Source organism: Rhinoderma darwinii, chromosome 2 (assembly GCF_050947455.1).
Source record: "Rhinoderma darwinii isolate aRhiDar2 chromosome 2, aRhiDar2.hap1, whole genome shotgun sequence".
Taxonomy (NCBI): Eukaryota; Metazoa; Chordata; class Amphibia; order Anura; family Rhinodermatidae; genus Rhinoderma; species Rhinoderma darwinii.
In genome coordinates, this window is record NC_134688.1 from 110,497,607 (window position 1) to 110,569,695 (window position 72,089).

The window sequence follows — 72,089 nt, forward strand, 5'->3', positions numbered from 1 at the left end:
AAAAATAAAAAAGTTATGGCTCTCAGAATTTGGTGACACAAGAAATTTTATTTTTTACACTTAAAAGTAGTAAAATATAGAAAAAAACTATATATATTTGGTATCACCGTAATCGTATTGACCCACAGAATAAAGTTAACGTGTTGTTTTAATTGCACAGTGAATTCTGTAAAAACTAAGCGCAAAAAACAATGGAGGAATCGCTGTTTGTTTAATTTTACCCCACAAATAATTTTTTCCCTGTTTACTGGTACATTATATGGCACAATAAATGATGCTACGGAAAACTACAAATCGTCCCGCAAAAATCAAGCCCTCATAGGACTAGATCGACGGAATAGTCAAAAATCTATGACTTTCGGAAGGTGGGGAGAAAAAAACGAAAATAAAAATCTGAAAGTTGTTTATGGTGGGAAGGGGTTAATAAATGTCGGGCTGTGTGGCATCATCTGCAGGGGGCTGTGTGGCATCATCTGCAGGGGGGCTGTGTGGCATCATCTACAGGGGGACTGTGTGGCATCATCTACAGGGGGACTGTGTGGCATCATCTACAGGGGGACTGTGTGGCATCATCTACAGGTAAATAGTGTCTAGCTGAACATGTGACCTTCCTTTGGATGTTTTCAGGGGGTTAGGACAAAAAAAAGCCTGACAAATGAAATTAATCAGCTTTTTTAACGGCTATGAAAAACGGATGCAAAACGGATGTGAAACGACCATTAAAAACGGACAGATGAACTGGAAATGGATGAAAATTTAGACACACACTGATGCAAAATGGCCATGAAAAACTGACAGTTGATCAGGTTTTAATGGACATTCTTTGCTACTGTCGTGTGAATGTAGCCTTAGGGCCTGTTCACATCAATGTTCGCTTTCCCTTCCGGGGTTCCATCTGAGGTTTCCGTCGGGTGAACCCCGCAATGGAAAGTGAAACTGAAACCACAGCTTCCGTTTCAGTCACCATTGATAGCAATGGTGACGGAAACATCGCTAATGGTTTCCGTTCGTCACCATTCGGTCAGGTTTCCGGTTTTCCGACGGAATCAATAGCGGAGTCGACCGGAAATGAACGGTGATGTGAACAGGCCCGTAGTAATGCAACAGAGTACAGGCGATTTTTATGTGTCGCAAGCTTCAGTACTCAACTGTTCCAATTCTGACAGCTTGCATAATCTACCGCTTCGTGCCTAAACTGTTGTTACTCCTAAATGCGCGCACACACACAAACATATATATATATATATATATATATATATATATATAAAAACATATATATATATATATATATATATATATATATATACACAGTGAAGGAAATAAGTATTTGATCCCTTGCTGATTTTGTAAGTTTGCCCACTGTCAAAGACATGAACAGTCTAGAATTTTTAGGCTAGGTTAATTTAACCAGTGAGAGATAGATTATATTAACAAAAAAAACCAGAAGATTACATAGTCAAAATGATATATATTTATTTGCATTGTGCACAGAGAAATAAGTATTTGATCCCCTACCAACCATTAAGAGTTCAGCCTCCTCCAGACCAGTTACACGCTCCAAATCAACTTGGTGCCTGCATTAAAGACAGCTGTCTTAAATGGTCACCTGTATAAAAGACTCCTGTCCACAGGCTCAATTAATCAGTCTGACTCTAACCTCTACAACATGGGCAAGACCAAAGAGCTTTCTAAGGATGTCAGGGACAAGATCATAGACCTGCACAAGGCTGGAATGGGCTACAAAACCATAAGTAAGACGCTGGGTGAGAAGGAGACAACTGTTGGTGCAATAGTAAGAAAATGGAAGACATACAAAATGACTGTCAATCGACATCGATCTGGGGCTCCATGCAAAATCTCACCTCGTGGGGTATCCTTGATCCTGAGGAAGGTGAGAGCTCAGCCGAAAACTACACGGGGGGAACTTGTTAATGATCTCAAGGCAGCTGGGACCACAGTCACCAAGAAAACCATTGGTAACACATTACGCCGTAATGGATTAAAATCCTGCAGTGCCCGCAAGGTCCCCCTGCTCAAGAAGGCACATGTACAGGCCCGTCTGAAGTTTGCAAATGAAAATCTGGATGATTCTGAGAGTGATTGGGAGAAGGTGCTGTGGTCAGAAGAGACTAAAATTGAGCTCTTTGGCATTAACTCAACTCAACTCAACTCGCCGTGTTTGGAGGAAGAGAAATGCTGCCTATGACCCAAAGAACACCATTCCTACTGTCAAGCATTGAGGTGGAAACATTATGTTTTGGGGGTGTTTCTCTGCTAAGGGCACAGGACTACTTCACCGCATCAATGGGAGAATGGATGGAGCCATGTACCGTCAAATCCTGAGTGACAACCTCCTTCCCTCCACCAGGACATTAAAAATGGCTCGTGGCTGGGTCTTCCAGCACGACAATGACCCAAAACATACAGCCAAGGCAACAAAGGAGTGGCTCAAAAAGAAGCACATTAAGGTCATGGGGTGGCCTTGCCAGTCTCCAGACCTTAATCCCATCGAAAACTTATGGAGGGAGCTGAAGATCCGAGTTGCCAAGCGAAAGCCTCGAAATCTTAATGATTTACAGATGATCTGCAAAGAGGAGTGGGCCAAAATTCCATCTAACATGTGTGCAAACCTCATCATCAACTACAAAAAATGTCTGACTGCTGTGCTTGCAAACAAGGGTTTTGCCACCAAGTATTAAGTCTTGTTTGACAAAGGGATCAAATACTTATTTCTCTGTGCACAATGCAAATAAATATATATAATTTTGACAATGTGATTTTCTGTTTTTTTAAAATATAATCTCTCTCTCACTGGTAAGATGCAGCCTAGTTTTGACCTTAAGGCTCAAAGCTCATTTTTCAAATCTAACATATTTCACTTTATGTGGTAATAACGTCGGAATGCTTAAACCTACCCAACCGATTCTGAGAATGTTTTCTCGTGACACATTGGGCTTCATGTTCTTGGTAAAATTTGGTCGATATATTCAGTGTTTATTGGTGAAAAATTGCAAAATGTAGAGAAAATTTTTAAAAAATTTAATTTTTCAGAATTTAAATGCATCTGCTTGTAAAACAGACGGTTATACCACCCAAAATAGTTACTAGTTCACATTTACCATATGTCTACTTTAGATTGGCATCATTTTTTGAACATTCTTTTATTTTTCTTGGACGTTACAAGGCTTAGAACATAAACAGCAATTTCTCATATTTTTAAGAAAATTTCAAAAGCCTTTTTTTTAAGGTACCTCTTGAAATCTGAAGTGGCTTTGAGGGGCCTATGTATTAGAAACCCTGATAAAACACCCCATTTTAAAAACTAGACCCCTCAAAGTATTCAAAACAGCATTTAGAAAGTTTTTTAACCCTTCAGGCACTTCACAGGAATGAAAGCAAAGTGGAGGTGAAATTTGCAAATGTAATTTTTCTTGCTGAATTTCAATTTTATTCATTTTTTTTTCTGTAACATAGAAGGTTTTACCAGAGAAACACTACTAAATATGTATTGTCCAGATTCTGCAGTTTTTAGAAATGTCCCACATGTGGCTCTACTGCGCTCGTGGAATAAAACACAAGCCCTAGAAGCAAAGAAGCACCTAATGCATTTTGAGTCCTCTTTTTTATTAGAATATATTTTAGGCAGCATGTCAGGTTTGAAGAGGTGTTGAGGTACCAAAACAGGAGGAATCCCCCAATAGTGACCCCATTTTGGAAACAACAACCCCCAAAGGAATTCATTTGTTGTTGTTGTTACCATTTTGACCGCACAGTTTTTTCACAGTACGTATTTGAATTGGGCTGTGAAATGAAAAAAATTTCATTTTTTCCAATAAAATGTCATTTGTGATCAAAATTTCTTATTTTCACAGGGAACAAAATACCCCATTTTGTTGCCCAATTTGTCCTTAGTGTGGCAATACCCCATTTGTGGTGATAAACTGCCGTTTGGGCCCATGGGAGGGCTCAGAAGGAAAGGAGCGCTATGTGTTTGTTGGAGTCCAGATTTTGCTGGATTGGTTTTCTGGTGCCATGTCGCATTTGCAGAGCCTCAGAGGTATCAAAGCAATGGAAACCCACCAGAAGTGACCCCATTTTGGAAACTACACCCCTCAAGGAATTCATTTATGGGTAATGTGACCATTTTGACCCCATAGTTTCTTAACAGAACTTATTTGAATTGAGCTGGGAATTAAAAAAATATATATTTTTTCCAATAATATGTCATTTTAGCTCAAAAATTCTTATTTTCACAAGAAATAAAATACTCCATTTTGTTGCCCAATTTGTCCTGAATGCGGCAATACCCCATGGGAGGGCTCAGAAGGAAAGGAGCACTATTTGTTCTTTGGAGTCCAGATTTTGCTGGATTTGTTTTCGGGTGCCATGTCGCATTTGCAGAGCCCCAGAGGTATCAAAGCAATAGAAACCAACCACAAATGACCCCATTTTGGAAACTACACCCCTCAAGGAATTCATTTATGGGTGCTGTGACCATTTTGACCCCATCGTTTTTTCACAGAACTTATTTGAATTGGGCTGGGAATGAAAACAAAATTATTTTTTTCAAATAATATGTAGTTTTGGCTGAAAATTTCTTATTTTCACAAGAAACAAAATACCCCATTCTGTTGCGCAATTTGTTCTGAGTGCCGCAATACCCCATTTGTGGTGATAAACTGCCGTTTGGGCCCATGGGAGGGCTCAGAAGGAAAGGACCACCATTTGGCCTACTGGGGATTTTCTAGTGCGAAGTCATGTATGCAGAAGCACCTGAGGTACCAGTACAGTTGAAACCCGCAAGAAGTGACCCCGTTTTAAAAACTACACCCTTAAGGCATTCATCTAGAGGTGTAGTGAGCATTTTGACCGGAGACCTACACCCCATAAACTGTAATGTGGGTTCTCCCGGGTATGGCAATACCCTACATGTGGCTGTTATCAGCTGCCTGGGCACACAGCAGGGCTCAGAGGGGAAAGACGAGGGGGGATAAGCTGTGCGGAGTACATCAGGGTAAGTAAAATTGGGGTAAATTATAAACCAAGGGATGTATGATAAATTTTAAAACACTCTTTCATACAGAGCTCTGGTTATTCGGGACACGTGTCACATTCATATATTGTGTCATCCCTTATCGCCCTCCTATAGCAGACTTTGCACCTCTTTTGACTTTTTCCCTTCTTGCCAGTTTGGGGAACTTCTCCTGGAAAGTGTTGCCGCCTTGGTACGATGCGTGTGGCCCCGCTTCCAGAAGTACTGGGTTTTCCCCTCTTCTTGGTCCCTAAAGATTAGGTTCTTGATAATCACCTCTTGAAATTCCAGGAAAGTTCCCGTCTGGCCTGCACATCGACGTAGCACGTACGCATTGTACAAAGCCATCTGTATGATGTGCCCGGCCAGCTTCTTATACCACAGCGCATGGCGATGTAGGGCTTCAGGATTTGATCTGACAAGTCCATCCCTCCAATGTATCTATTGTAGTCCAGGATGCAGTCTGGTTCGGGGGTGGCCTTTCCTTCATATATCCTAAACCTGTAGGTATACCCTGATGCACTCTCGCACAGCTTATACATCTTCACGTCATACCTTGCCCTCTTACCCGGCAGGTACTCACGAAATTGAACCCTCCCTTTAAAATGTACCAGGGACTCATCAATAGAAATACACTTCTCGGGGGTGTATGCTTGGGAAAACCGGGCACTGAAACGGTCTAATAGGGGTCTCCGTTTATACAAACGGTCAAAACTGGGGTCATCTCGGGGTGGGCATGGCTCATTATCAGTATAATGTAAGAAGTGAAGTATTGCCTAATTTATTTACAGTTCAGTTACAGTTCAGTTCTGAAGTTGTCAAAGTGTTCACAACAGCATTTAGAAAGTTTATGAACCCTTTAGGTGTTTCACAGAAATTTAGAGCAAAGTAGAGGTGAAATTTACATTTTTTTTTTTGTCAGAAAATCCTCTTTATACCATTTTTTTTCTAACACGAAAGGATTTATCAGAGAAACGCAACTTAATATGTATTGCCCAGATTCTCCAGTTTAGAGAAATATCCCACATGTGGCCCTCGGGCGGTAATGGACTGAAGCAGCGGCCTCCGAAGCAAAGGAGCACCTAGTGGATTTTGAGGCCTCTTTTTTATTAGGCACCATGTCCGGTTTGAAGAGGTCTTGTGGTGCCAAAACATTGGAAAGGGTGCATGCGACTTTTTGATCAGTTTTTATTCTATTTTTAGGTGCCGTGGTGACTAAAAAACAGCAATTCTACTATTGTTTTTTTATTCTATTTTTTTACAGCGTTCACCGTGCGCTATAAATGACATATTCACTTTATTCTGCGGGGCGATATGATTATGGCGATACCCTATGTTTTATGGCGTTTGCACAATAAAATACGTTTTGTAAAAAATCATTCACTTTTTGTGTTACCTTATTCTAAGCGCCAGAACTTTTTTATTTTTCAATCAATAAAGCCGTGCAAGGACTTATTTTTTGCGTAACGAACTGTAGTTTCGATCAGTACCATTTTTAGGTACATGCGACTTTTTGATCTCTTTTTATTCCATGTTTTGGGAGGTGAAGTTACCAAACAATTGTGATTGTGGTACGGTTTATTATTATTTTCTTTTACGGCGTTCACCGTGCGGGATAAATAACAAAATAATTTTGTAGTTCAGGCCGTTAAGGACACAGCGATACCAATTATGTATAGTTTATTTGTTTGTTTATATATTTTTATTAATAATAAATGACTGATAAGGTAAAAAGGGGGATTTTTACTTTTAATACTTTTAAAACTTTTATTTTCTTATTTTTACACATCTTCTTTTAACTTTTTTTTTACTTTATTACTTTGTCCCACTAAGGGACTTGAGGGCAGGAGGCCCTGATCGCAATTCTAATACACTGCACTACATGCGTAGTGCAGTGTATTAGAACTGTCAGCTACTCACTGACAGCAAGCATAGTGGGTCCTGACGTTGTCAGGACCCACTAGGCTTCCGTCGATGGCATAGCCGGACGCCATTGTTTGGTGTCCGGTTGCCATAGTCACCATCGCCGGCCGCTATCGTGTAGCAGGCCGGCGATGGCAGCTTAACCCCTAAAAAGCCGCAATCTCTATAGAACGCGGCTTTTAAGGGGTTAATCAGCGGCAACACAGTGATCGGTCCCCGCTGTAGGAGCTGTGACAGCTGCTGTACGAGACAGCAGCTGTCACAGCTCCTGTATGTGTCGGGAGGACGGCCAAAACGGCCGTTACTCCCGAGACGTACTATTAGGTCATGGAGCGCGAACGATGCAGCTGCCATGACCTAATAGTACGTCCAGGAACGGGAAGGGGTTAACCTAGCCTAAAAATTCTAGACTGTTCATGTTTTTGACAGTGGGCAAACGTACAAAATCAGCAAGGGATCAAATACTTATTTCCTTCACTGTATATGTATATATATATATATATATATATATATATACACACAATTTGATAAAAATGTGCACTAAGAACCTCCCTATTGTAAGTTGATTTAGCGGTTTAGGTGACATTGGTGTTCGCAGAGTGCTGTCACTATTTTTTTGTGTGCTGTATATATATATAGATATAGATATCTATATATATCTATATATCTATATAGATATACACTACCGTTCAAAAGTTTAGGGTCACTTAGAAATTTCCTTATTTTTGCAAAATAGGCACAGTTTTTTTCAATGAGGATAACATTAAATTAATCAGAAATACATTGTTAATGTGCTAAATGACTATTCTAGCTGCAAACGTCTGTTTTTTAATGCAATATCTACATAGGTGTATAGAGGCCCATTTCCAGCAACCATCACTCCAGTGTTCTAATGGTACATTGTGTTTGCTAACTGTGTTAGAAGGCTAATGGATGATTAGAAAACACTTGAAAACCCTTGTGCAATTATGTTAGCACCGCTGTAAACAGTTTTGCTGTTTAGAGGAGCTATAAAACTGACCTTCCTTTGAGCTAGTTGAGAATCTGGAGCATTACATTTTGTGGGTTCGATTAAACTCTCAAAATGGCTAGAAAAAGAGAGCTTTCATTTGAAACTCGACAGTCTATTCTTGTTCTTAGAAATGAAGGCTATTCCATGCGAGAAATTGCCAAGAAACTGAAGCTTTCCTACAACGGTGTGTACTACTCCCTTCAGAGGACAGCACAAACAGACTCTAACCAGAGTAGAAAGAGAAGTGGGAGGCCCCCGCTGCACAACTGAGCAACAAGACAAGTACATTAGAGTCTCTAGTTTGAGAAATAGACGTCTCACAGGTCCTCAACTGGCAGCTTCATTAAATAGTACCCACAAAACGCCAGTGTCAACGTCTACAGTGAAGAGGCGACTCCGGGATGCTGGCCTTCAGGGCAGAGTGGCAAAGAAAAAGCCATATCTGAGACTGGCTAATAAAAGGAAAAGATTAATATGGGCAAAAGCACACAGACATTGGACAGAGGAAGATTGGAAAAAAGTGTTATGGACAGACGAATCTAAGTTTGAGGTGTTTGGATCACACAGAAGAACATTTGTGAGACGCAGAACAAAAGATGCTGGAAGAGTGCCTGACGCCATCTGTCAAGCATGGTGGAGGTAATGTGATGGTCTGGGGTTGCTTTGGTGCTGGTAAAGTGGGAGAGTTGTACAAGGTAAAAGGGATTTTGAATAAGGAAGGCTATCACTCCATTTTGCAATGCCATGCCATACCCTGTGGACAGCGCTTGATTGGAGCCAATTTCATCCTACAACAGGACAATGACCCAAAGCACACCTCCAAATTATGCAAGAACTATTTAGGGAAGAAGCAGGCAGCTGGTATTCTATCTGTAATGGAGTGGCCAGCGCAGTCACCAGATTTCAACCCCATAGAGCTGTTGTGGGAGCAGCTTGACTGTATGGTACGCAAGAAGTGCCCATCAAGCCAATCCATCTTGTGGGAGGGGCTTCTGGAAGCATGGGGTGAAATTTCTCCCGATTACCTCAGCAAATTAACAGCTAGAATGCCAAAGGTCTGCAATGCTGTAATTGCTGCAAATGGAGCATTCTTTGACGAAAGCAAAGTTTGAAGGAGAAAATTATTAATTTAAATAAAAATCATTATTTCTAACCTTGTCAATGTCTTGACTATATTTTCTAGTCATTTTGCAACTCATTTGATAAATATAAGTGTGAGTTTTCATGGAAAACACAAAATTGTCTGGGTGACCCCAAACTTTTGAACGGTAGTGTATATTGATATATATATATATACATACAAGGAATACGACAATGGAGACATACAGTGGAGGTGACCTCACCAAAATTATTTTCACCAGAATCCATGACCTTTTAACTACACCTCTGGAGTATGGCCAGCTTTACTGTAGGATAAAGTAGCATGGCATTTACTATGTAGACATCTCCTTTTTTATCTATGGTCACTATTATATAAATATATGTAGGATAAGTCCCAGTTCTGGGTGTATGTGCAGCATAGGTTCCCACCCTTATAGAGGATGCCTTGTCGTGGCAGATGGGCTCATTCAATTTATTCAAAATGTGCGCTAAGAACTTCACTATTTGTAAGTAGATTCAGCAGTAATTCATATCTAGTGTAGTGCTTAGGCAGAGGCGTAGCAAGGTTCTCCAGCACCTGGGGCAAAGATTCAGTTTGGCGCCCCCCCCAACCTCTTTCCCGACATCTCCTTCCCCCTCGCCGTGTTTGTTTTCTCTTCCAATCAATGACGTGTCATTTCTTTTCCACATTTATTTTTATGTAACTCGAGCATAAAAACATTTGTACATTTTACAAGCAATATAGTTCTATACACAACACCAGAACCAAGCTCAGTACATATATACAGCACCAGAACCAAGCTCAGCACATAAATACAACACCAGCACAAATACAGCTCAATTTAATGCAATCCCTGCAGTATAGGTATGTACAGCGTAAAACTACAGCTCCCAGCATGGCCCAAACAATGGTAAGGATATGCTGGGAGTTGCTGTTTCACAAAAAATAAATCATATCATAATCATACCACCCATCATCTCACTGCAGATCATACAGTGACTACATTGCTGATTAGAGGCAGAATAAACATTTACATTAAGAGACTCATCGGTGACATCTCAGATTCTAGTTCTTTTTCTCCATCCGGTCCAGACCTCTATGATGACTTCTCCCGGTCACAGACCATTTCTGCAGTTTGCCGCTCAGATGTCTTTAGCTTCTCACTTTTCCAACATTTCTACACCTATAAACAAAGATAAAGTTCTCATTATACCACAGACTACGCCCCTAAATATAATAGCACCATACACTGCACCTCTAATTATAATAGCACCATACACCGTGTCCCACACACACCCACACACACAAGCACACACTGTGCCCCCTATAGATAGCGCCTGCCATAGAGCCCCCTGTAGCTAGTGCCCCCCATAGAGCCCCCTGTAGATAGTGCCCCCATATAGCCCACACCTGTATATAGTGTCCCACAAATAGCGCCCCCTATAGTGCTCCATAGATAGCCCACCCCTGTATATAGCCCACGCCTGTATGTAGTGTTCCACATATAGTCCACCCCTGTATATAGTGCTCCACATATAGCCCACCCCTGTATATAGGCCCCCTGTAGATATAGCCCACCGCTGTATATAGTGCTCCATAGATAGCCCACCCCTGTATATAGCCCCCCTGTAGATATAGCCCACCCCTGTATATAGTGCTCCATAGATAGCCCACCCCTGTATTTAGCCCCCCTGTAGATATAGCCCACCCCTGTATATGGTGCTCCATAGATAGCCCACCCCAGTATATAGCCCCCCTAAAGATAAAGCCCCCTGTAGATAAAGCCCCCATAGATAAAGACCCCCCTGTAGATAAAGCCCCCCATAGATAAAGCCCCCCGTACATAAAGCCCCCCCATAGATAAAGCCCCCCCTGTAGATAATGCCACACACTTTTTTATTACACTAAAATAACAAACTATTCAAACTCACCTTAATCCCGCTCCCACGCTGGCCGGCAGCGATGGAGACCTGCTATCTTCTTCGCAGGTCTCCTGGGGGTTGAACGAAGCGTCTATGAAAGGTGCTGATTGGCTGGGCAGGATGACTTTCCCTGTCAGTCAGCGCCTTTCAGCGACGGAAGCGTGATACTGCTTCACTCGTAAAAAAGAGCTGAATGGCCGGGCACGGAACGTACCCGGCCATTCATTGCTTCTAATTGTACCTGTGTCCTAAAGACACAGGTACAATTATAGTGCAGGAGGAGGTGGCGCTGGCGCCCCCCTCTAAGCCCTTATTCACATTCTGCCGGGTGATGGCCGTTCATAAATCGGCCGTCACCCGGCTGCATTAGGAACAATAGACCCCTAATGGGGCTATTCACACGACCGATTTTTTGACGGCCCGGGAAACCTGGCGGTAAAAAAATGGGACATGCCCTATTTTCGGCCGTTTACCCGGCCGCCCTGCTCACATAGAAGTCTATGGGGCCGGGTAATACACGGCCATCCCCGGAATGTGTCCCGAGTAATGGCCATGTATTCCATCGCTCGCGTGCTCTCTCTCCTCCTCCTCCTCACAGTGCAGAGTGCATGTGAGGAGGAGGAGGAGGAGGGTCTTTTTTTGCTCCCGGTGGGAGTCGGAATCCCCAATCCCCGGCCGGGGATTGGGGATTCTGCTACAGGAGAAGTGAGTGACTACGCTGTCATTATATGGACACAGCGAAGTCACTCACTTCTGCAGCGGAATCCCCGACTCTATGACCGGGGATTCCGTTATACGGGAGAAGTGAGTGACTATACTGTCCATATATGGACACAGCGATGTCACTCACTTCTGCAGCGGAATCCCCGACTCTATGGCCGGGGATTCCGCTACAGGAGAAGTGAGTGACTACGCTGTCCATATATGGACACAGCGAAGTCACTCACTTCTGCAGCGGAATCCCCGACTCTATGACCGGGGATTCCGCTACAGGAGAAGTGAGTGACTACACTGTCCATATATGGACACAGCGATGTCACCCACTTCTGCAGCGGAATCCCCGACTCTATGGCCGGGGATTCCGCTACAGGAGAAGTGCGTGACTACACTGTCCATATATGGACACAGCGATGTCACTCACTTCTGCAGCGGAATCCCCGACTCTATGGTCGGGGATTCCGTTATACGGGAGAAGTGAGTGACTACACTGTCCATATATGGACACAGCGATGTCACTCACTTCTGCAGCGGAATCCCCGACTCTATGGCCGGGGATTCCGCTACAGGAGAAGTGAGTGACTACACTGTCCATATATGGACACAGCGATGTCACTCACTTCTGCAGCAGAATCCCCGTCTCTATGACAAACAACACTCAGGCAAGGATAAGAAGGGCAAAGGGCTTCTTATAGTCCAGGAAATCATGTGAGTTGATGATAATGATTGTTTTCATGTGTGCGCGCTGGACCTTTAAGAGCGGACACGAGCGCATGCGCGCACCCTACGGGACGCATCGGACCGGAGTGGAAGTGAGCGCTGGCGTCTCCTAGGAAGGAGATGGGGACCAGCGCTCACAGATCCATCCAGTAAACTGGACGGCCCGCGGCCATGGACGCTACACACGTGTTTTGTGTTGATTAGCTAATGAGAGTGTGACACCATGAGTCTACAATTTTGAACTTTTACCAATTATTCACATTTTCTTAGAGACTAAATTTTCGGTTTTCATTAACTGTTAGCCATAATCATCAACATTAAAAGAAAAAAATGCTGGAAATAGATCACTCTGCGTATAATGAATCTATATACAGTGAAGGAAATAAGTATTTGATCCCTTGCTGATTTTGTAAGTTTGCCCACTGTCAAAGAAATGAAGAGTCTAGAATTTTTAGGCTAGGTTAATTTTACCAGTAAGAGATAGATTATATATTTTTAAAAAAACAGAAAATCACATAGTCAAAATTATATATATTTATTTGCATTGTGCACAGAGAAATAAGTATTTGATCCCTTTGGCAAACAAGACTTAATACTTGGTGGCAAAACCCTTGTTGGCAAGCACAGCAGTCAGACATTTTTTGTAGTTGATGATGAGGTTTGCACACATGTTAGATGGAATTTTGGTCCACTCCTCTTTGCAGATCATCTGTAAATCATTAAGATTTCGAGGCTGTCGCTTGGCAACTCGGATCTTCAGCTCCCTCCATAAGTTTTCGATGGGATTAAGGTCTGGAGACTGGCAAGGCCACTCCATGACCTTAATATGCTTCTTTTTGAGCCACTCCTTTGTTGCCTTGGCTGTATGTTTCGGGTCATTGTCATGCTGGAAGACCCAGCCACGAGCCATTTTTAATGTCCTGGTGGAGGGAAGGAGGTTGTCCCTCAGGATTTGACGGTACATGGCTCCATCCATTCTCCCATTGATGCGGTGAAGTAGTCCTGTGCCCTTAGCAGAGAAACACCCCCAAAACATAATGTTTCCACCTCCATGCTTGACAGTGGGGACGGTGTTCTTTGGGTCATAGGCAGCATTTCTCTTCCTCCAAACACGGCAAGTTGAGTTAATGCCAAAGAGCTCAATTTTAGTCTCATCTGACCACAGCACCTTCTCCCAATCACTCTCAGAATCATCCAGATGTTAATTTGCAAACTTCAGACGGGCCTGTACATGTGCCTTCTTGAGCAGGGGGACCTTGCGGGCACTGCAGGATTTTAATCCATTACGGCGTAATGTGTTACCAATGGTTTTCTTGGTGACTGTGGTCCCAGCTGCCTTGAGATCATTAACAAGTTCCCCCCGTGTAGTTTTCGGCTGAGCTCTCACCTTCCTCAGGATCAAGGATACCCCACGAGGTGAGATTTTGCATGGAGCCCCAGATCGATGTCGATTGACAGTCATTTTGTATGTCTTCCATTTTCTTACTATTGCACCAACAGTTGTCTCCTTCTCACCCAGCGTCTTACTTATGGTTTTGTAGCCCATTCCAGCCTTGTGCAGGTCTATGATCTTGTCCCTGACATCCTTAGAAAGCTCTTTGGTCTTGCCCATGTTGTAGAGGTTAGAGTCAGACTGATTAATTGAGTTTGTGGACAGGAGTCTTTTATACAGGTGACCATTTAAGACAGCTGTCTTTAATGCAGGCACCAAGTTGATTTGGAGCGTGTAACTGGTCTGGAGGAGGCTGAACTCTTAATGCTTGGTAGGGGATCAAATACTTATTTCTCTGTGCACAATGCAAATAAATATATATAATTTTGACTATGTGATTTTCTGTATTTTTTTTTATATCATCTATATCTCACTGATAAAATTAACCTAGAATAAAAATTCTAGACTGTTCATGACTTTGACAGTGGGCAAACTTACAAAATCAGCAAGGGATCAAATACTTATTTCCTTCACTGTAATATATGAGTTTCACTTTTTGAATTGAATTACTGAAATAAATTAACTTTTTGATGATAGTCTAATTCATTGAGAAGGACTAGTATGTGGGGTTAGTGACTGCCTCCATTTTTTTGATCTTGCAATCCTCCCATTCTGCCCTGGGTGATTTTAATTAGTTTAATGATGGTTCCTACCATCCCCGGATATATGTATGCTTAGTCCCAGTTCTGGGTGTATGTGCAGCATAGATTCCTACCTTATAGAGGACACCTTGTCGTGGCAGGTGGGCTCACACAATTTGATCAAAATGTGTGCTAAGAACCTTACTATTTGTAAGTACATTCAGCAGTAATGCATATGTATTTATCTGTAGTGCTAAGGTGGCATTGGTGTTAGCAGTGTGCTGTCGGCATTTTCTTGTGTGCTGTATTATATAAATATATCTATCTAGTGCTAGAAAGTAGTTTATGCACTTTTTCGTTGCAATGATATTATGATTTATTTGTTTGTTTAAATTTCTTTATGAAAAATTCTTTCAATAAAAAGAAAATTGAAAAGAAAAGAAAGTAGTTTATGAGCAAATTGCCTATGCTCTGTACAGTAGCACATTAATTCATTGACATAGAAAGATATGAAAAGCTAAAACAATCTGAGCTCAAACATATTTTAGTAAAAAAGGAGCATATAGTCAACGTAAATATAAAAATATAACACATTTTATTACGCATCCAAGACCAACAAAGTTTAAAAAAACAGTATCTCAAGGTGATAAAGACTCTAGTAAATGGTATAGCAGGATAGACTATAAATGCTTATTAGTACAAGTTAACACTCTATATGATGGAACATGTCCACTCATAGAAAAATAGCATTTAATACATGGATGACTGTGTACAAAGTACATAAAACAACCTTTGTTAGACTCTCCAAAAAAGTTTTCCCATCTTAATAACTCTATGTAGGTGAAACAAGGGAGATCGCTAATACATATAAGTATTATTTATGCACCTCCTGAGGAAGCAAAACATTGCGAAACGCGCGTTGGGGTACATGGTGGTTATGTAGGAAGACTTTTGCTTAGATGGTAAGACCGGCCTTTGATTACATATTAACTAATACTTATATGCATTAGCGATCTCCCTAATTTCATCTACATAGAGTTATTAAGATGGGAGCACTAACAAAGGTTGTTTTATGTACACAGTCATCCATGTATTAACCCCTTCAGGACGAAGCCATTTTTTTATTTTTCATTTTTGTTTTTCACTTCCCACATTCCAAGAGCCATAACTTTTTTATTTTTCCATCAATAGAGCGGTGTGAGGGCTTATTTTTTTGCGGGAGGAGTTGTAGTTTCTTTTGGTACCATTTATAGTTCCATATAATGTACCAGGAAACAGAAAAAAAATTCTTTGCAGGCTGAAGTTGGGAAAAACTGTGATTCTTCAATTGTTTTTTGGGTTTTGTTTTTGCGGTAAAAACATCAACTTATCTTTATTCTGTGGCTCAATACGATTACGGTGATACCAAATTTATATAGTTTTTAAAAAATATATTTTACTACTTTTATTGATAAAAAACCTTTTGTTAAAAAAAAATAATGTTTTGTGTCGCCACATTCTGACAGCCTAACTTTATTTTTTCATCGATTGAGCCGTGTGAGGGCTTATTTTTTGCGGGACTAACTGTAGTTTTTATCGGTACCATTTTTTGGTATGTAGAACTTTTTAATCACTTTTTTATAACGTATTTTTGGAGTTCTAAATTGACCAAAAAAACAGCGATTTTGTCGTTTTATTTTTTTTTACAGCGTTCACCGTGCGCAATAAATAATGCTTCATTGTAATAGTTTGGACTTTTACGGACACAGCGATACCAATTTAATTTTGTTAACTTTTGTTAATTTTTACATTACATTTTTTTTAAACTTTTAATATTATTTTTTTTTTTCACTACTAAAAACTTTTTTTCACTTTTTTTACACACTTTATTAGCCCTCCTAGTGGACTTGAACCAGTGATCGTCATTTTTACAGTCTTCTGCTAAGCCTTGCCAGAGGCAGAGTGAAGGCCGCCCTGGGGCCCTTTATTAGGCCCCTGGGCTGCCATAACAACCATCGCCACCCCCGATCCCACTGCGTGGGGGGGGGGCGATGAGCTGTCAAAGGGGGCCCCCACCTTCTTCAACGCCTCAGATTCTGCGGTCGCGATTGACCGCCGCATTTGAGGGGTTAAACAGTCAGGTACAGCGCGATTGCTGCTCCTGGCTCTTAGTCCCGGGTGTCCGCTGTAAAATTCAGCTGACACCCACAGCATATGGAGCTCGCTCCAAACATCACACCCCGCACCCGGACATAATAGCACACGGGCCGCATTTCTTTTATATTTGTTAATTAATTAGTTATTTGAACTACTATAACAATACTACATTACTATAATACTACTACATTACTATAATAATAATAATAATAATAATAATACATTACTATAACAATACTACAATACTAAAATACTATATTACTATTAAAAAATACTACATTACTATAATAATACTACATTACTATAACAATACTACATTACTATAATAATAATAATACATTACTATAACAATACTACATTACTATAATAATACTACATTACTATAACAATACTACCTTACTATAATAATACCGCTAGGTTTAAACTTCACAGAAATTTGCGAGTTTACTCTAAGTGCTTATTTTAACAATCCAGTAGTGTCACTAAATGCAGTCTGGCTGCTCAATTGGCAACATTTGGCAGACACAAGAATATGAAGATTGGGCAGCCACTTTTTAGGTAGTACCACAGTGCCCTCTGTAAATAATGCCACAGTGCCCTCTGTAAATAATGCCATACTGCCCTCTATAGATAATGCCACAGTGCCCTCTGTAGATAATGTCACAGTGCCCTCTGTAGATAATGTCACAGTGTCCTCTGTAGATAATGCCACAGTATCCTCTGTAGATAATGCCACAGTGTCTTCTGTAGATAATGCCACAGTGCCCTCTGTAGATAATGCCACAGTGCCCTCTGTATATAATGCCACAGGGCCCTCTGTAGATAATGCTACAGTGCCCTCTGTAGATACTGTCACACACCCACCCGTAGATAATGTCACGGTGCCCTCTGTAGATAATGCCACGGTGCCCTCTCTAGATAATGCCACACTCCCTAGATAATGCCACAGTACCCTCTGTAGAGAATGCCACACCCCCTAGATAATGCCACAGTGCCCTCTGTAGATAATGCCACGGTGCCCTCTGTAGATAATTCTACAGTACCCTCTGTAGATAATGCCACAGTGCCCTCTGTAGATACTGCCACACACCCACCCATAGATAATGCCACCGTGCCCTCTGTAGATAATGCCACAGTGCCCTCCATAGATAATGCCACCCCCTAGATAATGCCACAGTGCCCTCTGTAGATAATGCCACAGTGCCCTCTGTAGATAGTGACACACACACACACACACACACACACACACACACACACACACACACACACACACACACACACACACTAGATAGCTCCATTGGGGCTCCCTATAGGAGTGGAATCCCCAGCCAGAGCATTACCAGCGATTCCTCTGCTTGGATTCCTCCTGGAACGGAATGTGATGTCAGGGGCAACCCCAAAGCCAGAGTACCAGAGCAGAGCACTAGTATAGGCTCTGCTCCGGAACTCTGGAGAATCCCCAGATATCACTGTCCATATATGGACAGTGATTTCAGGGGCAACTCGAGAGCCGGAGTCCGAGAGCGCTAGTAGCGCTCTTCCTGGGACTCCAGCTCAGCTCCATATATGGACAGTGATGTCAGGGGCTATCCAAAAGCTGGAGTGCCGGGCAAAGCACTACTAGTGCTCTGCCTGGTACTCCAGCTATGCTACTGACATCACTGTCCGTATGTGGACAGTGATGTCATGGACAACACCAGAGCCGGAGTCCCGAGCAGAGCGCTACTAGTGCTCCATATATGGACAGTGATGTCAGGGACTTCCCCAGCCGGAGTCCCGGATCAGCTTCTAGCACTCTGACTGGGACTCCAGCTCTGCTCCTGCAATCACTGTCCATATATGGACAGTGATGTGATGGACTTCCTCAGAACAGGAGTCCCGGAGCAGAGTGCTATTATAAGCTAGTAAAATTTGTTATATGCCCCGCGGGCTGCAGATGACAGCCTCAGGGGCCGCCCCATCCGGAGTTGCGAAGCAGAGCTGCTTCTAGCACTCTGACTGGGACTCCAGCTCTGCTCCTGCAATCACTGTCCATATATGGACAATGATGTCAGGGGCTTCCTCAGAGAAGGAGTCCCAGAGCACAGCGATAGTATAAGCTAGTAAAATTTGTTATATGCCCCGCGGGCTGCAGATGACAGCCTCAGGGGCCGCATCCGGCCTGCGGGCTGCGTGGTTGAGACCCCTGATATAGAGCGTTAACTTGTACTAATAAGCACTTGATAGAACCTATATATAGGGCATACATATGCATAATTTCATATGATAGATCTTCCCAAGTAATACGATTGTACTCCTATTGTATAATATAACACCGAAACAAGAACCCACGGAGTCTATAAGTCAAATGTAAAAAACAGTCTTTTTATTCAAAAAATTACAATAGTTACAATGTTAAAAATTAATCACAGATAACAAAAGGATCGCCAAGAAAGAGTAAGTATTCAGAACATATTTGATTGTATCAATACAAATATTAATATGGGCCACAAAAAAGTACATAGTGCAAACAAGGGGTCAAGCATAATATGCATACTCTAAGCTATATATGTAAGCCTGTGTTATTGGCAGTTATTTCAAAGAGTCAGATATGGAACTCATACTGTTGAATGCCATTGGATTTACAAGTACCGATAGTAAAGTGCTAAGTGCAAAGAAGAGGTTTTACTGGAAAAGATCCAAAATGGAAGATAGAGTACTGACCCATGTGGCTGAAACGCAAACAATGGCGACCTGTCCCAACGCGTTTCGGCTTCCGCCTTCGTCTGGGGGTCTATAAACACTTATAGTCTATCCTGCTATACCATTTACTAGAGTCGTTATCACCTTATGTGTAATAAAATGTGTTAGATTTTTATATATATACGTTGGCTATATGCTCCTTTTTTTTTAATGTGATTTGAATATGTCTGGAGTGGTCTATTGATTTATGATGGGAGGGTATTTTTCTGAATATTTCCTAGCCCTAGATATAAATGCTATTGGAGTTTGCATATTGATAATATTTTAGTAAACTGGAATTATTTGGATTTCCTTGCTCATGTTGCATCACCTCTTGACAGTTACTTAATATAGTCATATAGTATAGTTATTCTATCATACAGGCTTGTTTACTGATGGAAGAGAACATTTTTATAACTTGCAATTAATTTGTACTATATTGATTAACATATAAAAGCTTTCTTTTATGCAGGCCATTCATTTTTGGAAGTGGGTCATTCCAAGGCTCATTTATCTTGACAGCTCCATTTAATATTTCATCCCATCTTTACTAAATCATGTTATGCGGAAAAGGTTTTATCTTGTCACTGTTGAGGGATAAATGTGGGTATTGTCATCTTGAAGGATAACTCATCATCATGATGGGTTGCTTGATATAAGTGTCATGATATGATGAATTCCGTTAATGGGTGACTGCTCACATAATGAGTGTCAAATCCAGAAATAGAGCATTTATTCCCCAACAAATAAAGAAATAAAGAGGGAAGTCTTGTGACTGTTATATACATCTATATGCTGCCAAATACTGTAATTAGTATATTTACATAAGAAATACACAAGTTCAGGAATATTCAAATATGAGCAAACAAAATAAAAAAAATAATCCTAATACCTTGATGTATCAATACGTACAGTGAAGGAAATAAGTATTTGATCCCTTGCTGATTTTGTAAGTTTGCCCACTGTCAAAGTCATGAACAGTCTAGAATTTTTAGGCTAGGTTAATTTTACCAGTGAGAGAAAGATTATATAAAAAAAAAATACAGAAAATCACATAGTCAAAATTATATATATTTATTTGCATTGTGCACAGAGAAATAAGTATTTGATCCCCTACCAAGCATTAAGAGTTCAGCCTCCTCCAGACCAGTTACACGCTCCAAATCAACTTGGTGCCTGCATTAAAGACAGCTGTCTTAAATGGTCACCTGTATAAAAGACTCCTGTCCACAGACTCAATTAATCAGTCTGACTCTAACCTCTACAACATGGGCAAGACCAAAGAGCTTTCTAAGGATGTCAGGGACAAGATCATAGACCTGCACAAGGCTGGAATGGGCTACAAAACCATAAGTAAGACGCTGGGTGAGAAGGAGACAACTGTTGGTGCAATAGTAAGAAAATGGAAGACATACAAAATGACTGTCAATCGACATCGACCTGGGGCTCCATGCAAAATCTCACCTCGTGGGGTATCCTTGATCCTGAGGAAGGTGAGAGCTCAGCCGAAAACTACACGGGGGGAACTTGTTAATGATCTCAAGGCAGCTGGGACCACAGTCACCAAGAAAACCATTGGTAACACATTACGCCGTAATGGATTAAAATCCTGCAGTGCCCGCAAGGTCCCCCTGCTCAAGAAGGCACATGTACAGGCCCGTCTGAAGTTTGCAAATGAACATCTGCATGATTCTGAGAGTGATTGGGAGAAGGTGCTGTGGTCAGATGAGACTAAAATTGAGCTCTTTGGCATTAACTCAACTTGCCGTGTTTGGAGGAAGAGAAATGCTGCCTATGACCCAAAGAACACCGTCCCCACTGTCAAGCATGGAGGTGGAAACATTATGTTTTGGGGGTGTTTCTCGGCTAAGGGCACAGGACTACTTCACCGCATCAATGGGAGAATGGATGGAGCCATGTACCGTCAAATCCTGAGTGACAACCTCCTTCCCTCCACCATGACATTAAAAATGGCTCGTGGCTAGGTCTTTCAGCACGATAATGACCCGAAACATACAGCCAAGGCAACAAAGGAGTGGCTCAAAAAGAAGCATATTAAGGTCATGGAGTGGCCTAGCCAGTCTCCAGACCTTAATCCCATCGAAAACTTATGGAGGGAGCTGAAGATCCGAGTTGCCAAGCGACAGCCTCGAAATCTTAATGATTTACAGATGATCTGCAAAGAGGAGTGGACCAAAATTCCAACTAACATGTGTGCAAACCTCATCATCAACTACAAAAAATGTCTGACTGCTGTGCTTGCCAACAAGGGTTTTGCCACCAAGTATTAAGTCTTGTTTGCCAAAGGGATCAAATACTTATTTCTCTGTGCACAATGCAAATAAATATATATAATTTTGACTATATGATTTTCTGTTTTTTTAAAAATATAATCTATCTCTTACTGGTAAAATTAACCTAGCCTAAAAATTCTAGACTGTTCATTTCTTTGACAGTGGGCAAACTTACAAAATCAGCAAGGGATCAAATACTTATTTCCTTCACTGTATGTCTTAATGAAAAATGTGAGTTAAAAGTATAAAAAAAACTATTGTGTCTCTAATCTTGTATCACCATTTTCTATAGATTATTCTTTACATTACGTGTATATATATGAAATATTCTCATTACCTATTTCTCAATTGTATCAATTTATTTTTATATAATAATTTAGGATAGCACGCTGGCTCAGTGGTTAGCACTGTTATCTGACAGCACTGGGGTCTTTGGTTTAAAATCTGTCCAAGGGCAATACCTGTATGGAGTTTTCTCCTAGGCTTCCGGCCACACTCCAAGAAAAACATACTAGTTGGTTAAATGACTTTATGAAATTGTTCGTTGTAGGGAAATTAGATTGTGAGCTCCATTCAGGACAGTAACTGGTAATCTCTTCTAGAGCCATAAAACTTTATGGTCATGTGACTGCTAGATATGATGTCACTATAGATTACGTGTCACCAGATGCTCCATTCTTCACACACTGCCACAAGATTGTTAATAATATTATATAAGTAAGTTTTTCAGAATATAATTCCACCAGATTGAATCATGAAAAAACTAGCATTTTTGACAAAGTGTATTGGAATTCCTATGTTTTAAGTTACATATAAAAATCAGGCTTCATTTACAGCTGGTAGAATAACAATATGGATCATGGCAGGAGATACTATTACACCTCTTACACACGACCGAGATCGGGCTGTGAAAAACGGTCCGAGAGTCGGCTGGATTTCCCGGCCTGACCACGGTACAGGGGAATGGGACTCCTGTTATCATAGACATTTATGATGCTAGGAGTCTCTGCCTCCTCACGGAACTGCTGTTTCGTACTCAACAAAATGATACAGTATGGAACAGCGGTTCCGTGGAAAGGCAGGAACTCCTAGCATCATAAATGTCTATGATGCCAGGAGTCCCGTTCACCTGTACCGTGGTCAGGCCAGGAAATTTAGCCTACACGTGGACCTTTTTTCACAGCTCGAACTCGGTTGTGTGCAAGAGGTGTTAGTATCAGTACAATTTCTCTGTGCTTATACAGCACTTAACATGGGTTGTAATCACTCACAATGGTCCCCTGTCCCCAGTAGGGCTCACAATATAATTTCTCTATCTCACTTACAGTCTAGGACCAATTTCAATGCATTCTTATTAACCTAATGGTATGTTTTTTAACTGCTACATTGAACACTCAGGGCCGGTTTTAGACAAAGTGTGGCCCTGGGAAATGTTAAAAGTGGGACCCCAAATGCTAAATTTTTGTATCAATAATACAGTCAATACAGAAGACGGTGTGCAGAGAACAGCATTGCTGATTTCTAGCGCGTCCAGGAGTGTTGCAAGCCCCAAAGCATATGTCCCCCCCTCTCACACAAAAAAAATAAATCTACATACAGATACAGCTAAAACAGATAAAAACAAGTGGGCCAAACAGTGAAGGAAATAAGTATTTGATCCCTTGCTGATTTTGTGAGTTTGCCCACTGTCAGTCATGAACAGTCTAGAATTTTTAGGCTAGGTTAATTTTACCAGTGAGAGATAGATTATATTAAAAAAAAACAGAAAATCACATAGTCAAAATTATATATATTTATTTGCATTGTGCACAGAGAAATAAGTATTTGATCTCTTTGGCAAACAAGACTCCGGAGTTAGGGACTCGCAAGTCTGGGGATCATTGTCGTGGATTGCGAGCTTGCGTCATTTTGGCCAAAATGATCACTAATACCCCAGGTATATTTCATTATAACTTATATTTGCTTCTTTTGGACACAGCCGGGTCTTTGATGCTGGGAGAGCATGGTGTGTTGTTGTTTGGCATAGCAAGCAGGGTAGCCCGCTCTATGAATTATCAAGGCGTCACAAATAGGCTTCTACCTGGCTATACACGTTGCGCCTCATGTGAGGACTTACACACTATCCCTCCATGTTTCACACACTTGCACCCCATTATTAATTTATTTTTATTGAGGCACTTTACTCATTACTGCCACCTATATTTCACTTATATTATTACACTTGCACATATACCATTCATTTATTATTTCTTACTACACATCCCATGCACCACACACACCACTCCCCTCAACACTAGTGGGAGTGGCTATTATTTAAAGCACCTGCTCACACTCCTTCACCAGTGTTTCTGACCTGGCTGTGTCCATTTGTAAGTATGGCCTTTTTCGGTGGTTTTATACAGATACAGTTATTAAATCATACCTCTGTACCAGTTTAAATATTTCCTGCATACTGCACACAACTCAGTATTATAAGACCAATATTACCAATAATAACACACTATAAGGTCCCAATAATACCGCCACACCATAATCACATAGTGACTGCATAATACCACCACGGCCGGTCTTGAGTACATGAGATCGCTGTGGCCGCACAGGGCGCCACCCACCCCACTGTTCTGTGGCCACTACTCAGGGTGCCAGCAGGTCAGGTGCCACTCACTAACTGCACCGACCTCAATACTGGCTGCCCCACGCCCTGGCCTCTGTTCACTCTCCCTGTCCTGCGTCCTGAATGATGAGACAGGCGTGATGACATCATTCAGGACGCAAGACAGAGAGGAGACACCACGCTATCTGCCTATGCGTTTCCTGGGCTGGTGGGGACACCAAGGAAACGTTTTCTCCAGGGCGGCTCCAGCTCAAGCAGGCAGTGGTTGTCAGAAGCCCAGCAGGTCAGGTCAGTCACTGACTGTGGGCTTTGGTTGAATGGGGGCACTGATGGGGGTCTAAAAAGGGCAATATTGTCAAATGGCCAGAGGATTCAGTGCTACCTTACTGCCCATTTGCCACGTATTGCCCCTTTAGTGTCCTTCTGTTCAGTGCCCCCTTGATGCTCATTTTCCATTTTGTTGCACCTTTATTGTTCTTCTGTGACAAAAGGGACTAAAGGGGCAGTATTTGGCAAATGGACATCAAGGGGCCACCAAACAGAAGAACGCTAAAGGGGCAATAAGTGGCAAATGGGCACAATGGTGGCAATGAAAGACACTAAAGTGTTAGTAAATGTCAAGTGGGCACAGAATTCAGTGCATTCATAGTGCAAATTTACCATTTCTTGCTTTTTTAAACCCTGTTCAGATTACGTTAAAAGCCATGTAATCCTTTGGATTTTTTTTATTTTATAAAAATCTGTGTGTTTGGTGCAACTTTGTAATTACATTTTATTAAATTATTTTAACTTTTTGAGATACAGTTGCTTTGTATTCTGTATACAGAGCAGCCATATCTAGTGCTGAGACTTAAATACGTCCGGTCAGCAGGACTGACAGGTTCAGTACCAGCGCATCCTGCGTGTCTCTGATACGCAGGATCCACCTGTTGTCGATCACATCTAAGTTATAAACTGTCGGAGACACGCAGGCTCTGCTGACACTATAGCCGTCAGTCCCACTGAACTGACGGATTTAGGTCTCAGCTCCAGATACAGCTGCTCTGTATAAAGAATACAAAGAAGCTGTATCTCAAAAAGTTAAAATAGTTTTTCGTAAAAAGTATTCAGAAAGTTGTACAAAACACACTGACTGATAAAAGAAAAACATGATTTCAAAGGTGTACATAGTTTTAAAGGGGTTGTCCGTAATAAAACATTTTTTTTTTTGAAGCAGCAGGAGGAGTGAAAATGAAAAAGCCGCCGGTACTTACCACTCTCCTCCCAGACGTTCCTGCGCTGGGGGTTCCCATCAGATCTGTTCTCTGTTTGTATATAGCGGTGACCTCATGTCAACCGTACACCACCTTAGCAGCCTATTAATAGTCTCAGCAGTGTCCAGCAGAGATCAGTAATAGGCTGCAGCGGTGATGTAGTGTCGACGTGATGTAGTGTACACACAGAACAGAGATGACAGAAGCCCCAGCGCAGGAACGTCTCGGAGGAGGGAGGTAAATATGGGCTGCTTTTTTATTTGAAGCCCTCCTCTCTTGCTGCCACATAAAAAGTTTAAACCCGGACAACCCTTTTAACCTCTTAACACTATCCATGTATGTATGGTGGATGTACATTCCAACAATATTGCACCTGTCACTGATTGTGTGTTATCTGTGGTATTACATAGGACTGCAGGTAACACTAATACATTAACTGTAATCATAGTTATCACTATCTTATCGTTGGTGTTACATAGGACTGCAGGTAACATCTACTACATTATCTGTACTCAGAGAGCTATCACTGTGTTATCTGTCGTGTTACATAGGACTGCAGGTGATGGCGTACTCGCCCACAGAGATGTCTCTTTGGCGTAGGTTCAGCAAGGAAGCCGCTGCAGAGTAGACTTGTCCAGGCTCCTCAAACACTGTGCGAAATGTCCGGAGGAACCCCTGGAAGTCACGGGTCTCTGGTCCTTGTCTCTCCCAGATAGGGTTCGCCCATGTAAGGGCCTTGCCAGTAAGAAGAGAGATGATGAAAGCGACCCTTGCGCCATCAGACGAAAATGCCCTTGAATACAGGCTGAAGTGGATCTGGCACTGGTTAAAAAATCCACGACAGGTACCTGCATCTCCATCATAGCGGTCAGGAAGTGGCAAAGAAAAACGAGGATCAACACTGCCAGGAGGTTTAGTCTGAGGATCAGTACTGCCAAGAGGTGTAATAGGAGGAATGGCAGCTTGTGCTTCCTGCCAATGTGCGAGAATGTTCAAGGCCTGGAGGAGTTGGTCCACAGGTCCAGCATATCTGTCCGCATCTCTTGTGACATCATCTTGGTCTTTGATCGACCAGCGGGGTCCATGGCCTGAGCGTACTGTCACGTAGGGTTTGTGGACCCACTGGGCCGTACCGCCTCGGCGGTATGGCAGCTGGCCAACAGGGCACAGGTCACAGTCTATAGTTCATATAGGGTACCTGTGGCAGCTCAGACAGTAGCAAGGCAGGCTTGGCTGGGACTAGGCAGCGCGTAGACGTCAGGCGTGGAGAAGCAGGACAGGCATGGAATACAAGATATACGCCCAATTATATAGCCTAGGTATGTGAGTTTGGGGGTCACTCGCACATACCTCTTACACCAAGGATTTTTAAAATTTATTTCTATTTTAATGCATATTATTAAAAGTTAAATATTATTTCAGATCACATACTTTCTCCCTTTCCCTTCCCTCATATATACAGGCATGGAATACACCACAGCACAACTACAGCTCAGCACGGCACTTGACCAGGATAGCACGGGATACAGGAACATGGAACACTGGAAACTGGAAAACACTAGGATACCATTTGCTTAGACAAACTAGGATACGACAAACAACGCTCAGGCATCGAAGCAAGGGGCTGGGTCCCTCTTATAGTCCAGGGCACTCATGGGCTGATTACACATTAAAGTCCGGTGCCCACACTGCCCCTTTAAGAGTGGGCAAGAGCATGCACGCGCACACTACGGGACCTGGCTGAGGTGAGTGGAAGTGAGCGCTGGCGTCTCCTGAGGAGGAGACTGGGGCCAGCGTTCGCAGACCCATGGCTGCCGCCGTCAGGAGGAGAGTGAACTTGACGGCCCGCAGCCACGGACATCACACATACACTATATAGACAAAAATATTGGGACATCTACAAATTACACCTAAAGGAGCTTTTATGACATTGCATTCTAAATCCATAGGCAATAATATGGAGTTGGTCACCTCTTTGCAGCTAAAAGAGCGTTCACTTTTCTAGGAAGGCTTTCTTCAAGATTTTGGATTGTGTCTGTGGGAATTTTTGCCCATTCATTCAGAAGAGCATTTGTGAGGTCAGACACTAATATTGGACTAGGGGGCCTGGCTCACAATCTCCATTCTAGTTCATCCCAAAGGTGTTGGATGGGGTTGAGGTCATGGCTCTGTGCGGGCCAGTCAAGTTCTTCCACACCAAACTCACCCAACCATGCCTCTATGGACCTCGCTTTGTGCACTGGGGCGCAGTCATGCTGGAACAGAAAAGAGTCGGACCCCAAACTGTTCCTACAAAGTTGGAAGCTACAATTGTCCAAAATGTCTTGGTATGCTGAAGTATTTAGATTTCCCTTCAGTGGAGCTAAAGTGCCTAGCCTGTTTCCCTGTCACGTCTAATTACCACGTAACATTTTCATTGTACTTGATCATGGGGAAACATAATTCCCCTATATGGAACTCTGCTACCTGTCAACAGAAAAATCAACCACCAGAGGAAAAAAAGTTTCCTCATGGAGGAGTACAATGAAAGCGTCACCTGGTAATTAGACATGACAGGGAAAAATAATCCCCCATCCAGTAACTCTGCTACCTGTCAACTGAAAAGTAATCCACCACAGGAAAAAATGTTTCCCCATCATGTCTAATTCCCAGGTGACTCTTTGTGGTACTCTGCCATGGGGAAACCTTTTCGATCTGGCAGATGATTTTTCCATTGACAGGTAGCAGAGTTACATGATGGGGAATTATTTTTCCCTGTCATGTAACTTTTCTACCTGTTGATAGAAAAATCATCCGCTACAGGGAAAAAAGTTTCCCCATAGAGGAGTACAATGAAAGCGTCACCTGTTAATTAGACATGACAGGGAAAAATTATTCCCCATTAAGTAACTCTGCTACCTGTAAAATAAAAAGTCCTCAACCACAGGGTCTTTCCTGTTGACTTTCGTCGTTCGTAGCCTCTTGGTGTCTCCTGTAGCTGCTGCTGCCATGATCAGCACGTCCTACCACTGTGCAGTATCTCGCAAAATGCACAGCTGCACGGTCGTAGACAATTTAAATACATCCCCTGGCTTGTTGCCAAAAATAGGGAGGGGTGTCGAGTGTGATCATTAGTAGGGAGAGTGTCCCTCCCACATTTACAGCAACCGTGGGTCAGGTTGCTTTGCCTGATTCACCTTGCTGTAATTATGGGATGTGCTCCCTCTGGTGGCCAACATAGGGAAACATTACAAATTATTATTTCATTTTTAATATTTCCTACCTTGTGGAAGAAAAAAAAAATACCCCAAAAAAACATAGTAAAAATAAGTAACTTAATAAAAAGATAAATTTAATTTGCAACACATTCCCTTTAAGGGCATGACCACACGTGGCGGATTTCCTCCGTAACTGTCCGCATCAATGCCGCACAGAATCTGCGTTGCAGATTCTGCTGCGGATCTGCACAAAATGTGCAGTACATTGATGCGGACTAGCTGCTGCGGACTGCGGGAAAAGTGCTTCCCTTCTCCCTATCAGTGCAGGATAGAGAGAAGGGACAGCACTTTCCCTAGTGAAAGTAAACGATTTTCATACTTACCGGCCGTTGTCTTGGTGACGCGTCCCTCTTTCGGCATCCAGCCCGACCTCCCTGGATGACGCGCCAGTCCATGTGACCGCTGCAGCCTGTGCTTGGCCTGTGATTGGCTGCAGCCGTCACTTAGACTGAAACGTCATCCTGGGAGGCCGGACTGGAGACAGACGCAGGGAGTTCTCGGTAAGTATGAACTTATATATTTTTTTACAGATACATGTATATTGAGATCGGTAGTCACTGTCCCGGGTGCAGAAACAGTTACTGCCGATCGCTTAACTCTTTCAGCACCCTGGACAGTGACTATTTACAGACGTCTCCTAGCAACGCTCCCGTCATTACGGGAGCCCCATTGACTTCCTCAGTCTGGCTGTAGACCTAGAAATACATAGGTCCAGCCAGAATGAAGAAATGTCATGGTAGTAAAACCAATACGCTCCGCAGCACACATAAGATCTGCGGACTTCATTGCGGAATTTTGACTCTCCATTGAAGTCAATGGAGAAATTCCGCCATGAGTCCGCCACTGCTCCGCAACAGACAGAGCATGCTGCGGACACCAAATTCCGCTCCGCAGCCTATGCTCCGCAGCGGAATTTTACGCCTCGTCTAAACGAACACTGCTAAATTAAAGTGTAAGTCAATGGACAAACGGCTCCGCTGCGGATTAACGCTGCGGAGTGTCCGCAGCGGAATTTAAGTGAAATTCCGCCACGTGTGAACCCAGCCTAAGTGGCCCGCAAAGAGCCCTGGCCTTAACCCCAATGGATTTAGAATGTTATGTCATAAAAGCTTGTGTAGGTGTCCCCACACATTTGTCCATATAGTGTATGTTCAATGTAGCACTTTAAAAACACACCAATAGATTATTAACCCCTTAATGACCAGCCTATGTTAGACCTTAATGACCAAGCTATTTTTTACGTTTTTCCATCGTCTCATTCAAATTCAATTTATTTTTGCGTCGACATAGCTGTATAAGGTCTTGTTTATTGCAGGACAACTTGTCATTTTTAATAGCATCATTTTGGGGTAAATATAATTTATTGATTAACTTTTATAAACTTTTTTATGGGGGGAAATAGAAAAAAACCCTACAATTTTGCCACACTTTTTTGCGTCCTGAATTTACGGTGTTTACCGTATAGTATAAATAACACAATAACTTTATTCAGCGGGTTGTTGCGATTGCAACGATACCAAATTGATATAGATTTTGTATGTTTTACTACTTTTACTCAGTAAAAACACTTTTTTTTCAAAATTATTTGTTTTTGTGTCTCCATATTTGAAGAACCATAACTTTTTTATTTTTCCGCCAATGCAGTTGTATGAGGGCTTTTGTGGGACGACTTGTAGTTTTTATTGGTACCATTTTGGAGTAGATGCGACTTTTTGATCACTTTTTATAAAAAAAAATTTTAAGGCAGGATTCACAGAAAACAGCATTTTGCATTGTTTTTTATTAGATTTTTTACGACGTTCACCGTGCAGGTTAAATGATGTAATAACTTTATAGTTTTGGTCGTTATGGATGTGGCGATACCAAATATGTGTAACTTTTTTTACTTTACTTTGTTCTTAATAATAAAGCAGTATGTAAGGGGAAAAAGTGTGTTTTTCATATTTTTTTTTTCACTTTTTATTAAACTTTTTTTTACTTTTTTATTAGTCCCAGTAGGGGACTTCACTATGCGATCCTCCGATCGCATTTGTAATACACTGCAATACTTCTGTATTGCAGTGTATTATGCCTGTCCGTGTAAAACGGACAGGCCTCTGGCATGACCTAGCAGGCATACACTACAGGCAGGCCTGGGGGCCTTTATTAGGCCCCCCGGCTGCCATAAAAAACACCGGCACCCAGCGATCTTATCGTCGGGTGCCGGTGGGATGAGATGGAGCCCCCTCACTCTCCAAAAACACTCAAATGCTGAGCTAGCTATTGAGTGCTGCATCTGAGGGGTTAAATGGGTGAGATCGATACTGATGTCTGGCAGCTGAGAGCAGGGAAATTTAATGGCTCCTTGCTCTGTTCATTTATTCCGATGCAGCGCCGTAAAAAGGCTACTGCATCGGAATAAAGCCAGTTAGTGGCCGCCGTAAAAACACTATGAGGCAGTCACTAACGGGTTAAGCATCTTATAAATTTGGTCCTAGACTGTAAGTGAGAGAGAAATGATATTGTGGAACCTACTGGGGACAGGGACCATTGAGTGATTATAACCCATGTAAAGTTCTGTATAAGCACAGAGAAATTATACTGATACTAATTGTATCTCCTGCCATGATCCATATTGGTCTTCTACCAGCTGTAAATGAAGCCTGATTTTTACATGGAATTTTAAGTTGTCAACATAGGAATCCCAGTGCATTATCTGATCTGGTGGAATTATATTCTGAAAAACTTACGTATATAATATTATTAACAAATCTCCTGAAGGTGAAATGTGTAGGTGTTCCAATACATTTATCCATATAGTATATATACAAATGTGTGTATTTGAGTCTATATGTATATACAGGGTGGGCCATTTATATGGATACACCTAAATAAAATGGGAATGGTTGGTGAAAAATTTTCTAAGTCCAATTTCAAAAATGATTTTTAATACCGAAATGTAGACCTACTGAAAAGTATGTACAGTATATGCCCTCAATACTTGGTCAGACTCCTTTTGCATGAATTACTGCATCAATGCAGCGTGGCATGGAGGCGATCAGCCTGTGGCATTGCTGAGGAGTTATGGAAGCCCAGGTTGCTTTGATAGTAGCAGCCTTCAGCTCGTCTGCATTGTTGGGTCTGGTGTCTCTCATCTTCCTCTTGACAATACCCCATAGATTCTCTCCGGGGTTTAGGTCAGGCGAGTTTGCTGGCCAATCAAGCGCAGTGATACTGTGGTTATTAACCAGGTATTGGTACTTTTGGCAGTGTGGGCAGGTGCCAAGTCCTGCTGGAAAATGAAATCAGCATCTCCATAAAGCTTGTCAGCAGAGGAAAGCATGAAGTGCTCGAAAATTTCCTGGTAGACGGCTGCATCGACTCTGGACTTGATATAACACAGGACACAAAACATGAGAAAATAGTGCTGTTAGGCTATATTCTCACAGTGCAGTCAAATCACGTTTTTGCCGCGATTTTGAAAAAATTGTGGCAAAAAAATGGGATTTGACCGCACTGTGTAACTAGACTATGGCCTTATTCAGACAGCCGTGTTTGGTCCGTGATATATGGAGCGTGTATCGGCCGTATTTCCCAGGCCGACCACAATTCATGGAGCTGGACTGCTAGCATCACAGTTATCAATGCTGCTAGGAGTCCCTGCCTCTCCCCGGGAGTATATCACAGACCAAACATGGACGTCTGAATAAGGCCACTTACTTGTCTCCTATTTTTGGTGCAGATAGCGCACTAAAAATTCACTACAAATTACAATATAAGGCGATATTCAGACCAACGTGTGTGAAATCAGCCGTGAATAACAGCAGTTTTTCACGGCCGATTTACACCCGTGCAGGACCCGTTTTCACAGATCCCTCATAGACTTGAGTATATTGAGGGATCTGTGAAAATGCACAAAAATAGGACATGTCCTATTTATTTATTTACAGGCCCTTCACACGGTCCGTTAACCCCTTTAGGACGCAGCCTGTTTTGGCCTTGTGGACACAGATGATTTTTTCAAATCTGACATGTGTCACTTTATGTGGTAATAACTCCGGAACGCTTTTACCTATCCAAGCGATTCTGAGATTGTTTTCTCGTGACATATTGTACTTTATGTTAGTGCAAAAATTTGGTCGATAAATTAAATATTTCTTTGTGAAAAACTTCACATTTTAGCAAGAATTTGCAAAAATTACAATTTTTCTAAATTTAAATGTGTTTGCTTGTAAAACAGATAGTAATACCACACAAAATAGTTACTAGTTAACATCCCCCATATGTCTACTTTATGTTTGCATCTTTTTTTTTCACGTACTTTTATTTTTCTAGGACGTTACAAGGCTTTGAACTTTAGCAGCAATTTCTCATATTTTCAAGAAAATTTCAATAGGCCATTTTTTCAGGGACCAGTTCAGTTCTGAAGTGGTATTGAGGGCCTTCTGTATTAGAAATAAATCACCCCATTTTGAAAACTGCACCCCTCAAGGTATTCAAAACCACATTCAGAAATTATTTTAACCCTTTAGGCGTTTCACAGGAATTAAGGCAAAGTAGAGGTGAAATTTACAAATTTCATTTTTTTGGCCGAAATTCATTTGTAATAAAAAAAAGGTTTTACCAGAGAAACGCAACTCAATATTTATTGCCCAGATTCTGCAGATTTTAGAAATATCCAACATGTGGCCCTTGTGTCCTAATGGACTAAAGCACAGGTCTCAGAAGCAAAGGAGCACCCAGTGGATTTTGGGGCCTCCTTTTCTTAGGAATATATTTTAGGCACCATGTCAGGTTTGAGGAGGTCTTGTGGTACCTAAACAGTCGAAACCCCCCAAAAGTGACCCTATTTTGGAAACTACACCACTCAAGGCATTTTTATAGGGGTATAGTTAGCATTTTGACCCCACAGTTTTTTGCAGAATTTAGTGGAATTTGTCTGTGAAGATGAAAATCACCTATTTTTCTGTGGAAACATAGAACTTTTTAATTTTTACAAGGAATAAAGGAGAAAAAGCACCCCAACATTTGCAAAGCAATTTCTCCCGATTACGGCAATACCCTATATGTGGTCGTAAACTGATGTTTGGACCCACAGCAAGGCTCAGGAGGGAAGGAGCGCCTTTTGGATTTTGGAGCGCAGATTGGTTTTCAGTGCCGTGTCTCGTTTGCAACGCCCCGGAGGGACAAAACAGTGGAAACCCCCCAAAAGTGACCTTATTTTGGAAACTACACCCCTCAAGGAATTTTTCTAGGGGTATAGTGAGAATTTTGACCCCACAGGATCTTTTTTAGAGCGAAGGTGACCAAAAAAACAACGATTTTGGCGCTTTAAATTCTTTATTTCTTACAGCGTTCACCGTGCGCAATAAATTAAGTTTTACTTTATTCTGCGGGTCGGTACGATTACGCCGATACCATATGTGTATAGTTTTTTTTTACGTTTTGCAGTGTTTGCACAATAAAATTACGTTTCTATAAAATAATATATTTTCTGAGACACGCTATTCTGAGCCGTAACTTTTTTAGTCAAAAAAGCTGTGGGAGGTCTTGTTTTTTGCGGTACGGGTTGTAGTTTTTATTGGTACTATTTTGGGGTAAATGCGACTTTTTGATCACTTTTTATTGTATATCTTGGGAGGGGGGGTGACCAAAAAATAGCGATGCTGACATAGTTTTCCGTTTATTTTGTTTGCGGCGTTCACCGTGCGTAAAAATTAACTTTATAGTTTCATAGTTTGGGTCGTTACAAACACATGATACCAAATATGTGTACTTTTTTTTTTTAACGGTTTCATTTTTTACCTATAATAAATGACTTATTATAGGAAAACAAAACCTTTTATTTGTACACTTTTATAAAACATTTTATTAACTTTTTTTTACTTTTTACACTTTATATTTTTCTGTTTATTAACTTTTCTTTTACTTTTTACACTTTATTTTTTTGACCTGCAGCTCTGATCGCTGCTAGAATACATTACACTACCTAGGTAGTGTAATGTATTCCAACTGTCAGTGTGACGTCACAGTCATTCTGACATTTGGTCTACGAGGATCAGCAGAGGCTGATCCTCATAGGCTGACATACATGGCAGACCCGGGGGCCGTTGTTTGGCCCCCGGGTCCCATCATAAGCATCAGAAGCCCCCACTATTGCATGGGGGCTGCTGATGCGCTACAAACCCGCTACCTGCAGAGATTGCAATCGAGCCCCGCATGTAACGGCTTAATTGCCAAAATCAGCGGCGATGAGCCGCTGCTCGGCAACACTGGAGTGTCAGCTGTCGGGGACAGCTGATCTCCAAGTTCCCGATGCACACCTTGTCGCCGACAGTGTGCATCGGGAACGACACAGTGACTTCCTGTCACTCTGACAGGAAGCCTATTAGGACCAGCCGTAGGTTGGTCCTGATGGGCTTCCGTCCATGGCAGACACGGAAGTCATTGTTTGGCTTCCGTTTCCATACTAACTATCGGCAAACCCCGCGATTTCGGACCGGGGTCTGCCGATATGTTAGAAACCCCCGATCGCCTAATTTAAGGGGTTAACTTGCCGAAATTAGCGGCAAAGGACCGCTGGTCGGCAAGAGAGGAGTGTCAGCTGTCGGCGATACGTGATAAGGGTTAGGTATGTATGGGAAGTACAGAGCGAGCTCACGGGCTGAGCTCGCTCCATACACAGTGGGTGACGACTGTGTTACGCAGCAGACACCTCACTGCAAAGGGCGGAATTAAAGATCACTTTGATTCAGCCCGTTTAACACCTTAAATGCCGCGGTCAATCGCGACCGCGGCATCTAAAGTGTTAGAATCAGGGGGGCGGCCCCTGAAACAAGCCATCGCGTCTTCCCCCCAGCCCCCCGCGGCATGATTGGTTGTTAACAACGGTTGTTATAACAGCCTGGGGGCCTAATGAAAGTCCCCAGGTCTGCAATCTTTGTACTCCTTTGATGCTCTGCGTCTGGTAGGAGACTGTCAGGATCACGATATACTGCATTATATTAGTATTGCAGTATATCATGCAGTGGATGATCATTGCAGTGGATCGCTGCTTCAAGTCCCCTAGGGGGACTAATAAACAAAGTAAAAGTAAAAAACAGTTAAATAAAGTTGTTTTTTTAATGTTCCAATAAATAATAATAAATAAAGTAATAAAATAATAAAGTATTAAAAGTTAAAAAAAAAACCCTTTTCAAATGTTTTCCCTAAATCAATGTTAAAAAAATAAAAGTTAACAGAACTAGTATCGCCGCGTCCTTAAAAGTCCGAACTATCACAATATAGCGTTATTTAACCCGCTGGGTGAATGCCGTAGAAAATATATAAAACACGCAAATTGCTGGTTTTTGGTCACCTTAGCGCTTCAAAAAAGTGATCAAAGTCGCATATTCCCCAAAATGAAATCCGTGAAAACTACAGCTCGCCCAGCAAAATTTAAGCCCTCACATCGCTAAATTGATGGAAACATAAAAAAGTTATGGCTCTCAGAATATGGCGACACAGAACAATTTTTTAATTTAGCAAATAGTTTTATTTTTTTAAAAGTGGTAAAACATAAAACAAAACATATAAATTTGGTATCGCCGTAATTGTATCAACCTATAGAATAAGGTGAATATTAAGTTTTCACCGCCTGATGGATGCCGTAAAAACAAAACCCCCCACTTTGCCCATTTCACCCCACAAATATTTTTTTTTCAGCTTCCCAGTACATTATGCGGGATAATAAATGGTGCCAGGAAAAACTGCAACTTGTCCCTCAAAAAACAAGCCCTCATATAGCTATATAGACGGAAAAATAAAAAAATTATAACTTTTGGAAGGTGGTCAAGAAAAAACAAAAGTGAAAATCCGAAAAATGAGGAGGGAAGGCGTTAAATCAGCTGCATGCCTATTATGTTGCAGAATTGTAACATATTTCATCCTTTACAATGTAAAGGGTTCATTTGCTGTAAATGCCTAGCAAATTCTGTAATGCACACATTGAAGAAATTGGTGCACAAAACCGGCATCAAAACCGCAGGTAATTCCGCAGGTAAAATCTGCACCTAATAGTGCGTTTTTTAAAATCCTTTTTTAGGTGTGGTTTATACATTTTGATGCGGAAATAGGTCCAGGTTTTATGCTGCAGATTTTTTTTTATTTTTTAAACTAGTCAGAAGAAACAAGCAGAAACGCAAGATAAATTGACATTATCATATTTTCAAATACACACCGCAGGACAATTTTTGTGCAGAAAATGCGACATGTAGATGAGATTTCTTGATCTCATTTACTTTGCTGGTACTGTATTACACTGCGGATTTGCCGCACGAAAATACCCACGACAAATTTGCATGTAATAAGTATCGGGTGCATTTGGCCTAACAGAGTTTTTTTTTAACTCACCGTAGGAGGTGATTTCAGCTGTTTTTTGCAGCAGTTTCCAATGCGGTTTCTGCTGCAAAAAATGCAGCAGAAAACTCTGTGTGAATAGGGCCTTATTCTCGTGTGGATCTCTTACACGCCTGTGGCACATCTGCGTCAGAAATCAAAAGGAAAGCTTCAGATTTTTGCTGTGGAAAAACAGGCTCAGGAAATCTCACGTACACTATAAACAACGTAGACGATAATTCACAGGGCTCCATTATGTCCTTTTAGCCTACATCGAGCTGGTAGACGTCGTTATACCTTATTTTTGAAGGATGGAATAGTGTAGTAGACTTTGCTATTCCGGAGTCCCCAGGCAGAGCATCATAAATGCTCTACTCGTGGACTTTGTCCCTGGGAAGCTCCTGACATCATTTTCCATATATGTAAGGTGACGTCAGGGGATTCTCCAGGGCCAGAATCCCTGGCCAGAGCGTTGCCGACGCTCTGGCCGTGTACTCAGGCTTTGCAAAGCTTCGGACGTCACTTTACGTATATGGACATCAGGAACAGCGCCATAGTCCATCGGCAGAGCGCTAGGAGAAGGCTCCAGCCCTGTTCATGGACAGTGACTTCAGTAGTTTCCCCATTGCCATTCTCACTGTATGCCATACAGTCGGATACGTTTTGGCTAAATAGATCAAAATCCAGAGCATTAACCGGTCACTGCCTGCTCCATGGTTTCCTTCACTGTAATTGACATCAGCACCAAAATCAGTTAATGTGTATAACGTACAAACATGAGGGCCACACTTTCCGTTACCCAACCCCGATGATGGAGGGGCGGCCCAGACATCTTGGCTGTATGGGGCCCAGAAATTCCAGATGGCGGCCATGTGTGTGTGTGTATATAGTCGGGATCTGTGCGTATGGGGAGGAGTTGCGGCTGGCAAAGATAGATACCATTTAAGTTTAAAGTCCATGCTTGGCTTTATTACAGTCTAATCATAAAGTAGTTATCCAGCATACAAGACTTGCAGCATATAAACAAAACAAACACCTTGCCCGTCTCGGCACTAACTCAACAGCAAGTTTTCTCGCCTATTAAAAACCATAAGTACGATGTTTCTTGGATTAGGCTTTCCATACTATCCTTGTGTGGATTCCCAGGCTCTGACCCTTACTGCACTAACTACAGAGCTTTTATTGCTCAGTTATGAGCCCAGTAGCTTCACCTAGGCTTACTGGGCCAGGAGTAATGCCCAAACTGGAGTGGGGAAGGGAATGACCGATCCCACTACCAGTCCTACCTGCCGTTTCATATAAATCCAGTCCCAGAACACACATTTAACAAATGCCTCAGCAAATTAGGTTTGCTGAGGAAACCCAACTTTCCTGGATTCCCATATCTCACCCATCTAAACAAACTTAGTGAGATATACACCTCCTCGACTACTCTTCCTGCTGCTGGCTTACAATATGTATATATACACAAATATATTCTTATTATTATTATTATTATTCAATCACAATACACAAATATAATACAATTAAATATATATGTGTGTGTGTATATACACACACACACACACACACACACACACACACACACACACACACACACACAGTATATGCAACATACAGGAGTTGCACTAAACATTTTTTCCACCTATTTACTATTAAAAAGTTATTCCCTAGGATCTACTATCACTTTATGATCGGTGAGGTCCAACTGCCAGGACCAATACTAATCCTGAGAATGAAGAAGCCGCAGCACTGATTTAGCGCAGAGTCCCCTTCTAAATTTTCCTTGCACAGCGGTGGTAATCCAGGCAGTAAACGTGGCAATTTTACTGTATCTATATACTAAACATGCTTCGCTTACCATAATTATGTGTAAAGCTTGGTTTTGGTACTACATACAGGGCCCCATACAGCTAAATTTTCTGGACCCCCCTTTTACTTCTCGCGGGGAAAAAAAAAGCCGACGCCTCCCATTGAAATCAAGTTCTCCATGACTAACCTCTGACTTCCGGCGTCTGCGCAGCTCAATAAAAATGAAAGGAGCGCTGGTCACGCATGCGCAGAAGCGCGACCGGCGCTCCATTCATTTCTACGGAGCTGCCGACACAGACCCCGGAAGTCCCCCGTTCTCCCTATCAATGCCAGCGATCACACATGTATCCCCTATCCTGTGGATAGGGGATACATGTCTTTTGTTTAATGTCAGAGCGGGGAGATACCTCCCTGCTCTGCCGTAGTGTTCAGTGGCGTCACAGCCATAGCGGCTGCTAGCGGAGCCTCCGGCCATGGTGGGGGCCCGTGCTGGCGGGCGACACGGGCCCCCTCATGCCGCGGGCCCCCGGCGGTAGTTACACTACTGGCCGGGCCCCTTACAGAAGTACCCCTAATACCCCCTTGATGGCGGCCCTGACTACATATATCTATGCCAGTGGTGTCGCTACCACTGGGATCTGGTTGGGCACAAAGGAGGTCATTTTTTACTGTCAAGCGGGTATTGCTTTTGTCTAGAGGGCATAAAGAGGACATTATTACTTTATAGGGGGCACAACTGTGAGTTTCAATATGCTGGGGCTTTGGTGAATAAGTTATCCTCCGCCTGAGTGGACGCTTTAGATGTGGCCCCTCAAAATGTTGAGTGATCGTCATAGCTTTAGTTTAGTGTTCATATAGATGCTTAACCCCTTCCCGCACCTTGGCGTACATGAACGCCCAGGTGAGCAGTAACTTCGCGCACCTGGTCGTGCAGTTATGTCCGCGCTTTAACAGTTAACCGCCGCGCGGCGCTACACCGCAGCGGCGGTTAACTGTGCAGGGTGTCTGCCCTGCTCTCCCCGTTGCCGATCAGCGGCCTGTCGAAATCGGCAAATAACCCCTTCGAAGCGGTGGTCGATTGCGATCACCACATTGAAGAGGTTTAGAGCAGATCGGCAGCCCCCCACATGCATTTGCGGGGGCTGGCAATCCTTATCACGGCAACCAGAGGCCAGGCAATGACCTCCGGGGTGCCATGTACGGAAGCCTCGGAGGAGCAGCTTCCGGCCGGTCCTCCACGGCTTCCTGTCAGTGTGACTGTCACGTCACAATTACAGTTAGAACACATTACACTTCGTAGGTAGTGTAATGTGTTCTAGCAGCGATCAGAGCTGCAAGTCTAAATGTCCCCTAGTGGGACAAGTAAAAAAAGTTAAAAAAAAGATAATAAAAGTGTTTTTAAAAAGTGTAAAAATAAAAGTTGTAAGTGACATAAACAAAGAATGCTTTTTTCCCTATAATAAGTCTTTTATTATAGGAAAAAATTTAACCCGTTAAAAAAAAGTACACACATTTGGTATCACCGCGTTCGTAACGACCCCAACTATAAAACTGTAAAATTATTTTTCCTGCACAGTGAACACCGCAAAGAAAATAAACTAAAGACAATGCCAGAATCATTATTTTTTGGTCACCACCCCTCCCAAAATATAAAATAAAAAGTGATCAAAAAGTTGCATGTACGCCAAAATGATACCAATACAAAATACAACCCGTCCCGCAAAAAGCAAGCCTTTACACAGCTTTTTTGACTGAAAAATATAAAAGTTATTGCTTTCAGAATATGGTGACACAAAAAATTATTTATTTTATAAATAAGTGATTTTATTGCACAAACGCTGCAAAACATAAAAAAAATTATATACATATGGTATCACCGTAATCGTATCGACCCGCAGAATAAAGTAAAATTGGCATTTATAGGCCAGGGTGAACGCCATAAAAAAAAAGAATAAAAAACATTGTCAGAATTGATGGTTTTTGGTCACCTTGCTTGCCAAAAAGTGGAATAAAAAGTGATCAAAAAGATTTCTGGTAACCCAAAATGGTACCAATGAAAACTACAGATTGTCCCGCAAAGAATAAGCCCTCACACAGCTCCGGTGGAGAAAAAATAAAAAAGTTCTGGCTCTAAGAATATGGCGATGCAAAATGTGCAGTGTTCCAAAAGCAGATAAGATTGAGCGCCATTTATCAGTGCGACACCGGCCACATATCTGCGGATTATTATTTATTTACTGCATTATTATACTCTCTTATTATGCCCTGATGTTCTCCGCGCAGATTACATATGACCCCACATTATAAACTGAAATACCAGTAAAACGCCAAACAGAACTAACAAGCTAAATCTGCGCGCCAAATACTGCTTCCTCCCTTCTGAGCCCTACAGCGTGCCCAAACAGCAGTCTACATTCACTGATATGGTATCGCCATACCCAGGAGAACCCGGTTAATATTTTATGAGGTATTTGTCTTCAGTGGCACAAACTGGGCATAACATGTAGTGCACTAAAATGGCATATCAGTGGAAAATTGTAATTTTCACTCTGCACCATCCACTGCACTTTAACCCCTTCGCGCACCACGACATAGCATGTCGTAGTGTGGGGGGTGATGTATGGAGCGTCTCACGGGAAAAATAAAGAATTTAAAACTGCAAAATCGCTGTTTTTTGGTCACCTTGGCTCTACCAAAAAAAATTTATAAAGTGCTCAAAAAGTTGTATGTACCAAAAAATGGTACCAATAAAAACGACCGCTCGTCCCTCAATAAATAAGCCCTCACACCACTCTAGTGACGGAAAAATAACATATTATGGCTCTTGGAAAGCGGGGAGGGAAAAACTAAAAAGGAAAAGAAAAAAATGGTTCAGTCCGGAAAGGGTTAATTACTTTCTAATGAAAAAACATTTATGACCACACGTGGGGTATTGCCGTACTCTGAAGAAATTGCTTTACAAATGTTGGGCGGCTTTTTTCTCCTTTGTGAAATTGAAAATATTCAACATTTTAGTGGAAGCAATGTTGACATTAATTTTCATGGCCTAATTCTAATAAATCCTGCAAAATACTTGTGGGGTCTAAATGCTCACTAAACCCCTAGATAGATTCTTTAAGTGGTGTAATTTCCAAAATGGGTTTCACTTTTGGGGGGTTTCCACTGTTTTGGCCTCTCAGGGGCTTTCAAATGCGACATGGCACCCAAAAAACATTTCAGCTAAATTTGAGCTCCAAAAGCCAAATAGCGCTACTTCCCTTCTTTGCCGTGTTGTGGGTCCAAACAGCAGTTTATTACCACATTAGGCATATTTCCGTAATCAGGAGAAATTGTTTTACAAATGTTGGGGTGCTTTTTCTCCTTTATTCCTTGTAAAAATTAAAAATGGCTACCTTTTTTCAGAAAAAAAGTAGATTTTTACCTTTACAGAATAATTCCAATGAATTCAGCAAAACAACTGTGGGGTCAAAATGCTAACTATACCCCTAGAAAAATTCTTTGATGAGTGTAGTTTCCAAAATGGGGTCACTTTTCGGGAGTTTCCACTATTTTGTTCCCTCCAGTGCATTGCAAACGGGACACGGCACTGAAAACTGTTCCAGCAAAATCAGAATTTCAAAATCCAAATGGTGCTCCTTCTCTTCTGAGTCCTGCTGTGGGTCCAAACAGCAGTTTATTACCACATATGGGGTATTGCTATAATCGGGACAAATTGCTTTACATATGTTGGGGTGTTTTTTCTCTTTTATTCCTTGAAAAAATTAAAAATTCACATACTAATTCACATAAATTTCGCCAAAAAAACTGTGGGCTCAAAATGCTAACTATACCCCTAGATAAATTCCCTGAGGGGTGTAGTTTCCAAAATGAGGTCACTTTTGGGGGTCTTTATTGTTTTGGCCCCACAAGACCTCTTCAAACCTGACATGGTACCTAAAATATATTCTAAAAAAAAGGAGGCCCCAAAATCCACCAGGTTCTCATTTGCTTCTGAGGCCTGTATTTCAGTAAATTAGCGCACTAGGGCCACATGTGGGATATTTCCAAAAACTGCAGAATCTGGGCAATAAGTAATGAGTTATATTTCTCGGGTAAAACTTTCTGTGGTATAGAAAAAAATGTATTACATATGAATTTTGGCAAAAAAAAAATGAAATTTGTAAATTTCACCTCTACTTTGCTTTAATTCCTGTGAAGCGCCTAAAGGGTTAAAACACTTTCAGAATGCTGTTTTGAATACTTTGAGGGGTCTAGTTTTCAACATGGGGTGATTTATGAGGACTTTCTAATATATAAGGCCCTCAAAGCCACTTCAGAACTGAACTGGTCCATGTAAAAATCGCCTTTTGAAATTTTCTTAAAAATATGAGAAATCGTTGCTAAAGTTCTAAGTCTTGTAACGTCCTAGAAAAATAAAAGAATGTTCAAAAAAACTATGCCAACATAAAGTAGACATATGGGAAATGTAAAGTAGTAACTATTTTGTGTGGTATTACTATTTGTTTTACAAGTAGATACATTTAAATTTAGAAAAATGCACATTTTTGCAATTTTCTCCAAATCTTGGTGTTTTTTACAAATAAATATTGAATTTATTGACCACATTTTTTCACTAACATAAAGTACAATATCTATAGACAAGGAGAGAAAAAAAACAAAAACACCCGGCGCACATCATGCATCATCTCTTGTTTAAAGTGACAAAGGGTCGGGGCGTAAGCGGTTGTGCTTACCTTGTGGTGTTGTGCTAGGAGCACAATACCCAGAGGTGCCTGTATGGTCTCAAAGGACTGCAGCTGGTAAATCCGTGCAGGGGCTGTCAGGGCTCCCTCAGTAGATTGAGATAAATGAAGAAAAATGGAGGATAAAATTCTCCAGCGCTGTCCAAATGTTGTGGAATTGAAGGATTCAATCCAAGACAAGAAGTTTAAATGAGATATATGTTTAATGGATAAGAATGCTACGCGTTACGAGATCGGACCGATTTCTTCATCAGCCAAAGAAACATACATGATGCTGGAGGACCCAGCAGGGTTTAAATAGCTTAAAAAGACCGCCAAAACGAACGTTTCCGGGGTCAAAGGTCAAAGGCAAAAAATACAAAAAACTTTAATAACATAGGCAATTGAACAAATACCCAAAATTGATGATAAACATAGAGACTGTACACGAACTTTATTACTGTTCTGCAGTGTATGTGGCTCAGTGCAGGAGAAACATGAGAGGGCTTTTGCCGTTGTGCTCGTGGAACTAAAAAATGGTTAAATTTGAAAATTAAAAAATTAATAAAAAAATTCCACCAGTATTACGGTCATTGACATTTCTAACCGTATGATCAAAGATTAAAACATCAAGGGCTTGGGATACTGTATATCATACTAACAGTTAAGGAATGTTCCAGAATATGTGTTTGCCGTTTACAGCGGGGATCGCAGGATGTGCGTCTCAGGTCGCTATGGAGATCGAGCGCTAACGCTCGGAAGCCAGGAGACGGGTTGGCGTCTCTGGTTGCTAAGGAGACGGGTTACCGCCTCTAACACAGTTTCAGGTGTCAAATGATGGTTTCAGTGACCTCATTGAGGCCCATAGGTTTGAGGGTGTCTAGTTTGTAGATCCAGAAGATCTCCCTTTCTGAGCTTGGTTTGCTCTTTCTGAGCTTGGTGGTTTAAGTGGCTTGTGATCTAAGTGGAGTTCTAAAACCGGAGTTGAAAAGAGGAGTTGAAGCCCCAGTAAGTACTCTTCTTTTCTTTTACTTTGACAATTGTTCGCTGTTTTGTTGTAACTTGGATAATGGATAGCAAGATTGGAGGTTTTCTTCAGTGCACAGTTTGCCATATGTATACACGACTGGAGCCGGAGTTCCAGGGTGAATATCTCTGTGGCAGATGTGAGCATGTTGGTCACCTGGAAGCTCGCATTCGAGATCTGGAGGAGCAGAATGCAACACTGAGGAGGATAGACAATCTTGAGCTGAGCTTGCTGCTCACAGAGCATGCAGTTAGTGGGTTATAACTGGAGGGTGAGCAGGATCAGGTAAGTAGCTGGGTTAATGTAGTTAGGGGCAGTAGAAAGGGGTGAAAGAGAAGGAAGGCCGATCCGGTTTCTGACATTCCAAGCAAAATTGCCAAGTTGGGTGATGATGTGAGGGTGTCAGTCTCAGAAATGGCAGCCCTAGTGGATACTGATCTCCCTAACAGCCGGGAGAACAGCCCAGCTAGTAGTCGGCGGGATGGTAATGCAGGTAAGCCAAGACAATTGATAGTTGTAGGGGATTCTATAATCAGGAAGACGGATAGAATAATTTGTCGCCAAGACCGCCTCAACCGAATGGTTTGCTGTATCCCTGGTGCCAGGGTTCGGCATGTGGTGGAACGGGTGGACAAATTGCTGGGAGGGGCTGGTGATGATCCAGCTGTTGTGGTCCATGTCGGTACCAACGACAGAATAAATGGTAGGTGGAGGAGCTTTAAGAATAGTTTTAAAGAACTAGGCTACAAGCTGAAGGGAAGGACCTCCAAGGTTGTATTCTCAGGAATACTGCCTGTGCCATGCGCATCACAGGAAAGACAGCGGGAGCTCAGGGAGTTAAATGCATAGCTTAAGTCTTGGTGTAGAGGAGAAGGCTTTGGGTTCCTAGAGCACTGGGCTGACTTTTCATTGGGGTACAAACTGTATTCTGCAGATGATTTGCACCTAAATGGAAGGGGGTCCGCTGTGCTGGGGGAGAGAATTCTAGCTGGGGTGGCGGAGTGTTTAAACTAGGGCTGAGGAGGGAGGCCAATGTAGAAAATAAAGAGGTAGTTAGGTTAGAGAGGGGTCAGACTATATTGGTGGGGGGAGAAACAGACGGTGGGGAGAGGACTAGGCAACAAGATAAGGAGATCCTTTCGTTACAAAACGGCAGTGAAAATAAAAAGGCCCAAATGTCAAATAATCACATTTCTGATACTGAAAGTGAAACATTTAAAGGCAAGTTAAAGTGTATGTTCACAAATGCCAGAAGTCTAGCAAACAAAATGGGGGAGCTGGAGGCCTTGATACTGGAAGAAGATATAGATATAGTTGGTGTTGCTGAAACATGGCTGGACTCTTCACATGATTGGGCTGTAAATCTACAGGGTTTTACACTGTTTCGGAAAGAAAGGGCAAATAGGAAAGGTGGTGATGTATGTCTGTATGTGAGAAGCGATATGAAGGTGAGTGTAAATGAGACATTAGAGGGTGAAGGTTGTGAGGAGGTTGAAACCTTGTGGGCGGAATTACAAACGGAGGTAAACACTGAAAAAATTACTTTTGGTGTAATCTATAGACCCCCCAATATAACTGAAGAGATAGAAGGTCAAATATATAAACAGATGGAGCGGGCTGCACAGGCGGGTACTGTTGTGATAATGGGAGATTTTAATTATCGGGATATTAATTGGTGTCATGGTTCGGCTTCAACTGCAAAGGGGAGACATTTCCTCAACCTGTTGCAGGAAAATTTTATGGGCCAGTTTGTGGAAGACCCGACTAGAGGTGAAGCTCTGTTGGATCTGGTCATTTCTAATAATGCAGAGCTTGTTGGGAATGTCAATGTTCGTGAAAACCTTGGTAACAGTGATCATAATATAGTTATATTTTACCTATACTGTAAAAAACAAACACAGGCTGGGAGGGCAAAAACACTTAATTTTAAGAAGGCCAATTTCCCCAGGATGAGGGCTGCAATTCAGGATATAGACTGGGAAGAACTAATGCTAAATAATGGGACAAATGATAAATGGGAGATTTTCAAATCTACTTTGGGTAATTATAGTGCAAAATTTATTCCTACAGGTAACAAGTATAAACGACTAAAATTAAACCCCACATGGCTTACACCTTCTGTAAAAAGGGCAATACATGACAAAAAAAGGGCATTTAAAAAATACAAATCTGAGGGTACAGCTGTAGCCTTTGTAAAATATAAAGAGCTTAATAAAATCTGTAAAAAGATAATAAAATCAGCAAAAATACAAAATGAAAGGCAGGTGGCCAAGGATAGTAAAACAAATCCTAAAAAATTCTTCAAGCATATAAATGCAAAAAAGCCAAGGTCTGAACATGTAGGACCCTTAGATAGTGGTAATGGGGAGTTGGTCACAGGGGATCAAGAGAAGGCAGAGATACTAAATGGGCTCTTCTGCTCTGTATATACAACAGAAGAAGGAGCAGCTGATGTAGCCGCTGCCGGTGCTGTTAATATATCAGTTGATAAACTGAATTGGATGAATGTAGATATGGTGCAAGCTAAATTAAATAAAATAAATGTACACAAGGCCCCGGGACCAGATGGGTTACACCCTAGAGTTCTTAAGGAGCTTAGTTCAGTTATTTCTGTCCCCCACTTCATAATATTTAGAGAGTCTCTCATGACTGGTATAGTGCCAAGGGACTGGCGCAGGGCAAATGTGGTGCCTATTTTCAAAAAGGGCTCTAGGTCTTCGCCGGGTAATTATAGACCAGTAAGCTTAACATCAATTGTGGGGAAAATGTTTGAGGGGCTATTGAGGGACTATATACAGAATTATGTGACAATAAATAGTATTATAAGTGACAGCCAGCATGGTTTTACAAAGGACAGAAGCTGTCAAACCAACCTGATTTGTTTTTATGAAGAGGTAAGCAGAAGCCTAGACAGAGGGGCCGCTGTGGATATAGTGTTTTTGGACTTTGCAAAGGCATTTGACACTGTCCCTCATAGACATCTAATGGGTAAATTAAGGACTATAGGTTTAGAAAGTATAGTTTGTAATTGGATTGAGAATTGGTTCAAGGACCGTATCCAGAGAGTTGTGGTCAATGAGTCCTACCCTGAATGGTCCCCAGTTATAAGTGGTGTACCCCAGGGTTCAGTGCTGGGACCACTATTATTTAACTTATTTATTAATGATATAGAGGTTGGGATTAATAGCACTATTTCTATTTTTGCTGATGACACCAAGCTATGCAATATAGTTCAGACTATGGAAGATGTTTGTGAATTGCAGGCAGATTTAAACAACCTAAGTGTTTGGGCGTCCACTTGGCAAATGAAGTTTAATGTAGATAAATGTAAAGTTATGCACCTGGGTACGAACAACCTGCATGCATCATATGTCCTAGGGGGAGCTACACTGGGGGAGTCCAGTTCTGGGCTCCAGTTCATAGAAAGGATGCCCTGGAGTTTGAAAAAATACAAAGAAGAGCAACGAAGCTAATAAGGGGCATGGAGAATCTAAGTTATGAGGAAAGATTAAAAGAACTAAACCTATTTAGCCTTGAGAAAAGACGACTAAGGGGGGACATGATTAACTTATATAAATATATGAATGGCACATACAAAAAATATGGTGAAATCCTGTTCCATGTAAAACCCCCTCAAAAAAACAAGGGGGCACTCCCTCCGTCTGGAGAAAAAAAGGTTCAACCTGCAGAGGCGACAAGCCTTCTTTACTGTGAGAACTGTGAATCTGTGGAATAGTCACCGCAGGAGCTGGTCACAGCAGGGACAGTAGATGGCTTTAAAAAAGGCTTAGATAATTTCCTAGAACAAAAGAATATTAACTCCTATGTGTAGAAATTTTTTACTTCCCCTTTCCCATCCCACTTCCCCTTTCCCATCCCTTGGTTGAACTTGATGGACATGTGTCTTTTTTCAACCGTACAAACTATGTAACTATGTAACATAAATTCTCAAAACTGTTACTGAGGGAGGGGTCTATTTGTTCAATTGGAGTGATCAAAAAACAATTAAAATCTCCCTTATGTTCAGTAGTGCAATGACGTGATATGCTGTGCTGCATAAATTGTTTCATACAGTTTGAACTATGTTTGTTGAGGCGACAGTGTAGCAGTTGTATTGTTCTACTTGCATACTGTTTTTTACAGGTGCAAGTGATTAGGTAAATAACATTAGATGATTTACAGTTGAAGGGATGTTTGATGGGGAAAGAAGTTCCTGTGGAATTTGATTTGAAACTGGTAAGTTGGTGGGCAAAGGTGTTGCAACAAAGGCATTTTGTTACCCCACACTTGTAGCTCCCCAATGCTCCAATTTTATTCACAGAGGGTTTATGTTCATTCCAATGTCGTACTCTGCTGGATGCCAGTATGTTTTTTAGTGTGGGGGCACGTTTGAAGGTTATTGTGGGTTTGTGAGGTATAATTGATTTAAGATATGGATCCAATTCAAGAATATGCCAGTGTCTCTTCAAACTTTCACAGATTTTTTTATGTGCTATGTTGTAGGTGGTAATAAACTTGACATTATTGGCAGTTGGTGTTGCGGTCTGAGTCGGGAAAGGGAATTTTTTAGGAGCTAAACAAGCTTCTTGGGATAGTTGGAAAGTTTTTTTGAAAGCTTCTACTAGTAGTTGCTTGGGGTAGCCTTTTTCACAGAATCGGGATTTTAGAATTCTTGACTGAGTGACAAAATCTTTGTCTAGTGTGCAATTTTTTCGGATTCTTTTATATTGGCTAAATGGAATGTTCTTTATCCATTTTGAAAAATGTCCACTTTTATAATCCAAATAGCTATTCGTATCTACTTTTTTGAAGAAGGTTTTTGTTGTCAATTGGTGATTAGTGAATGAAATAACAAGATCCAGATATTCAATGGCCGTATCACTCAAATTGCTGGTGAAAGTGAGGCACCACGAGTTATTGTTTAGGGATTCACAAAAGAGTATAGCTTTCTCCTTATCTCCTTTCCATAGAAAGAAGAGATCATCAATTTTGTTAGAAATTTTCTTAGACTGGTTAGGTCTAAATGATGGTCGATGTTACTGTACAGGGCACTAACGTCTAAAGTAATAAAAATAATATCAGTTGTGTGTATAATCATTTTGAGTTCACTGATCAGCTGTGTGGAGTCTTTAAGGTAACTGGGGAGGTTGATGACATATTTCTGAAAAAGTGGATACCTGAGATAATTGGTCTGCCAGGCGGGTTCGATGAGGGCTTTATGGATTTTTGGAAGATGGTAGAAAAAAGTGGTTTGAGTATTACGTGGAAGGAGGTAATTTCTCTCCTGTTTTTTAAAATAGATTGAGTATATGCTGTATTTATAAGGGTCTTAAGTTCTCCATTATTGTTGAACTAGGATTATTGGGGTATAATAGGTGGCATCCGATAGAATGCGGAGAGCCTCTTTTTCGTAATCAGTTATGTCCTGAATGACGGTGCCGCCCCCTTTGTCGGCCGACCGTATGACAATTTGGTCATTATTTTTTAAACCGTGGATGGCTTTACGTTCTTGTCTGGTTAAATTATCTTTGGAGGAGATGAGCGCTGTTTCCAGTTCACTGAGATCTTTAGCTACTAAATGGTGAAATGTAGTGATAAAAGTACCTTGGTTTTCTGTGGGATAAAATTTTGAAGGAGGTTTTAAATTGGTATGAGTGAATGGATCCATGGGAATGGGATCCATGGTAGTGGAGGTAGAAGGTTTGGATGCTGATATTTGGAAATGTCTTTTTAATGTGAGTTTTTTTGTGTATCGATGTAGGTCAAGGAAGAGATCAAAACCTCTGGCAGATGTATTTTTGGGCAAAAAGAGAGGCCTTTTTGTAATAGTGATGATTCTTCTGGTTTTAATGGATATTGAGAAAGGTTAAAAATGGGGATCTGTAGATATCAGACATCCCTAAAATACAGATCCCCATTTTTAACCTTTCTCAATATCCATTGAAACCATGACAGGATAGGAGGGAGTGGGTAGGAAGGAGTTAAGGAAAAATCGTAGCAGTGGTTAGGGGAGTGAAGGGGAGTGGTTGGGAGGGGAGGAGGGGGTGTGTATCTCGGCTTCCCGCTGTTTTCCTCAGTTCGAGGGAGACAGCGAGAGGAGCAACAGCAGCAGCAGTCCCGCCTACCCGCCCTTTATGTTACGGGTTTTGAATGAGAAGTGTGAGACATGGATGGTGTATGTTGAAAGGTATAATGGGAGATATTTTGTTTGTCACGGTGGCTGGCAGGGGGAGTCCTTGAGGTTGGTCAGTAAAACTGGTGGGGGGGGTCGCATCAGGGGTATGTGTCCCCCAAAATATGTGGAAGGCTTCTTAGGGTTTATGAGCAAAGCCATCTGCAGAAGTGAGCGATGCCTTCGAGCCGGGTTACGGCTGGAGGTAAAAGCAAGTGGTGGTGGCAGATGGCTATTTTTTATAATTGGCGGTAACCTCAAGGGCTTCCCCTGGTCATGTTATTGATGTTATTTATATTGACCCTGTTAAAGGAACAGTGTCATGGCAAATAATTTTTTTTATATGTTAAAGATGTTAGTGCTTTAATAAAAGCGTTTTTATTCATTTGTGTGTTTGTGTTTTACTTTTTCTTATTTTTACACTTTTTCTTCCCTATGGGGGCTGCCATTTTTTGTTCCATTTCTGTGTGTGTCGATTAACGACACACACAGACATGGAGTACGGCAGCCACAGTCCCATAGGGACTGCGAACGGCTCCCGTCCCATTGACTGCCGTGTACGGCGTCTGTGTGGGAACTGCGCATGCGCCGCTCCCACACAGTCCTATTCGAAATTGGCGCCGTCCGGCGCCATTTTCCTGTGGACCGGAAGTCGCGGCCGGACAGTAATATTACTACTTCCGGTCGCGGCTTCCGGACTTGTGCACATGGAACAGCGGCAGCAAAGGGAGCGGACGGGCCGGAGGGAGCCGCGGCGGCAGGAGCAGGTAAGAGATTTCAATGTATGTTAGTGTTTGTGTGTGTTTACTACTGTATGTAAACCTACTACACTGTGGGTTACCTCAAAAAATGGCGACACACAGTGTAGGAGGTTAAACCTTTCAAACCCCTCGTTTATCCCGGCACTAGCCAGGATAAAGGAGGGGGGGATGCTGAGAGCTCACTAGAGCGAGGGCTTTTAACCCAATGTTGCAATGCTGCAATTTTGGGAACTAGCTCCATCTAGTGACCAAAAATGGGTAGTATTATAAATTAGAATTAATTTATAATATTTCCTGACTATTTCCTGACTCGTGAAAAAAATAAAAAAAATTTGAACCATGTTTAATCACCCACACACTAAATGTTTAATTTTTAAAAAAAAAACATGTTTTTCTGGCAACACATTCCCTTTAAGGGTTTGTTATGTGTATTTTGGAAGAATTCAAATTTTTGGGGAATTCTTGGTTATTTAATGTTTGGTTATAAAATTTTATTTTCATAAAATTTGTATTAATAAACGGCTTCTGTGGCCATTAAAATCCAACCTTGGTGTCATGTGTTTTATTCTTAAAGGGGTAAGGAATTATTACGGATCACTCGACTCTACTTATCCAAGTCATGCACCTGCTATTCCCTATATTAACTCACAGCTTTGTACTTCCTGTGCCCTTATTATCCTGGTTTGTCAGTAATCTACTTTCCCTGTGCTAAAAGTCTATGTACAATTTTGGGGTCATTTTTAAAAAAATTGAAATGCATTTATTGTGTGATTAAAATCACTTATGTAGTTGACATTTATTTACAAAATATGTACAGTTTCACTTCTGCCGCGTCTATAGTTCATAGAAGCTACAAAAAGACGTTCTGAGCTTGACTGACAGCGGCTCCTGTGTGCCACTGTAGCTGCTGTCAGCCAAGCTGTCAGTGCAGTACACGGATGGATTCGGTTCAGAACAGCTTCCTGCAGTTTCTATATATTGTGATACATGGAAACTGCAGAAGTGGAACTTAATTATTATTATTATTTTTTTAAATACCTCTCCCTGTTTCCACTACGTCCGAGGTGCCTGCAGCCAAATCTACATTCAGGGACTTTCTACAGATCTGGATGCGGACCCAATCTTCTATTCTACTGGCGGTCGACCGCATGAAAAAGAAGGCAGACACAAGAAGTTGAGAGCCTCCCCAGTTTCTTCCAGGCACCAAGGTCTGGCTGTCCTCCAGGAATATACAGTTGAGGGTGCCATCGTATAAGTTTGCCCCCAGGTTCCTCGGACCCTTCGAGATTTTGCGACAAATCAAGACCTGTCTCCTACAAGCTTTGGCTGCCTCCTACCCTCAAGATCCCCAACTCCTTCCATGTCTCCATGCTGAAGCCTGTGATCTTGAACCGCTACTCCAAGACTTTCACTCCTGCAGTGGCTACCAGTGGTTCATCAGATACTTTTGAGGTTAAGGAGATCCTGGACACTAAAGTAAGTGGAAGAACCTTTTATTTAGTAGATTGAAAGGGGTTTGGTCCAGAAGAGAGGTCCTGGGAGCCAGAAGAGAATCTCAATGCTCCTACCCTCCTAAAGAAGTTTCTCTCTCAATCTGGTCAAAGAGGAGGGGGCGTAAGAGGGGGGATACTGTTACGTTCGTGGCCGTTGACCACGAACTCTTTCCATCTGGTCGACGCCCTTCTCTGCAGAGATGTCTGCACATGTGGTCGTCCAGTTCCACAGTGACCACCAGGGTGCGCTCGCGAGCTCAGTCCAGACTTAAGAAGCCAGAGCACACACCGGTGTGAGATTGAGCTGTTTGCTCACAGAACACCCTGGATTATAAGAAGGGCTCTGCCCCTTCCTGTATTGCCTGAGCTTTGTTGTCGTTACCATAGTTTGTCTCTGAAAATGGTCTCCTAGTGTCCTCCAGTTCCCAGTGTTTCCCATTCCTGCTACCTGTATCCTGTATCCCGTGCTACCCTGGTCAAGTACCGTATCGAGTTGGAGTCGTGCTGTGCCATATACCACGCCTGTCCTGTTACACCATGCCTGGTGTCCACCTGCTGCCAAAGTCCCATCCGAGCCTGCCTTGCTACTGTTCGAAGCTACCCCAGGTACACCTATATGAACTATGGACTTTGACCTGTGTCCTTTTGGCCAGCTGCCATTCTATTAAGGCGGTACGGTCCAGTGGGTCCATGTACCCAACGTGATATCAGCTATACTATAATTGTTCTCAGCAGGTGTAAGCCTCCTACTCAAATATGTCACAGGATGTTCCTCACCACCAACCTCTTGTGAAAGAACTGCACATAGCCCCACATCAGAACCATCAGTTTGTACAATAAAATAATTTTTTAAATCGGGTGTGATAAAGACTGGTTGGTTACACAGGACCAGTTTCAACTCTTGAAACGCACTTTCAGCCTCCATGTTCCACCTCACCATGACAGACCTACTTCCCTTGGTGAGATCTGTTAGGAGCGCTGCTGTGCAGGCAAAGTTTGTAATAAACCTGCGATAATACTCAACAAACCGTAAAAAAGCTCTCACCTACTTTTTGGTTAAGGCTCGTGGCCAGTTTTGCATAACCTCAATTTTGTTCACTTGTGGTTTTATCACCCCTCTACCGATTATGTACCCCAGATACCGTGCTTCCTCAAGACCTAACGAAGACTTTTACGGGGTTTGCTGTTAATACCGCTGCTCTGAGGGAACTTAGTACTGCTTGTACTTTCGATAAGTGGCTTTCCCAGTCATTGCTAAAGATGATAAAGTTGTCCAGATATGCAGAAGCATATTGACGATCGGGTTTGAGGACTAGGTTCATTAACCTTTGAAAAGTTGCCAGAGCCCCATGTAATCCAAAAGGTAAACAAACATATTGGAACAGTCCATCCAGGGTAACAAACGCAGTTTTGTCTTTGGTGCCCTCAGTGAGGGGAACTTGCCAATTGCCTTGCCTTGCCAATTGCCTTGCCTCTTGTTAAATCAAGTGTTGAAAAATACCTGGAATGGCCGAGTCCCTCTATTAACTCATCGACTCTCGGCATTGAGTATGCGTCACAATTTGATTCCTCTTTCAGTTTGCAGAAGCCCAATGAGCTATCCAGTTTAAGAACCAACACAATCGGACTTGACCAGTCACTTTTTGATTCCTCAATAACCCTGAGTTCTAGCAGTTTCTTGACCTCCTCAGATATGGCTTGTCTGCGGGCTTCAGGGACTCTCTAAGGTTTTAAGTGGACCTGTACCTGAGGCTCGTGACAATGTCATGTTTGCTTATGTTGGTACGCTCTGGCAGTTCTGAAAACATGTCAGTGTTTCTCTGCACAAACTCTTTTGCCTCCTGTTTCTGTGATTTAGTGAGTTATTCCAACACATACACTTCTGGGGTAAGACCACAGGGGTTACGTACTGCCGAGATCATCTCCCTGTCTTTCCATGGCTTAATTAAGTTTACATGGTACAACGGCTCTGGCTTTCTTTTACCTGGCTCATAGACTTTATAGTTTACCTCCCACCTTTTCAATTATTTCATAAGGCCCTTGCCATTTAGCAAGAAATTAGCTTTCCACGGTCGGTACCAAAACCAACACTCAATGACCCGAGTTAAAAGTTCTTACTTTAGAAGATCGGTTATATACCCTGCTCTGACAATCCTGAGCTTGCTCCAGGTGTTTCTTAACTATGAGCATGACTGCAGCAATTCGGTCTTGCATCAACATGACATGCTCAATTACACTCCTGTAAGGTGTGGACTCTTGTTCCCAGGTTTTTTCTGCTATGTCAAGGAGGCCACGGGGATGTCTGCCATACACAATTTCAAATGGAGAAAAACCTGTAGATGTTTGGGGAACTTCACGTATGGCAAACATCAAATGTGGCAGAAGACAATACGAATCCTTCTCAACCTCCTCAACATATTATAATAATAATAATAATAATAATAATAATAATCATTTTTATTTATATAGCGCCAACGTATTACGCAGCACTTTACAGTTCAGGGGGTACATTGTACAGGCAAAATCAGACTTTGCATATTGACAAAACTATATTACAATTCAAATAAGAGGCGTGAGGACCCTGCTTGCAAGAGCTTACAATCTATGAGGAAATAAGGGAGACACAAAGTGTAAAAACTGCTTAAAGGGAATGTGTTGCCAGCAAAACATGTATATTTTTTTTTTTAGTTAAACATTTAGTGTGTAGGTGATTAAACATTGTTCACATTTTTTTTATTTTTTTCACGAGTCAGGAAATATTATAAATTAGATTCTAATTTATAATATTTCCCAGTGCTGGTCACTAGATGGAGCTATTCCCAAAATTGCAGCATTGCATGTGGTAAAGCAACCACATTGCTTTTTGCTGCAAAATTGGGAAAAAAGCACTCGCTCTAGTGAGCTCTGAGAATCCCCCCTCCTTTATCCTGGCTAGTGCCGGTATAAATGAGGGGATTGAACGGTCTAACCTCCTACACTGTGTGTCGCCATTTTTTGAGCTAACACACAGTGTAGTAGGTTTACATACACTAGTAAACACACACAAACACGAACATACATAGAAATCTCTTACCTGCTCCTGCCGCCGCGGCTCCCTCCGGCCCGTCCGCTCCGTCTGCTGCTGCTGGCCCAAGTGCACAAGTCCGGAAGCCGCGACCGGAAGTAGTAATCTTACTGTCCGGCCGCGACTTCCGGTCCACAGGAAAATGGCGCCGGACGGCGCGCATTTCAAATTGGACTGTGTGGGAGCGGCGCATGCGCCGTTCCCACACAGACGGCGTACACAGAAGTGGATGGGACGGGCCCCGTTCGCAGTCCCTATGGGACTGTGGCTGCCGTATTCCATGTCTGTATGTGTCGTTAATCGACACATACAGAAATGGAAAAAAAAATGGCAGCCCCCATAGGGAAGAAAAAGTGAAAAAATAGAAAAAAGTAACACACAAACACACAAATAAATAAAAACGTTTTTAATAAAACACTAACATAAAACTGACATGAAAAAAAAAAATTTGGTGACACTGTTCCTTTAAAGGGGTTGGCCAGGAATAAATTGTATATTTATTTTAACCTAATGTGACATGTACAATCAATTACTTTTCTAATATAATGTTTGTTTATATATGGCAGCGTTACCTACTTATAATTTGCGGTCACGCGGCCGCACCCAGAGTTTTCTTTTCCGGTGACGTTCCGTGTCTTTGCTCAGCTAGCACTTCCAGCTGCAGAAATGCACTGCGCATCATCAACCAGGGCCGCCATCATGGGGGTATTAGGGGTACTGGTGTGAGGGGCCCGGCCAAACCTAATTGAATGGGGGGCCCGGCAACTGCCGCGACATTCTTTTGGTAGGAAAAAACGGGCCCCTGCAATGGGGCCCGTTTTTTTCACCAAAAGAATGTCGTGAGCTGCTGCGGGCCCCCTCCCCTCCCCTCGTCATGGGGGGCCGTCAAACCGTCCGCCCGCGCGCCCGCACCCGATCGCGCGCACAAGGAAACTCCCGCGCGTGCGCACTCGCGAGCGCGCACCCACGAACGCCCGCACTCGACACCGGCCGCGCGCGCACCCGCGAACGGCCGCGCGCGCACCCGCGATCGGCCGCGCGCGCACCCGCGATCGGCTGCGCGCGCACCCGCACCCGCGAACGAAGCGCAAGCAGCCGCGGACACACATGGACAAAACTTACCTGGAGCCTGGCTGGAGGTGAAGGACTGGACGTCTGGACCGAAGACCTCGCCTGGAAGACATCGCCGGAAGAGGACTGGAGTGGGAGCAGCTCTTCTGACACAGTGAGTAAATTATCTCAAAGTGCTGTTTATGTATGGCCCTGTTCACACAGTATTTTGCAGGCAAAAAAAAATCTGCCTCAAAATTCCTTAAAGAATTTTGATGCAGATTTTGACCTGCCCACGCTATCTTGGCGCGTTTTTTTTGCTGCGTTTTTTGCCCGCGGCGATTGAGGACAGCAGACAAAAAACGCAGCGAAAAATGCATTTTCTGCCTCCCATTGATTTCGATGGGAGGTCAGAGGCGGAACCGCGGCAAGAAAGGACGTGCTGCTTTTTCTTTTTTCCGCGACTGGCTCCCATTGATTTCAGATTAAATCAATGGGAGGCGGTTTTGGAAGTTGTTTGGTGCTGATTCTGACGCAGTGTCCGAGTCAATATCAAGGCCCAAAAACTCTGTGAACTGGGCCTTATTGTTAGGGCTTATTCAGACGAACGTGTAATACGTCCGTGCAACGCGCGTGATTTTCACGCGCCTCGCACGGACCTATGTTACTCTATGGGGCCGTGCAGACTGTCCGTGAGTTTCATGCAGCGTGTGTCCGCTGCATAAAACTCACGACATGTCCGATATTTGTGCATTGTTCGCGCATCACACACCCATTGAAGTCAATGGGTGCGTGAAAATCACGCCCAGCACTTCCGCAGCCGTATAAACTATGAATGAAAACAGAAAAGCACCACGTGCTACAAACATACAAACAGAGTGTCATAATGATGGCGGCTGCGCGAAAATCACGCAGCCGCGCATCATACGCTGCTGCCACACGGAGCTGTTATGGACCTTTTGCATGCGCAAAACGCCACGTTTTTGCGCGCGCAAAAAGCACACACTCGTGTAAATCCGGCCTTAGGGTAGGAACACACTAGGCATGAACACTGCGGATTTTATGCAACACATTTTATTGTGGAAAATCCGCAGCGTATTACAGTCGCAGCAGAGTGGATGAGATTTGAACAAATCTCATCCACACGCTGCAAAAAAAATTGACCTGCAGTGTGGCTTTTTGGCTTTTTAAGCCGCAGCATGTCAATTTATTTTGTGGAATCGCCGCTCCTCTGTTGTGGAAATGCTGCGGTTCTGCCGCAAAAATCACACATGAGAAAAAAAAAAAAAAAAGGTACTTTTTTAAATTTATAAAAAAGTCTAGACTTGCCCCGGCCGTAGTCCTGGTGACGCGATCCTCTATTCTTAGCGCAGCCCGGCCTCCTGTCATGACGTTTCATCCCATGTGACCACTGCAGCAGTCACATGGTCTACAGCGTCATACCAGGAGGCGGGGCTACGTTCAGAAGAGAGAGACGTGTCGCCCTAAACTACGGCCGGGGCAAGTCTAAACTTTTTTTTTCCCTGCAGGATTCCCGCAGCGGACATGCCTCACGAAACCTGCGCCACTATTTGGTGCGGTTTTGCTGGCAGAATTCCCTGCGGCTACCGGGGCGGATAAGCTGTGTAGTTTTATTCAGCATATCCGCCTAGTGTGTCCCTTATGATGTCGCTCCTGGAGCTGCTGCCGGTCTCTAAATAGGCAATTGGTTCAGTAGAATTTGGAATTATTTTTTTTTTGTGAACCAGCTTAAAAAAATACAAAACTTTTGTGTTAGGGCCTGTTCACATCATGGTTCGCTTCCGTTCCGGGGTTCCGTCGGAGGTTTCTGTCGGGTGAACCCCGCAACGGAAAGTGAAAGTGACAGCACAGCACATAACAGCTCCGTGTGTCAGCAGCGTATGATGTGCGGCTGCGTGATTTTCGCGCGGCCGCCATCATTATGACACTCTGTTTGTATGTTTGTAGCACGTGGTGCTTTTCTGTTTTCATTCATAGTTTATACGGCTGCGGAAGTGCTGGGCGGGATTTTCACGCACCCATTGACTTCAATGGGTGCGTGATGCGCGAACAATGCACAAATATCGGACATGTCGTGAGTTTTACGCAGTGGACTCACGCTGCGTGAAAATCACTGACAGTCTGCACGGCCCCATAGAGTAACATAGGTCCGTGCGAGGCGCGTGAAAATCACGCGCGTTGCACGGATGTATTACACGTTCGTCTGAATAAGCCCTAACAATAAGGCCCAGTTCACAGAGTTTTTGGGCCTTGATATTGACTCGGACACTGCGTCAGAATCAGCACCAAACAACTTCCAAAACCGCCTCCCATTGATTTAATCTGAAATCAATGTGAGCTAGTTGCGGAAAAAAGAAAAAGCAGCACGTCCTTTCTTGCCGCGGTTCTGCCTCTGACCTCCCATTGAAATCAATGGGAGGCAGAAAATGCATTTTTCGCTGCGTTTTCTGTCTGCTGTCCTCAATCGCCGCGGGCAAAAAACGCGGCAAGATAGTGTGGCAGGTCAAAATCTGCCTCAAAATTCGGTGCGCGGTTCCAGGCGGTCGCCGGTGCGCATGCGCGGGAGTTTGCGGGTGCGCGCGATCGGTCGCACGGGCGGCGGTGTTTGACGGCCCCCATGCTACCCAGGGCCGCCATCAGGGGGGGTATTAGGGGTACTGATGTGAGAGGCCCGGCCAAACCTAATTGAAAGGGGGGCCCGCAGCTCATGACATTCTTTTGGTGAAAAAAACGGGCCCCATTGCAGGGGCCTGTTTTTTTTCTACCAAAGGCAAGTCGCGGCAGTTTGCCGGGCCCCCCTTTCAATTAGGTTTGGACGGGCCTCTCACATCAGTACCCCTAATACCCCCCCTGATGGCGGCCCTGGGTACCATGATATAGTGCTGGACGGAGTACCGTTAACAGGCGGTGCCACGGTAGGGGGGCCCAGAAAATTTAGCTGTAGGGGGCCCTGAAATTCCTGATGGCGGCCCTGTCATCAACTGCATTTACAGGCAGTGGCCTGGGCGGATGTTTCATGAGCTCTTCAGAGCTCTGCCTCTAGTCCCACTGCCTGTAGACGTAGTTGATGACGTGCCGTGCCTCTGTTCAGTCGGAAGTGCTGGCTGAGCAAAGACACGGAGGTTCATCAATCATAGTACATGGCCCCTCCTTCTCCTGTCTCATCGTCCACACCTCCTCCTCCTTCACTCTTGGAGCTCCCGCACTGCCTGTAAAGGTAGTTGATGATGCGCTGTGCCTCTGTTCAGCCGGAAGTTCTGGCAGATCAAAGACACAGAGCATCGTCTCTCCTAGTACACGCCCCCTGCTCCTCCTACTATCTGATGTAGACGGAGGAGGGGGCGGCGTTGTTATTCCTCAATCTCCCCGCGCCCTGATGGTTACATAAATATAGGGCTGATGGGGTTACATGACCCCCATCATCCCTGTATATGTTACTCCCACATTCCTGTATATAACCCCCATCCCCTTGTGTGATTATTACTGGGTGTGTGTGACAGTGTGCACGGAGTTGGGTGACTGTAATTAGAGAAGGGAATGACCTGTGAACATAAAGGGGCGTGGCAGTATGCAAATAGCTGAGATGTTGTGGAGGGAGGAAGGGGGATGTAAGCTGTCTCCACAGATGCAGCAAGGGGTCATGGGTATGGTGGGTTACAAGACAGGAAACAGCCAGGACCAGAGGCAAAGTATGTAAACAAACAGAAAGAGCAACAGTGACGATGGAGATCAAACAGAAACTGGTTAGAAAGTTTGTAGGGGGTTTTAGGGAAGGCTGGGGGACACTTTTTAGAAAAAAAATAAATTCCTGGCCAACCCCTTTAAGTACAATGGTCCAGCCACCTTTTTTTTTCATATTCAAATTTTTTAGTGATTTTCAATACACACAAATATAGAACACAGTGGAGGGAAGGCCTCCATACACTAAAGAGAAACAACAAATAAGGGCAAAGCCCAAAAGTGTGCATCACATCCCAGTACAAAGAACATTAAATATCAGCAGCATTAATGTACCGAAAAATAACAGCTCAGACTCCGATACAACATAATGTACAACAAGGGCCTAGAAATGCAATCAGAGGAAGTGAGGCACATTTTCCTAGACAGGGGGAAAAGAAAGAATAGAAAAAGTACAGAGAAGGAGAAGGGAAAGGTAAGGTAAGGGAAGGGAGAGAAGAAGACAGGGGGAGCCTGGACTTCAGTTCCGGATTATCGTGAGTGAAAACAGAAAAGAGCAAGAGCCACAGTACACATAGTAGGGACATAGTCAGACTAGCAAAATCCTAGGAAACTACAAAGAACACCACCTCATAATAAACCACATAGGAAAAAAGGGGGGGGGGGTGTATCTCAAGCTACTGCAGTAAAATAGGTGGAATAAGAAAGGAATCCATGGAGACAATGTAGACGTGTATCTTATAGGAGCAGCTGGGGAATGGGCCACCAGGTGTTCCAATTTCTGTATCAAGGCAACCTCCTGAAACCACTCATCTAACATTGGGGGAAAGGCAGTTTTCCACCTACGCGGGATTACCGACTTCGCAGCCTGAAGGAGATGCCTAGTTAGGGAACATTTATAAATGTGGAATGGCATAGGGAACAGAAATAAGAGAGCCGCCTCAGGAGAATTAGGAACCGATACTCCAGGAACTTCTAATATTATTTTAAGGACCGCATCTCAAAAACTCTTTAACGAGGGGCAACTCCACCAAACATGAGACATGGAACCTCCCATAGCTCCACAGCGCCAACAATTGTCAGGCATGCACGGATACCATTTATGAAGAGCAGCAGGAATCTGGTACCACCTATAAACAATTTTGTAACTAGTTTCCTGAGCTCTGAATGCTATAGAGGCTTTTTGGGAGAGGGAGAAATTCTTTCTCCCAAGCCCTGCAGAAGGAAGGGAGATGCTAGGATCGTTGGGAAAGGAGTAGTTTATATAATGTGGAGATGACATGTGTAGGGGACACGGTGGAAACAGATAATCGTTTGAAGTCAGTAAGTAGATAGGGTACTAGGGCATAGTTGTTTGGCTAAACGAACCCACATTTTCGAGTCGCTATTGTGAAAAAATCAAGAACACGAGCATGAGTCGACGCCAGGTAGTAGAGACGACAGTCCGGCAGACCAACCCCACCCGCATCTCTGGACCGAGTGAGAATAGTTGGCCATATGAAGGATCCAAAGCATTGCTGGATGCGCAACCAATAAGAGGAAGGGATGGAGATGGGGATCGTCTGCAGGAAGAACAGTAATCTGAGAAGGAGAGACATTTTAACAATATTAATACGGCCAAACCAGGAGAATTCTGCCAGGAAATAAGATCTGTGCGAAACTGGGCTAGCAGTTGAATTAAATTATTTGTAAAAAGTTGTGAGAGGTCACTACCTATACGTGCACCCAAATAAGTTATGCCCCTAGAGGGCCAAGAGAAGGAGAAATTACTTTTGAGAAGCGACACTACCGGGGCCGGGAGGGAGACATTCAAAGCCTCAGATTTGGAGAAGTTGATCTTGAAGTTAGACCATGTTCCAAAACACGACAGCTCGGACATCAACAAGGGGAAAGAAACATGCGGGTCCGTGAGGTAAACCAATAAGTCATCAGCAAATGCGGAGCACTTATATTCCATCCCTCCTATGATAATGCCTTTAATATCCGTGCTGTTCCGAATGGAGGCCATGAGATGCTCCATGAGCAGGACATACAACAATGGAGATAGGGGGCAGCCCTGCCTGGTACCATTATGAATAGCGAAAGGTGCAGAAAGGGAGCCATTTACTTTTAATTGGGCTGAGGGGGAGCGATAGAGGGCCATAATTTTAGCAAGGAGGGAAGGACCCAGTCCTATGTGTTCAAGGGTTTGGCAGAGGGCGGGCCAGGGTATTCTGTCAAACGCCTTTTTGGCATCTAGGGATAGGATCATGAGTGGGATGTGCTGAGTCTGGGCATGATGAATAATATCTAAAGTTTTAAGGGTATTGTGGCGGGCCTCCCGACCGGGCACAAACCCCACCTGGTCCGCGTGAACCAGGGTAGGAAGGTACTTATTCAATCTATTGGCAAGCAATTTGGCTTAGATTTTGAGGTCCACGTCGAGTAATGAGAAGTGGCGATAACTTGAGCACAGTTGGGGGTTCTTGCCCGGTTTAGGGATAACAGCGACATGGGCCAAAGTGGAGCTAGGAGGGAACAGGACCTCGGGGGAAATAGAATTAAAAGCTTGGAGCAGGGGGCGTGGCTTGGACATGGCGCTGACCAGACGTGCTGCTTGAGAGCTCCGTTCCTGCACTTCCATAACCTGCTCATAAGCATACTATAAGACACACTTGAACCTTTCTAAATGGTCAGGAAATCTAAGGCAACCACGGGGACTCCATACTGTACGAGGCAGATGTCTTCAGCCGGCTCCATTCAGCGATTTCTCACCGACGCTGCTGCCGGGCCATCTCCCAAGATGGCGCCGTTGGAGGGGAGACGAACTGTACCAGGATTCCCGCTTGCAGAGGAGTCTTCTTCGGGAGTTGCTACTGCGGCTGCAGCATCAGGTACCGACAGTACCCCTTCTCCGGTCTTTGGCTCCCAGGGTTCGTTTCCTCCCCTGCTGGCGGGGGTGGAGATGGGCCCTTCTGGAACTGTCATGGCGCTTCCCGCTCCATCCTGCTCGCCACGTGGGGTCAGTCATGGCGCCCGGGTCTCTCATTCCTCATCCTCTGGCATGCTGGGGTCTGCATCAATGCCTGCGTCTCCTCGGGATCTGGATCCTCATTTCTCCCCTCACATTAATGGCTCTGCTAGCATGGGCGATGATTTACAGGGCCTGAGACAACAGCTCGCCACATTGCCCACTAAACAGGACATGGAGCGTTATGTGAATCGTCTTGAGATGACTTATAAATCAGAGATACAGGCTCTTACGACTAATGTCTCTCAATTGTCTGATCAAGTTCAGCGCATAGAAGGCGATGTTTCCTCTGTTACACAGCAGCAAGTTTCTCATGCAGAATGGCTGGATCATCACTCCCAGCAGATTCATGCTTTATTTAACCTGGCTGAAGATCATGAGAATCGGAATCGCCGTAACAACATTCGGCTCAGGGGCATTCCTGAGGATATATCTTCGGGGCAACTCATACCTGTCTTCCAGTCTTTGTTTAACTCCCTGCTGGAGCGTCCTGCTGATGATCCATTGGAACTCGATAGGGCTCACAGGACTCTTGGCCCTCGTAACCCGGATCCTGATAGGCCTAGAGATGTGCTATGCCGTGTCCATTTTTTCTCTCTGAAGGAGCAGATCATGAGGAAGGCCCGAGATAAAGGAGAAGTCTTATTACAAGGGGTCAAGATCCAGTTGTTATCCGACCTGTCCAAGATGACCCTGGACAAACGCCGAGTGCTTCGTCCTTTACTGGATGTGCTGAGAGGGCATGAGATCTCCTATTCCTGGGGTCACCCCTTCCAGCTACAGATCAGCAGAGATGGGACATTGCTGAGTGTTCGAGACCCAGGGGATGTCCCGGACTTCTGTGCTGCCCTCCAGGTGCCGAGAGTTTCCCTGCCTGATTGGCCGTATGTCCCTCTTCCACCACAGCGCTCAAGGCCGCGCCGGCGTGGTCGTTCTCCCGCTTCTCCTATGGGTCATCCTGGGGGGCGACGTGCTGATCCGCTGTGATTTTGTATAGAGGTTTCTTGGTCAGCCAGCAGTCGGCCTAGGCCGGTTAAGCTCTATTGTTATTGCTTATATCTTGGGAGGCGAAGGTCTGATGTGTGTCTTATAATACCCAGTTATGCTTGTTCTTTCGCCCTAGATAGGGGCTGCAGGTGTTCAGATTGATCAGTTACCCGGGATTAATTAATGTTCTTCAGCTGCCAGTACTACTGCACCATGTATGCTATGTGATTATATACGTTGTTACTAATTACATGCCTGTGCATCCATGCGGTAACTGTGTAAATTTCCGGGAATGTATTGTTATGTTGGCATCTCTGTTTTGATCCTGACCAAATGTCGGCCATTATTTCACTTTCTCATGATATTGTGCTAATTGCCTTGATGTTCTTTCCATTCAAGTGTTGGTTCTAAGATGTGTGATATTTGCACTGGGTTGGGGGGTGCGGGGCACTGGCTAGACCTTGTCCTGACACTTCTCCTCTTAGGGACTCACTGGTTATATCCGGTGTATTCTTGATTGTTTCTCCTTGAGTAGCTCAAGGAGTAGGTGATTATTTCACCTGTCTGTTTGTCTTTGTTGTTGTCTCCCCCTTCCTTGTTTGTCCTGTTGTTCGTCGCGCCTCTACTTAGCACATTGCTCTACGAGCTCCTTCAGTGAGTGGTGGCAATGGCACAATTCAAGACTTGTACCTTTAATGCTAGGGGGCTTAATGTCCCAGAAAAACGCTCACAAATTTTATATAACATGCATAAAGAGCGGGTACATATTTTGTTCGTGCAAGAAACTCACTTTCAGACAGGCCATACGCCACAGTTCACGAACCGATATTTTCCGTCCTGGTTCCACAGTACCAACCCGGAATCCAAGTCCAAGGGTGCCAGTATAGGTATTCATAAGTCACTCTCACATAAAATTCTGGATGTTCTGGTTGACCCGGATGGTAGATATGTTTTTCTCAAGCTATCCATACGTAATAAGATCTTTACTTTGGCTAATCTGTACCTCCCCAATAAGGACCAGGCACGAGTAGGCCGGTTGTACTTAAGGAAATTGGAGGAGTTCACTGAGGGCGTTCTAATTGTTGGAGGTGATTTTAATCTGACTTTTGATTCCAGACTTGACACCTCCTCGGGCAGGTCTGTTGTTCCTAAGTCACATTTGGGGGCACTGAAAAATGTGATGCATTCCATGCAGTTGATTGACGTGTGGAGGATCCTACATCCTCAGGTAAGAGAATACACTTATTTCTCCCCATTGCATAATATGTACAGTAGGATAGACGCTTTTTTGATTAGCCACCACTTGCTTACCTGGCACCCTACCTCTGACGTGGGCCCTATGATTTGGTCGGACCATGCACCTGTGTTTCTGACCCTTACATTTCCTAATTCGATGCCTAATTTCCAATCCTGGAAACTTAATGACAACTTGTTGCGGGATGCAGTATGCGTGGCGGCCATTAAAGATTCACTTACCGGTTTCTTTGAGGTTCATGAACATGAAGCTACTCCCTTGCCACTCCAGTGGGAGGCACTGAAGTGTGTCATTCGAGGGGTACTGATACAACATGGGGCGCGGTTGAAGCGTGAAAAGGGGTTTGCTATTGCACGTCTCTTGATTCAGATACGGGATTTGGAATCCTGTCATAAACGGGTTCCATGCTCACAGATTTTTGCAGAGCTCACTACAGCGAACAATGTTTAATCACCTACACACTAAATGTTTAATTAAAAAAAAACAAACATGTTTTTCTGGCAACACATTCCCTTTAAGGCTCAGAGCCCATTTTTGAAATCTGACATATTTCACTTTATGTGGTAATAACGTCGGAATGCTTAAACCTATCCAAGCGATTCTGAGATTATTTTCTCGTGACACATTGGGCTTCATGTTCGTGGTAAAATTTGGTCGATATATTCAGTGTTTATTGGTGAAAAATTGCAAAATTTAGAGAAAATTTTGAAAAAAAAGCTTTTTTCAGAATTTAAATGTATCTGCTTGTAAAACAAATGGTTATACCACCCAAAATAGTTACTAGTTCACATTTTCCATATGTCTACTTTAGATTGGCATCGTTTTTTGAACATTTATTTTATTTTTCTTGGATGTTACAAGGCTTAGAACATAAACAGCAATTTCTCATATTTTTAAGAAAATTTCAAAAGCCTTTTTTTTAAGGTACATGTTCAGTTCTGAAGTGGCTTTGAGGGGCCTATGTATTAGGAACCCTGATAAAACACCCCATTTTAAAAACTAGACCCCTCAAAGTATTCAAAACAGCATTTAGAAAGTTTTTAACCCTTCAGGCATTTCACAGGAATTAAAGCAAAGTGCAGGTTTTCTTGCTGAATTTCAATTTTATTAATTTTTTTTTCTGTAACACAGAAGGTTTCACCAGAGAAATACTACTAAATATGTATTGTCCAGATTCTGCAGTTTTTAGAAATGTCCCACATGTGTCTCTAGTGCGCTCGTGGACTAAAACGCAAGTCCCAGAAGCAAAGAAACACCTAGTGCATTTTGAGGCCTCTTCTTTTATTAGAATATATTTTAGGAAGCATGCCAGGTTTGTAGAGGTGTTGAGGTGCCAAAACAGTAGGAATCCCGAATAGTGACCCCATTTTGGAAACTACACCCCTCAAGGAATTAATTTATGGTTGTTGTTACCATTTTGACCGCACAGTTTTTTCACAGCACCTATTTGAATTGGGCTGTGAAATGAAAAAAATGTCATTTTTTCCAATAAGATGTCAATTGTGATCAAAATTTCTTATTTTCACAGGGAACAAAATACCCCATTTTTTTTCCCAATTTGTCCTTAGTGCGGCAATACCCCATTTGTGGTGATAAACTGCCGTTTGGGCCCATGGGAGGGCTCAGAATGAAAGGAGCGCTATGTGTTTGTTGGAGTCCAGATTTTGCTGGATTGGTTTTCGGGTGCCATGTCACATTTGCAGAGCCCCAGAGGTATCAAAGCAATTGAAACCCACCAGAAGTGACCCCATTTTGGAAACTACACCCTTCAAGGAATTCAAATATGGTTGTTGTTACAATTTTTACTGCACAGTTTTTTCACAGCACCTATTTGAGTTGGGCTGTGAAATGAAAATTCTCCTGAGTGCAGCAATACCCCATTTGTGGCGATAAACTGCCATTTGGGCCCATGGGAGGCCTCAGAAGTGAAGGAGCGCTGTGTGTTCTTTACAGTGCAGATTTTGCTGGTTTGGTTTTCGGGTACCATGTCGCATTTGCAGAGCCCCAGAGGTATCAAAGCAATGGAAACCCACCAGAAGTGACCCCATTTTGGAAACTACACCCCTCAAGGAATTCATTTATGGGTGTTGTGACCATTTTGACCCCATAGTTTTTTCACAGAACTTATTTGAATTGGGCTGGGAATTAAAACAAAATTAATTTTTTCCAATAATATGTAGTTTTGGCTGAAAATTTCTTATTTTCACAAGAAATAAAATACCCCATTCTGTTGCGCAATTTGTCCTGAGTGCAGCAATACCCCATTTGTGGTGATAAACTGCCGTTTGGGCACATGGGAGAGCTCAGAACGAAAAGACCACCATTTGGCCTACTGGGGATTTTCTGGTGCGAAGTCATGTATGCAGAAGCCCCTGAGGTACCAGTACAGTTGAAACCCGCAAGAAGTGACTCAGTTTTAAAAACTACACCCTTAAGGCATTCATCTAGAGGTGTAGAGAGCATTTTGACCGGAGACATACAACCCAAAAACTGTAATGTGGGTTCTCCCGGGTTCGGCAATACCCTACATGTGGCTGTTATCAGCTGCCTGGGCACACAGCAGGGCTCAGAAGGGAAACATAAGGGGGGATAAGCTGTGCGGAGTGCATCAGGGTAAGTAAAATTGGGGTAAATTATAAACCAAGGGATGTATGATAAATTTTAAAACACTCTTTCATACAGAGCTCTGGTTTTTCGGGACACGTGTCACATTGATATATTGTGTCCTCCCTTATCCCCCTCTTATAGCAGACTTTGCACCTCTTTTGACTTTTTCCCTTCTTGCCAGTTTGGGGAACTTCTCCTGGAAAGTTTTGCCCTTGTACGATGCGTGTGGCCTCGCTTCCAGAAGTACTGGGTGCCCCCCCCTTCCTGGTCCCTAAAGATTAGGTTCCTGATAACCACCTTTTGAAATTCCAGGAAATTTCTCGTCTGGCCTGTACATCGACGTAGCACGTACACATTGTACAATGCCATCTGTATGATGTGCACGGCCAGCTTCTTATACCACACCGCATGGCGCTGTAGGGCTTCAGGACTTGATCTGACAAGTCCACTCCTCCCATGTACCTATTGTAGTCCAGGATGCAGTCTGGTTTGGGGGTCTCTGTACTGGTACCTCGTACAGGTACATGAGTACTGGTGTGACATCTCTCTTGTCTTGTACTTGACACACAATATGTTGCTGCTAGATTGTGCCCTGCTCTCACCCTTTCTTGTTTGCCCTGCAGAGTCTTAGGGAGGCCTCTCAGGTTTCTTCTAGCAGTGCCGCATGCCACAGGACTGGAAGCGAGGCAGTTGAAGAGTGGGATGCTTGTATAAAAATTATCCAGGTAGAGGTGGTAACCCTGGTCTAGCAGTGGGTGCACCAAATCCCACACAATTTTTGCATTAGCTCCCAGTAAGGGGGGGGGGGGGGCATTATGGAAGTTGACTGCTGGTGTCCTTCCCTTTATATATCCTAAATTTGTAGGTATACCCTGATGCACTCTCGCACAGCTTATACATCTTCACACCATACCTTGCCTTCTTACCCGGCAGGTACTCGCGGAATTGAACCCTCCTTTTAAAATCTACGAAGGACTCATCAATAGAAATACACTTCTCGGGGGTGAATGCTTGGGAAAACCGGGCACTGAAACGGTCTAATAGGGGTCTCCGTTTATACAAACGGTCAAAACTGGGGTCATCTCGGGATGGGCACGGCTCATTATCAGTATAATGTAAGAAGCTACGTATTGCCTAATTTATTAATTTTTTTAGGTTCTAGTTCAGTTCTGAAGTTGCATGAATGCCTATATGTTAGAAACCCCTATGAAAACCCCATTTTAGAAACTAGACCCCTCAAAGTATTCACAACAGCATATAGAAAGTTTATGAACCCTTTAGGTGTTTCACAGGAATTTAGAGCAAAGTAAAGGTGAAATTAACTTTTTTTTTTGTCAGAAAATCCTCTTTATACCATTTTTTTTATAACACAAAAGGTTTTACAAGAGAAACGCAACTTAATACTTATTGCCCAGATTCTGCAGTTTTGAGAAATACCCCACATGTGGCCCTAGTGCGGTAATGGACTGAAACACCGGCCTCCGAAGCAAAGGAGCACCTAGTGGATTTTGAGGCCTCCTTTTTGATAGACACCATGTCCGGTTTGAAGAGGTCTTGTGGTGCCAAAACAGTGGAAAACCCCCAAAAGTGACCCCATTTTGGAAAATAGACCCCTTGAGGAATTGATTGCAGTTTTCTTGGGGTGCATGCAGCTTTTTGATCAGTTTTTATTCTATTTTTCAGTGGCACGGTGACTAAAAAACAGCAATTCTACTATTGTTTTTTTATTCTATTTTTTTTACAGTGTGCACCATGCGCTATAAATTACATATTCACTTTATTCTGCGGGGCGATACGATTACGGCGATACTAGATGTTTATAGTTTTTTTTTATGTCTTATGGCGTTTGCACAATAAAATACATTTTGTAAAAAATCATTCACTTTTTGTGTTATTTTTCCATCAAGAAAGCCGTGCGAGGACTTATTTTTTGCGTAACGAACTGCAGTTTTGATCAGTACCATTTTTAGGTACATGCGAAGTTTTGATCTCTTTTTATTCCATTTTTTGGGAGGTGAAGTGACCAAACAATTGTGATTCTGGTACGGTTTATTATTATTTTCTTTTATGCCATTCACCGCGCGGGATAAATAAAGAAATAATTTTGTAGATCAGGCCGTTACGGATGCGGCGATACCAATTATGTATAGTTTATTTGTTTGTTTATATATTTTTATTAATAATAAAGGACTGATAAGGGAAAAGGGGGGATTTTTACTTTATTACTTTTAAAACTTTTATTTTCTTATTTTTACACATCTTTTTTTAACTTTTTTTTTACTTTATTACTTTGTCCCACTAGGGGACTTGAGGGCAGGAGGCCCTGATCGCTAATCTAATACACTGCACTACATGCGTAGTGCAGTGTATTAGAGCTGTCAGCTACTCACTGACAGCAAGCATAGTGGGTCCTGTTTGGTGTCCGGTTGCCATAGTCACCATCGCCAGCCGCTATCGCGTAGCAGGCTGGCGATTGTAGCTTAACCCCTAAAAAGCTGTGATCACTATTGAACACGGCTTTTCAGGGGTTAATCAGCGGGGACACAGCGATCGGTCCCCGCTGTAGGAGCTGTACAAGCTGTACAAGACAGCAGCTGTCACAGCTCCTGTATGTGTCGGGAGGACGGCCGAAATGGCCGTTATTCCCGCAACGTACTATTCCGTCGCTGAGCGCGAACGTATTGGTTAGCGCGACGGAATAGTACGTCGCTGAGCGCGAAGGGGTTAAAAGTATCACGAGTAATAACCGGCCTACACAAAATCTAAAAGGGATGTTCAAATGTGGGACATGCTCACAGTGTAAATTTGTTAGGAAGAGCAATGTGTTCTTTGATTCGTCTAACTGTCATAAGTTTGATATTAGAAGCTTCCTCAACTGCCATTCTTCGATGGTGGTTTATTTGATCTTTTGTCCCTGCAATAAATTTTATGTGGGGAAAACCATAAGGGAAGTCCAACTGCGAATCACTGAACACAAAAGAGACATAAAAATGGGTACGAGAAGAGCCCCTTAGCAATGCACTTCAAAGAATATCACAAACAATCTCCGGATGACCTAAATTTTATGGCCATTTACCAGCTCCCAAAGAACAATAGGGGTGGCAACCGAGATCGAGTCCTACTCCAAAAGGAGAGTATGTGGATTTATAATCTAAGATCATTGGCCCCTTTGGGTCTAAATAATGAACTCAAATTACATATTTTTCTTTGATGGGACCCGGGTCCCGAGACCCGACCCGCGTGACTGTATCCAATGCGCGGTTCGGCTGTTGAGACCCGGTCCATATCTTTATTTTTATA